Source organism: Danio aesculapii, chromosome 17, assembly GCF_903798145.1.
Source record: "Danio aesculapii chromosome 17, fDanAes4.1, whole genome shotgun sequence".
Lineage (NCBI taxonomy): Eukaryota > Metazoa > Chordata > Actinopteri > Cypriniformes > Danionidae > Danio > Danio aesculapii.
Genome location: NC_079451.1, coordinates 24,387,070 through 24,459,158, shown reverse-complemented (window position 1 = coordinate 24,459,158; position 72,089 = coordinate 24,387,070). Strand labels below are relative to the sequence as shown.

The 72,089-nt window shown below is 36.2% G+C and overlaps 1 protein-coding gene across 1 annotated transcript; it reads right to left on the bottom strand.

The window, feature by feature from the left end:
• Positions 1-33,777: 33,777 nt before the first annotated feature.
• htr1d (5-hydroxytryptamine (serotonin) receptor 1D, G protein-coupled) lies at positions 33,778-66,240 on the bottom strand. Its single transcript, XM_056477042.1, has 2 exons — positions 65,913-66,240; positions 33,778-36,032 (listed from the first exon to the last, which is right to left on the bottom strand). The coding sequence occupies exon 2, from the start codon at positions 35,426-35,428 to the stop codon at positions 34,268-34,270; it is 1,161 nt and encodes a 386-aa protein (XP_056333017.1). The 5' UTR covers positions 35,429-36,032; positions 65,913-66,240; the 3' UTR covers positions 33,778-34,267.
• Positions 66,241-72,089: the final 5,849 nt, after the last annotated feature.

The following is a 72,089-nucleotide window of genomic DNA, read 5'->3' as shown; positions in this document are numbered from 1 at the left end:
AGTACATTAAAGTACAACTATAAAAAAAGGTAAACTGCAACTTTACTCCACTTGTGCATTGTAGTGCTGTACAGTCTAATTTGCCAATGGTGTGATAATTGGACTACTATAGGGTACTGTACTTGTTTTTGTACTTATTTTCAGGTATTTTCTTATCATAAACTAGTCATCTTCTAAATAGAATTTGAAAAGTTTATTAGCAAAAACAGATATGTGCAAGGCGCAGTGGGTAGCACTGTCGCCTCACAGCAAGAAGGTCACTGGTTCGAGTCTCGGCTGGGTCAGTGGTAATTTCTGTGTGGAGTTTGCATGTTCTCCCCGTGTTGGCGTGGGTTTCCTTCGGGTGCTCCGTTTCCCACACAGTCCAAAGACATGCGCTATAGGTGAATTGGGTAGGCTAAATTGTCAATAGTGTATGTGTGTGAATGAGTGTGTATGGGTGTTCCCAGTGATGGGTTGCAGCTGGAAGGGCATCTGCTGCTTAAAACATATGCTGGATAAGTTGATGGTTTATTCCGCTGTGGCGACCCCAGATTAATAAAGGGACTAAGCCGAAAAGAAAATGAATGAATAATATGTGCAATTTCACATGCACATGTAGTCAAGTGAAACTTCACATGCAAAATCATGTGACATTTCTGTAAGGGATGATTATATCTTCAATGGTACTAAAATCACTTTAAATGTGGTTCGATTTTTGTTAACCTATTTTTACAGGAATAATCAGTAAATATTAATGTCAAATTACACATTACTCTCTGAAAATACAGAAAATTTTATTAAAAAAACTGAAAAAACATTAATTCATTAATTAATTCATTCATTTTCTCTTCGGCTTAGTCCCTTTAACAATCAGGGGTCGCCACAGCGGAATGAACTGTCAACTTATCCAGCATATGTTTTACACAGCGGATGCCTGTTCAGCTGCAACCCATCACTTGGAAACATCCATACACACTCATTCACACACATACACTACGAACAATTTAGCCTACCCAATTCACCTGTACCGCATGTCTTTGTACTGTGGGGGAAACCGGAGCACCCGGAGGAAACCCACGCCAACACGGGGAGAACATGCAAATGCCAACTGACTCATGCCGAGGTTCGAACCAGCGACCTTCTTGTGAGGCGATTGTGCTACCCACTGCGCCACCTGAAAAAACATGTAATACCAAAATACTAACAATTATTTGTAAATTAAATGTTGGAATTTTTAAATACAGAAAATATCTGTAAAAATATATATTTCACCGTATAATGAAAAAACAGGAAAATTCTGTAAAAAAATACAGACAATTATCTGTAAAATAACATTTATTTTTTACAGTTTATTTTTACAGGAATAATCTGTAAATATTAACGTAAAATTACGTGTTACTCTCTTAAAATACAGAACATTTCCTTTAAAAAACAGAAAATGAATGTAATACCAAAATACAAGCAATAACTGTAAATTTAATGTAAGATTTTTTTATTACAGAACATATCTGTAAAACAACAGGTATTCACTGTATAATGAAAAAACTGAAAAATTCTGTAAAAAAATACAGACAATTACCTGTAAAATAACGTTTATTTTTTACAGTGTAGATTGTTCTGAGCATTGTTTACAGAACAATGTCATTTAAGTAAAAGGTTGATAGGGGATAAGGGGAGTCTTATAAACAAGTGCAGCAAATAGTAGGATTCTCATCTAAAAGGATCTCAAAAGCTTGAAAATGGCAACAAAAACCTGGAACATGTAGAAAAATACAAGTAGTAACGATTTATAATAGTTTTCAGCCAAACATCACCTCCAGACAGATAAAAGATGATCTAAAATTATGTGTAAGTACCATAACAGTCAGAAGACATTTGAGGGAAAATCATTTGTATGCCCCGTAAGCAAGTTTGTCCTGTAAAATAAACATGAATCAGTTTAAACTTGCCAAGGAACACATTAATTGTCCCAAAGACAAACGTGGACTGATGAGAGTAAATCGAGTGTTCATCGACAGTATGTCAGATGAGCCTCAGAAACCAAATTCATTACACTGTGAAACATGCTTGCTCAAAAATCATGATTTGGGGTTGTTTTTCAGACTTTGGTGTTAGACCAAAATATTTGAAGAGATTATGTTTCTCTGTGCTGAAGAGAAATGCCCATGAAATGTATGTTTCAACAAGGCACAGACCCCAAACACTCAAGCAACAAATTGGTTTCAATGGCTATGAAACAAAGCATTAGTTCAGTAATTTGAGCTGAAGCTTCTTTTAGTTTATTAGAACTTCAATTTAAAGATAAAATATTGATATTTTAATCTTTTAAAGAATTAATAAGTTTACTTGACTGATAATAGAAATACCCACAAAATTGAATGAGTATCATTTACACTGTATATGGAAATCAAATATTTGCACTTTATTAAATGTTGTGTGTGCGTGCATGCATACATGCTTGCGTGTGTGTATGTGTATACAGAACAAAGAACAAAACTCTTAAATTCTCTGAAAATTAAATGTTTTACCAAAAACGTTGGTCTCCTTGTCAGAAATATTAAATACAGTGTCTTTACCAGATGTTTTGTTTGGGATCTAAAACTGTCAGCAGATTATTTTCTGATTCCCAAAATTAGTTGGTCTTATTTTAGTTTGAGAGATTAGTCCTATTTTAGTTTGAGAGATTGACAGATTACCTTTTGAAACAGTAGGAAACAGAAGACATAGGATTAGAAAAACTAAATGTGCAGGGTTTATTGGAAGTTCTAAAGCTGCATCCAAAGTAATTGTTCTCTTGTACTATATAGTATTTGGTAAACAATAAGTAAGACCAGTTGTATACCCGAATTTATTATATCTCAAAAGAATAGGCCAGACCTCTTACCTCCTAGTACTGACCTACTGAGCCAGTGCTTCTGCCAAGATTTAAGTACACAATCATTGAACACTTTACTAACCCAGATATGTTACATCCGAATTTCATTCATACTACCTACAGTATATTTATAAAGTATACTTTCAGCAGTTAATGTAGAATCTATTGAGTTTATGCAATCTGAACCTTGCCTGAACAGCATAAACTCACTTTACAAATGTAAAATTCAAAAGTACCTGCTTCACAATGTCACCCAATGCCAATAAAAACCTTGATAGACGCAAAAAGACAAACATCCATGCAATCATAAGATTAAAGAAAAATAGAAAGCATTGCTAGAGCAAAATGACATAAATGATTAAATGACATATTATTTAAAGGATTATAGGAGTCCAATGTTAAAAAGGCATCAAATATATAAGAGAAGGCAATCCCATACTGCACTGGATAGAGAAAGAGAGCTACACTAGTGGTAAAATTACTATAATATAAAATGCACTTTTTTTTACCCTTTAACTTGTGTGTGCTGTGTTGTATTATGCTTAAAGTATCACTCCTCTCGCCCGTAATGAACTCAGTGGTGAGTTGAGTCTCCACTTCACTTCCTGAGCGAATCGTGAATGTTTTTTGTATGGCGCATTGAGCTCATGCCTACGTAAAGCGTTTCAAATCAATCACTAATGGCTTCCATTTCAGTTCGGATGCTGTCATCGAAGACAGCTGACTATGTAGGCAGTGAAGCAGCTCAATAGGTTTTGGAACAGAGCTAATGTTTCAGTAAATTCATTAGTGAGATTTATTTTTGAAGATATGAACTCTGTGTACCCAAAGAAAAAAAAGAGAAGACATTACATTGATGTTTAGTTTAAGATTCATATTCATAAACTTGTTCTGCAGTCTCCAGTGCTGCATTTGTTCAATAGCTTTGTCCTGAGTACCGACAAATAAAAGAAAAACATTTTTTTTCATGCTTATGCAGTCACAGGAGTGATGCTTAAAACCACGAGGCCTGGGGCATATGTAAATGTTTCAGCAAAATATGAGGAGTAAAGAAATGTTTGAATTGTAGAAAAAAGCTCTCTTTTATGTTACTTTTTTCTTTGTTGTAGTATTACACTGAGTAGGCTTATCAGTTTCATTGCCCTAGGTAAGCTATAATTATGAGAATAAACATGAACAAAGACATGAATTTGAGGTGTATATAAACAGAAATCAAAAATATAATGAGAAAATAAGTTTTTGCTTTTATCAAATAACAGCAGCCCAACTGCTATTTTAAAGTAGGTTGCATTTCAGTAATTGAGGCACGTTGATTCAGAAGCAACTGTGATTCATTCTGTGAGTTCAGTTGGTGGATCATTTATCAACATATTTAAACTGACAACTCTATAATTTGTGAAAAAATATTTTTAGGCAGTTTTGCTTTTATTAGACAGGACGCTATGATGACAAGAATTGAAGTTGAAGAGAGAGAGTGGGAGGAGATTGAAAAAGGTCCATGAACCTGGATTTGAATTTAGGATGCCTGCAGCATTGTTGCGCTATGTTGGCGCACTGACCACAAGTTTGTCGCCACTGACATTTTTTTTTTCCTTTTTTTTTTTTCCTTTATGAACTTGTAAGAGTCATATGTACTGTAAAAAAATAAGTTGCTGTCGAGGCCAATAGCTGTGGCTATCTATCTGACTTAGTGGTAGGGCTGGGCGATATCGCAAAAATGCAATCTCGATAATTAATTTCCATATTGAGCGATAACTATATATTTCTATATAAGTTGTTTATTCTTCCAGATTTAAAAGAGTTAACCCAACAATGACTGAAGCCACAAAAATTTGAGGGTGCATTAAATGGCATAACATTTTTTTCGGCCGATAAATTTTCAGTGTTCGAAAATTCAATACATCTCTAATATGATAATGAGCCTTTATTTGGTACAATCCAGTTACATGCGGCGAAGCTGGACCCCTCCGACCATACACAAACGTCACACATTTCAGTAGAAGACAGGTCAGGTGAGAGGTAGCATAGGAAAGTAGAAAATAAGATACATTGGGGAAAAATAAAGTAAAAAGCCCCTCCCAGACTGTCCTTAAAGTAGGGCAATATCAACACCCTTTGAGATTTGCATTGTTGCACATTTCTGCTGTGTGATTGGCTCTTAGATCAATATAGAGTAAAACACTCCAGAGCTTATCATTGTTATTGACATAAATTTTATCATGATTTGATATAATTTTATTTATCACCCCAGCCCTACATAGTGGTATTGTGCTTTGTGTATCTTGAGTTCGAGTCCCAGCTTGCAGACTTTTCCTGATCTCATCAGCAATACTGGAAAAACAAATCTTAAAAATAAAATAAAAAACTGTCATTAAGTGTCATTCACTTAGTTTTGTTATTCTAAATGCCAAGATGACATTGTTTGTGATGTCTTTGTTAAACTGTAGCAACTTGACATTACCGAGACAACAAAACATGATTGCTATTTGGATATTTTAAATGTGTCATAAATATTTTTCTGAATATTTTTTTCAGTGAAACTGATATTGTCAAGTAAAAATGTCAATACTCCTATATTATATTTTACAAAACCGTCATTAATATTTAATGACTTTTTAATGACAAATGAAATTTTTACAACTGTAGTTGAGGTCAAAAAATATTAACGATGCTTTTATAAATTGATTACAGTTATAATGACCTCATGTCAATTATGCTTATGACACATTATGGTGTCTTGATGATGTCAAGTTTTTATGACAAAGACTATGATGTATTTATTAGTCAAGTTGCTATAACAAACAAACAATGTAATCTTTGCATTTACATTGACATTACTGAAATACCCTGTGACAGTTGTCAAAAGCATGCATAAAATCCCCTTCATGGTCATGAAGTTTAAATTAAATTGACATCAAGTTAAATTTTAAATATAAATTCAACTTTGTTAACTTTATATTTATATTTGAAATACAAATTTAAATATAAATATAAAGGCTGAAATGTGATTAACTTTATTCTTACATTATTAAAGGGCACCTATTTAAACCCCTTTTCAAGATTTACTATAAATCTTTTGTGTCTCCAGAATCTGTAAAGTTTCATCTGAAAATACCCATCAAATTATTTATTATACCTTTTTAAATCTGGGAAATTTGAGCTGTTATAACATTGTAGCTGTTTTTGTTGCCTGCGCCTTTAATGCAAATGAGCTGGTTCTCCCCGCCCACTGTTCCCAAATGCATGTCAGAGCCGTAGCCTTCACGTACACAAACTGCACAGTGACGGACAAGAATGAAGCAGATCTCCCTTACTACAGAATATCTTTCCCAACGATTATTTGTTGTGGAGATAATTCAAGCCTTTCTGCAATGATGAGTCACACATAATATTGTTATAAAGATTGCTCATGTGCACGCGCATGCACACACATGTTTACTTTGCACTGTTTTAGCATGGCAAATGTGATAGGATACAAATACACTGCTGTATGGACATCCGTTATTTTAATGTACAAAATAAACCTGATTTAAGTTTACAAACTGGGATTGAAGCATCTTCTTTTGTAATTGTACTGACACTATGCTGGATGTGGTGATGAATTACGTAGCGATTTTACTGTATTTATTACAAACATGCACTGTTTTAAACTTGTAAAACTCATTCTTGAGGTGCTGCTGATCACAGCGAGCTGAATAGCTCTTTTAATCCAAGTTGTTTTGCGCACATCCTGTCTTGTGGATATAATTATACGTGTTACTACGGAGACATGTTAATATGCGTCTGTCATTTAAATCGGTGAGTGGGGGAAACCACACCCCTCATGTTGCAGTGGGCCACAAAATGGGAGAGATTTGGATGCTATTTTAACTTCAGGAAATTTAAAACAAAGACTTATTGTCTTTATATTACCCCAGTATGACAGTGGACACACTATATCTACTCACAGTTCTGTCCAAACAGCTTGTTAACTTATTAACATATGTTGTCATTACTTATTATGTATTTTTTCACAGTGTGTTTTTTAGTCTGTTTATTCAAGTAACTTTTTTATCCAATTTGTTATATTTATTCAAGAACTTATATTTTACAAATTTCTGGCAATGGCAACATTGCAGATAATACTGCCTCCATGGCAACTTGTCGCAGTGTATCCCAACAAAGATTAGAAATGCTGATTTGTGAGTAGTTTCAGAGTGGATTTAGCTTTTGTCTGGAATAATATGTACACAAAGGAGCACAGATTTCTCCAATCAGCTATGTTTAACAACAGATGGCTGCAGTTTGTTCATTATTGAGACTGGGTTTTGATGATGCTTTGCTCGCCAGACGTTGCCTTATCCTTCCACTTGTATTATATAATACAGAGCAGACCTCAGCTCAGATGGATGGTAGGCCAATAAAAAGCATTCATATGTTATACTGATGCTCCTTAAACTATCATCCATTACCAAACCGAGTTCAGATGAATTAACCTGAGCTCTGGACCATGTGTTTCACGTCAAGGTCTATTATACAGACATCACTTTGTGTTCTTTCCCTCCATCTGTCTTTATCTGTCTTGTACTTTGACTCTCCGCCTTCATTCAGTCACTGCATAATTTATATTTTCTTCATAATAACTCTGTTCCTGCAGGGTTAAACATTAAATCAGTGTTGCAAGACATAGAGAGATGGGTGAACAAGAAGTGTGGTCTCAGCATGAAGACTGCAACGTTCACTTTGTTCTTTCAATCACTGTGCAAGCTTTTTCATCAGCTTTATTTATTTATTATTTATCTCCATTTTTCTCAGTCATTTGGGTTTATTTGTCAAATCATTACTAATAGAAGCAAACCAAGTCCATTCATTTTTTTAAAATCATAGAAAAACATGCAGAAGTTTAATACATGCATATAATATTGAGAGAAAAAAAAAAGATTAGCCTTCCTACATGTGAAATTTAAATTATTCTTCAATGTTTTTCCAAGTGATGTTTACCAGACATTTTTACAGACAATGTCAGTTTATCCTATTAAATAACTTTTCTGGAGAAAGTCTTATTTCTGTCTAGCTGGGTTGGAATAAATTAATATATATATTTTTTAAAAAACTGCTGAAGTCTATATTATTAGAGCCCTTAAGATATTTTTTTTTTTTTGATTTTCGCTACAGAACACAGTACTGTTGTCCACTTAAAATGTGTTACCCCCAACACTGGTTATAGGTTAATTAGATTAAGTAACATGCGTTACGTAATAATATTATTTTTCCAAAGTAACAAGTAACACATTACTTTTAAAAATAAGTAATATTATTTGAGTCACTTTTTAAAGAATTGTAACGTGTGTTACTTTGCTTAACTGGCTTTTACTAAATATATTGCAGAATAAGAATTACCTTAGGTTGAATCACACACTTAATGAGAGAGTGTGCTGCGAGGGAACAGACAGTCAGCTCGCACTCATCATCAGCATCATCAGGTCTCTTTTTTTCCTGGCAGATGAGTCTGTGTACTGTTCTAGTAACTGAATAACTGAGGATAATGGTTTATTTTGAGTCAGAGGGGGTATCCGGTATGTCAGTACTGAAGACGCAAACCGTTACATGACAACTCCGTTCAATTTAATGAACTAGTTTGACCAGTTTACTTAGATCTGGTTAAAATCAAATTCAACATCAGAAATAGAAACAATGGCAGGCCGGAGACTTACATTTTTGCAATGGATTCTTGTTACTTTTAACTCATTCAAGAAAAGTGGATTGTTGTTAAGTGCAGATTATGTGTCACTAAAACTCTTGACAACTGCAAGAAACACGACATCGAAAAAAATGAACAAACAAAACTGGATGCAAAGCACTACACCCGCACCCCACCTCCAGCTAAACAACAAATGATTGACATCAGTTCACGTTCTCCAGGTAAAACAATTAATTTGACTAAACTAAAAAAAAGGTTATTGCTTTTATTGTTGAAGAGATGCAGCCGCTGTCTACTTTAGAAGCGACTACATTTTGTAATATAGTAAAAAAAAAATTTTCTCTTTTGTCAGCCAGGTAAGGAAAAGTAACGTAAAAATAACATAAAAGTAATATAACGCACTACTTTCCACAAAAAGTAACAAAGTAATCCAATTAGTTACTTTTTAAGGGGAGTAACTCAGTATTGGAATGCACTCATTTCTAAAGTAACTTTCCCCAACACTGCCTATACCCATTAAATTTACATTTTAAAATACTGAATATTAGTATCTTGCAAAATATTATCATGGCAAAGACTAAATGAATTAATTATTAAAAATTAGTTATTAATCTATTATATTTAAATATTTTATATTAAACAGCACTTGGAAAATAATTTCAATCACTTATTAATACATAAATTGGGTAATAACTAGGTGCTATCCTTAAACCCTTGAACTTAACCTTGAATCTGAACTTAATTTGCAGTTATATAACACAACACTTTCTTCTTGTATGCCTGTTCCATCTAGAAAACATTTGCTTGATTGATGACACGGTTGTTCTACCAACATTCAGCAGCATCTTTCAACCCTTGGCCATTATAGGACCTTGATTGAGAACATTGTGCTCAATAGTGGCCCGTATTTCATCAGAAACATGTCTTTGGTTTTTGCCTCACTACTCTTCCAGCATATATCTTTCCTACTTCTCTTCTTGGCTGTTGACCTTGCTTGTTTACTTGTTGTTCGTTCATTGTCAGAAGCTTTAACTCTATATTGTGCTGTCTACAGGCTTGCCTATGGACTTTTCATGACATGTGCATTCTATGATATTAAGACAATTGGTTGATCAATTGAAGATTTTATTAAAGCAATAGTTTACCCAAAAATGAAATTTTGCACATAATTTACTCCCCTCAAGCCATTCTAGGTGAATATGACTTAATTCTGTCAAAGGAACACAGTTGGAGACGTTTTAAATTTGACCCTGGCTTTTCCTTGCTGTATAATGCTTTGGATAGTAGTTTTTATTCTGAAGCTCTCAAAAGCATATAAATTAATCATAAAACTGGAAATTCAAGTCCAAAATTCAATTTAGGTCTAAAAGTTTAATGGAAACGTACAGTATAGAAAATATGCTTGACATATTATAACAACTAGCTTGACTGTTTTGCATTCAGTGATTTATTAATATGATCAATGTCTGGATGTTTTGGGGGCTAAGATTATTGATTACCAGTATTTTGATAATCATGACATAAAGATGGAAAATGTAGGAAACAGCAGACAATTGTACATAATCAACCACATAAAATAAAAAAGCATTTACCATTTCTTCATTCTTTTTTTCATGAGAATGATAAATTGCTTTTATTATATTCAGAAGCGGCTACATGATAAACCAGTATTTTTGAGAGTTTCTGAAATGAGAATTACAGTCGCTTTGGTGCATTTTTCATCATTAATGTGCAGTACTCTAAACACAAAAATGGCACAAACAGCAAAACACAGTTGGCCCTATCATACACCCGGCGCAATAAGGCGAAAGACGCGTTTCCACAACGTGTTGCTAGTTTCATATCAACGCAACCCTATTTTTCCCCATCTTCCACCACGTTGTTTAAATAGCAAATCCATTTGTGCCACTTTGTAGACTCATGGGTGTTCTGCCTGGAAAAGAGGTGTGTTAAGGTGCATTGTTGGCGTGTTGCGATTTTGAGGGACTAAAATAGACTGCTCAATAGACCAGCTGAAAGCAGGTTTAAAGTCCAGCACAGAGCGCTTCAGATGTGCGCCTCGCTTACACATTGCTTAAAACACGCAGGATGTAGAGCAATACAGAAATATCTTTACAAATGAAAAAAGTTACAAAAATAAAATGTTACCAAAATTATTATTTAAAAACCAGAACCTCCATGCCTTCACCTCGGGGGCTTTTTTCAGTTTATTCACGTCAACTTGCTTTTGTATAATGTTATTATTATTAGTAATATTATTTATTATATGCATTTTTATATTTGTTTTATTAAAAACAAGCTTAGATTTATCCACCTGTCAGGTTTTGGACCATATGGGACATGGGACGTGTCTTTGGATATAACTCAGTTTTTTGACCACACTTCAATATTATTGTTCAATGATTTGTGTGCTGGAAATTACAACTGAATTTACAAATAGCTTTGAAACAAATCTTTGCGCTTAAACTAAATTAATTATGTAGGCTAATGCATGTCTTCAGTGGTGAGCGCACAGCAACGTTTCCTTAGCTACGTAAGAGAGAGAGTGAAAGTCAAGGCCGAATGGAGGAGGCTCAGTATCCTCTTGCTGCAGATGCTGTTTAACGGTTTTGAAGTGTTTATTTTTTCCACTTACAAAGTCTGCCATGTAAATAGCAAATGCACCATGAAGCGACGCAACTGACTTTTAAAGGGAATGGGAGACTCTGATTGGTTTATGCTCAAAACACACCTAAAACTCATTAAGAGAATAAGCTCAACCCTGTTAGACCATGCGCCGGGCCGCAGAGCGTATTTTCCCGTCCTTAAAAAGAATGAATTAGCCTGAATTTATTAGCCCCCCTGTTTATTTTTTTCCTCAATTTCTGTTTAACAGAGAGAAGACTTTTTTTTCATCACATTTCTAAACATAATAGTTTTAATAACTGATTTCTAATCACTCATTTATTTTATTTGACATGATGACAGTAGGGGTGATGCAGTGGTGCAGTAGGTAGTGCTGTCGCCTCACAGCAAGAAGGTTGCTGGGTCAGTTGGCGTTTCTGTGTGGAGTTTGCATGTTCTCCCTGCGTTCGCGTGAGTTTCCTCCGGATGCTCCGGTTTCCCCCACAGTCCAAAGACATGCACTATAGGTAAATTGGGTAGGCTAAATTGTCCATAGTGTATGTGTGTAAATGAGTGTGTATGGATGTTTCCCAGAGATGGGTTGCAGCTGGAAGGGCATCCGTTGCGTAAAAACATGTACTGGATAGGTTGGCGGTTCATTCCGCTGTGGTGACCCCGGATTAATTAAGGGACTAAGCCGAAAAGAAAATGTATGAATGATGACATTAAATAAAATTTGACTAGATATTTTCAAGACGCTTCTATAAAGCTTAAAGTGATATTTAAAGGGTATTAAACAGTCTCAGCTTGCATGTGTGCCTGGTCTGCATCTCTGAAAAAATGTATGCTTTATAACCCCCCATACTAATACAACTCAAAATGTACCTGCATATTTAATCAATACAAGACACATTTACAAATAAATCAAAAGTGCAAAATAATAGAAAATGTGCTTGATAATTTACAACTAATTCTGCCATTTTGCATTATGTGACTAATGCAGTGAACAAATGTCTATAGATGTTTGCTAGGTTGAGACTATTCAATAGAAAAAGTCTAATATATTTTTTATTACATATCATTCACAATTTGTTCAAATAAATGAGAAATTGCTTTTTATGATGTGCAGAAGTTACTCAATGGAGGTTGAACAGGATTTTAATCCTTCTAAAAAAGGTACCTAAAGCAACTAAGAAAATCTGTAGTCATTAAATTTGTTCATTCACACATTGACACTTGTCAGTGTTTTTCCTTAACAAAGGAAAAATAAATTAAAACATTTCATCATATTTTAATTAGGCTTGTGCCGGTATTAGGTAATGCGATAAATCACGGTAATGAATATGCACGATATTGTTATCGCGGGCACTTCAAAATACCGTGAAAAATAATAGATCCGAATTTATATTCTTAGAACGCGCCTTAGCTTATTTTCCATCAACCGCTTGAAGAAACACTGCGTATATGCTGCGCAGAACTGATGCGCACTCTCATGTAAACAATCCCCACATGTAGAAGCCCTGTGTGCGCGCCGCTGCTGCCACCGCACTATAATCCTCACACGCAGGGGCGGACTGGCCATCTGGCAGACCGGGCACTTTCCCGGTGGGCCGACGTACTTTTTGGGCCGGGCTGATCATCGTCTTATGATTTGATCGGCCCATAAAAGGCTTAGCAGCCTATTGTTTTTTTCTGCCTTATTGGTTGACGCTGCTGTGATCTGTGACTCTCTGAAAGTAGACGCTTTTTTCCCGGACAGACAGACTGGGCCGGCCCATGTGACACTGTGCAGCCCATTGGCTCTTTTCGGTATTGACATTGGGCTGGCCCAATCACAAACTCCTATTTTGGACTCCGTGTGAGCGTGCGTCGTCTGTGTGTATTTGTCAAAATAGTCGAGAGTCAGAGAGAAGAAACGCAAGGGAGGCGCAGAGAAATCGCGGGAAATACACCGGCGTTTCATTTAGCGATTCTGAAAAGTTCTCTGTTCATTCTAGTACACGGCTAAAAACGCAAATCACGTGACCACACACTCTCTGCCCACAGCTGCAGCCACTAGTTCAGCGGGTCGGCATAAACCCCAGGTGAGTGTATAGTGCATGTCAGACAGTTTATCTGCTGGATGGTCTCATCTCACTATAGTTGTTAAACGTGATATTGAATTCATCTTGTTGTCTCTATCTAACAATTCTTATGTCTTTTGAATCACTTGTTCTCAGTTAACTGTTTTGGCTGAGTGCAAAGATAAGCTAATATATTAATTTATGTAACCACATACACTGATTCTGCACATTGACTGATTGCTTACCTTTATGGTTTAAATTTAATGTACGTTATACTGTTATAATGGCCATTATTGGTTATTAAAACTGATATTCTGCAAAAGAGACAGTGTAAATCAAATATCAAAATTAAACAAATCTGACTTATATTATGTTTTCATTGTTTAGATAGTGAAACAGCAAGCAGGATGAGGTGAAAGGTTAAAATGTAACACTGTTCCCTTTGAAGATTTACCCATGCATTAGCAGGCAGTTTTTGTTATGTTTATTATTGAATATAGGCTGAGTGAATAGTGTATTGAATAAGCTAAATTGGCTGTAGTGTATGAGTGTGTGTGAATGAGTGTGTATGGGTGATTTCCAATATTGGGTTGTGGCTGGAAAGGCATCTGCTGCATAAAACATGCTGGAATAGTTGGCAGTTCATTCCACGATTGCTGATCGAAGACGGTTTCCCTTTGCACATTCACTTTGATATAATTGCTCAAGTTTACTTTTATATTGTGTATTGTTTTATTTATATTTATTTGTATTTAAATGTTTGAAGTACTTTTAGTTAATTAAAAAGTTATTAAAGTTACTAAGTTGACGAAACTGAAGTTTTTTGTGTTTTTTTTACCTGTTTCTCTAGTAAAATTACAATATCGTGATAATACCGTATACCGTGATAAAAGCTCAATCAATTAATCGCAGCATGAAAATGTGATACCGGCACATGCCTAATTTTAATACATGCTAGTTTCGCCACAGAAAATAATTTACTCTAATAACCTTGTTAAGATGCAAAATAATTTGTGAAAACAGAGACCCATTAATTCTTTCATTTAATGGTCAAACCTTATTGTGTGATTTTAATTGAATGAAATAAAAGTTTACTGATCACAAGTTGTTTATTATTATGTGCATTTGGCTTTGAATCTTTATTTCTAGACAACAACAGTAGGCATGGGTCGGTATAAGATTCTGACGGTATGATAACCTTGGATAAAAACTTCACGGTTTCCTGCTATTGTGATTACTGCTCTAAAATAAGTTCTTTGTCTGGGTGAATACAAAAACTTTTTTCCCTTTTGAACACTATATGTATTATTTTGAGAAACATTTAAAATATTTAACAGTAAACATGTCAGGCTAAATAATTTAAATGAATCATTGACCTCTGCTGTCTTCATTAGTTTATAAAACTCAGATTTCTTTCCAATTTAAAATGGCATCATTGGATATCTTATCTGCTGAAGATACTGTTGTCCTAAAAAAGACCTTAGGAAAGATATAGCACAACATTTTGGCGGTTTTAAAACCTTGACTTTTCCAAACCGAGGTATACATTGAAAATGGTTATCGTTCCATGCCTAAACAACAGTTCGACATATTTGTACTTTTTATGTAGATGCATTTCAAATTACTTTACTGTTAATTTATATACACTGTAAAAAAATCTGTTAATTAACAGTTTACATATTTTGTGTTTTCCGTTTGTTTACGGTTGTGAATTGCATTATGGGATGTTGATCTCGGCTCTGTTGACTTTTGATGTTGAAAATTCAGATCTACACCTAACAAAGTGAGTTTTATTGACATTTTAGTCGTTTGAAATAATATAACATATATAAAAAATATAGAGAGAAATAAGCTTATAAAATAACCGAAAATGTACTGGTAATTTATTACAAGGTTTTTGTACACCAACCCTGACAATACATCACTTCAAACTATTAAAAATATTAATAAAAGTAAATTTTATTTAACTTTTTAAAGTTAAAAGCTGTTGGAAGCTAGATCAAGATCCCATAATGCAATTCAAAAGCTTAAATAAACAGGGGGAAATAAGAATATAAATCTAAATATAAACATGAATCACAAAATATGGAAAACTGCTAATTTACAAAATTATTTTAACCAACCCATGCTTATTCTGATTATGTACCCCTATGTACATTTCTGGAGAGAGCAAAATATGTCTCTGGAGCTACGCTTTTTTGTAGTTTTTGTTTTCGTGGATCCACCAGAGGCACTGTGGACGCTTTTTCAGATCTCAAATTTATTTCGCGAGTGCACTGAAAAAAATTATTCAAAGATGATTCCTTGGATTTACTCAATTTTTTTACGTTAAGTTGTTGTGAACAATTTATTTGGGCTGAATTTAAACAAACAAATTAAGTTGAACATTATTACATTTAATTTATTTGTTTAAATTCAACACAAGTAAATTGTTTGCAACAGTTTTGCATGCAACACTTTTTTCAGTGTGCCATTCGCACCTGCTGTTCTCACGTAATTCCACTAGAGGCTGCTGTCGACTGACTTACTGACTGACTGACTGATCGATCACCCCACCCTCCCCCTTTCCTAAACGCAACCAATAGTGTTTTAAAAAGCACCGATTTAACATTTTTAACAGTGTAGATAGATGGATGGTTGAATGATTGGATAGTTGGATGGACATATACAAGTGTATTTGTGAAAAAGCTCAAATGTTGACCATCTGTTTAATCAATTATGTTCAGACCGCCTGCTTGGCCTTCACCGATTGGTCAGTTGCAGCAGCTCTGTGTGGTGGAGCATATCTCTTTAGCTGGAGGTCTTGAAATGGAAAAGGAGAACTTGCACTATGGAATCAATAGCATAAAGCCTGTAATTACAAATGTGAGCTCAGTAATGCCTGCGGTCTCCCACACTCTGTTTCTTTCTTAATTCTCTTTCGTCTACGCCGTACTTCTTTCCGCACAGCAGATAAGAGCAGAACGACTCTCTACTGCTCTCTATGCATACCAATGTTTAAAGGTACCCACAGGCAAAAAGAGAGAGAGAAAGAGAGAGAGATGATCACTGACAGGAAACCAGGCCAGAGAGAAGAGAGAATACTGGGAATTTTACAGGCTGACAGCAGCCTAATGATGGAACCTCTTTCTACGTGATTAATGAGCTTCATGTGCTGAGATGTACTGTATAACAGCTGATACTATAATCCTGCACAGGACTGCTACGCTGAAAGACTGTAGTTATGCATGGAAGAAGTGTTTGGGTTTAGTTTTATTAAGATGAAGTATAAAAACTTGAAATTGATGATCCTGTTATTCTTCTGTGTGTGTGTGTTTGCTTTGCGCTTCATTACTTGTTTGAAAGTGTATTATTTTCTTCTGCATATGGTGGTAAGATTCATCATTATTTATTTATTTAGCCTCTAGTTTCACTACAGAAGTGATTTATTTTATTATCCCCATTTAGAATAATACTAATTTGTGTCAAAACACAATTAGCCATGAATTCTTTTATTTTATGGTCGCAGCAGCTTCTCGTGTGATTTTATTGCGTCAAATAAAAGTTCACTGATCCGTAGTTCTTTATTATTATGTACTTCTGGCCTTTTATATAGTCCCCAATAACAGTTTTATGCATTTTATGCAAACACATTTCTAATTAATTTTGCAGTTTTGCAAGGCTATTCATGGCTATAATTATTTCAGATAATCATTTCTCCCAAACTCCAACATGTGATTCATATAAGAAACTGCTGTGCATTTATTCGTTCGTTCATTTTCCTTCAGCTTAGTCCCTTAATTATCAGTGGTCGCCACAACAGAATGACTATTCCAACATATGTTTACATTCCAGCTGCAACCCAGTACTGGGAAACACCCATACACTCTTGCATTCACACACTGCTCATACACTACAGCCAATTTAGTACATCCAATTAACCTATAGCACATGTCTTTGGACTGTGGGGGAAAGATTTGTCAGCTCACACTCAAAACCAAGGGGTAGGAAAATTTCCTAGAATACACAATCTACAACGACAGCATGGCTGAACACGGAAGTAAGAATATGCACAAATGAGTATTTTTGTCATTATTGATATAGCAGTATAGCAGTCCCGCAACATTCTGTCACTCGATGACACTCGAATCCCGTGAGAAAAGTCTAGTGGACGAGAATGACCTTTTTACAGTGTCTGCTATAATGTTTATGTTGTTTTCGTGTGTTTAAATAGATGAGTATGGCCACTGTGTAAATGCACAGTACAGTTACGATCTTATTGCTGCATTATATCATTATTATGATAACATGATATTGTTGTCGTTAGTGATTTTTCTGAAGATAAATACAAAAAATAATGCAACTGGAATAACTACAGCAGTTGTGATCGTCGATATCATATGATGCAAGATATCGCAATGACGTGTGCTGGTGCTCTAGTGCTGTCCCCTTTAAACTATGTTTGAAGGGCCAAGGGGAAGGGGTTGGGGTACAAAAATGGAATTGGAATTGGGCCTTATTATTTACATACATGCCTTTACATTGTAAATATTTGAAAAAAAAATCATCTGCATGTGATCTACATGTAGTTTATTTCTGAAATTACATTTAGAATTACACCGTAGACCCATGTCTTAACCTTAATCTTGCATGATCCCACCTATATAGCATCATAACTGTTGTTCTATACAATATGAACACAAAAAGTACCTACACTTGTAATTAAGGCCACTTAATAAAAAGTGGGACCTTATTATTTATTTTGTTTTTGTGTTTTTTTATGATGTTATTAACTTTAAATCTTGTTTAAAAATCTGACTGCAACCATAAACCAATTCAGTACATTTAGAGAAACTGAGAATAATTCAGCGGTCTTTCCTTGACCTGTCATTGCTCTACTATTCCACAAGCTACTATATACAGCATAGTGCACTGACAGCAAATAAATATTTGCATGCTTTCTGTGTAAGTGCTTGAAAAACAGTATTAATATTTTAAAGAGGCTTTAATGGGCATAAAGGAAATTCAATACAAACTAAATGCCACTTACTTTTTTCTGCAGTTGTGCATGTCTGTGTTACTCCGTAAGACACTCATGCCACATGCAGAGTGGTGTGTGTTGTTTTGCATTAAACATGAATTAAAATTGGATCAGTTTTATGCCCGCTGCTATTTCTCCATGGCAATGACTCTAATGTTAGGTGGCAAAGAAATTCAGCTTATCTCTTCAAAACATCTGAAAATGACATTTCATGGTACATTTTTCAGAAGCTATGCATTCAATATTTTTACATGAGCAAATCAAATGGGCTTAATTGTTCTTTATAATGACATTCAACCTTTAAGCAATTTTTAGTTACAGGCATTGATAAGGAGCTCTTTCCAAACAATCTCCATACTTTTAGCACTAATATTATAATGTGCCCAACAAAAGCTCTTCTGTTGTTTAAAACAAATTTAACTTTAAACTCCTCATGCTTTCATGAGCTTAAATCAATGCATTACGCCAAACTGTTTTTCCATTTCACTCACTGATACGGTTTGATATAAACCACCTCAAACACAATGAAATCCACACACCATCAAATCCAGCGCAACAGGAGTCCCAAGGCATGCGTTCAACCTGTTTGTGTTTCAAATCAGCATTTTATGCGGTGCGGCTTGCCCTGGGATCTATACGAAAACATGACCATGATATGGTGGGTTGTGCATGAGTCTCTTGAACACGAATGCATGTGTGACTGGATTGAAAATGATGCACATATACTGTAAAAACCACAGTGCAGAAAAATCCAGGATGATTAATTCATGAGCGACTGAATCTAAAGTGATTTTAGAGCAGGTGTGTCCTGTGTAAAAAAAAAAAAAAAAAAAAAAACATTCTGTAAAGGTCTAAGCACACCATGTTTTATTTATGAATAGTTGGAACTAAAGCCATTTGGATTCATGTTTTTAGGAAATATTACTCCAAGCCAGATTAGTAGATCCTTACTACCAATGAGGAGACAGACAGTTATTGGGAATATGTTTAAAAGGCACTTTAACATGTAACTGAATATAGTTCTAAAGGGTCTCGCAAAGGTTTCTGCAATTTGAAGTTGTCGTCCATCTTCTCCACAAGAGAGAGGCAGGTTGTAAGTGTTCAGTTCAGGAGAGGCTCTGCTAAATGGAAAGGTGTTGAGTCCAGGTGAGACAGCGGTCAGGGTTCAGGAGAGAAACGTGTGGCGCTGTGGGTTTATGGGAACCTTTTATAGCTTATGGTGGTTCTCTCCTGCGAACTGAAAGCTTTAATACCATGGAATGTCTTCAAGATCAATTTTAAAACATCCATTGAGTGGACATGCATTATGTATCCTGGAGAGTGTGTGTGGGAGAGTGTCTGATTTTTTTTTTGTTAGGATTATTATGCACAACTTGTGGTTTTCACAATGTTTTTTTTAATAGAAACACAAAAGTTTTTATGTATTTGGGCTGTTTATTTACCTCACAATCTTAACAAACTTTCAAAAACAAGCTATTTTGCAAAGAAACAGTAACATTTTTTAACATAGATATATTGTAAAATAATATATGATCAATTAGTCCTGACAGCATGTTTTTAGTTCATTGTAATTTATTAAACTAGTTAATAATGTTCTAACTTAATTTTATAAGTCACACAAGCTGTTTTAAGTCAGTTTAACATAAATAAACTCATTGAACTCAAGGTTAATTTGATTCAGCTTAATTTAAGGCAACCAGGATTGTTTTACGTAGCACTTTTCCACTGCATATACGGCTCACTTTTGGGGAGTTTTCCATTGCGTTCTGTCCCTAGTACCTGGTACATTTTTAGTAGCACCTTGTTTGAGGTTCCAAGTGAGCCACACCATTACCAAAACATAAAGTATACACAGTCCTGATCACCGTTTGCTCTGAGAGAATCACTACCAGTGCCAGTGGATTTGACATGAGACACCAAAGCCACTGTATTTAAATAGTCAGCAGCCAAACAATACCACACAGTGGGAAAGCGGCTTTCATCTCTGTCTATAGGACTTTGTAATTGACAAACAAAATAATATTAGTAGATTACATTGCTGCTAAATACACTGAGGGACATTGCCAGTTACTGGTCTGGCATGCTATACCCTTTAACTGCCCCACCAAGAAAAAAAAATTGGACTGCAACTCCTAATGACGCTATTTAATACACTCAATGCATTTTTTTTTTTCAGCACATCCCAAAATTTCTAAAATATCAACCTCTACCAAATGGTTGATATGTCAGTTTAAGGTAAAAGTACTGGAATTAATACATATACAATGAAAAAAATGAAAATATGAAGTGTTAGACCAATTTATTTAAAAACATAATCAAAATAAAATATTTTTGAATACTAAATCTTTATTTTTTAAGTATGCCATAAAATATTTCAGATTCTCCTTTAGCACGTTTTCTTGTTTGTTTGTTTGTTTGTTTGTTTGTTTTACAGTAAAACCAAAATCAAGTGTAGTAGTGCAACAGTATTGTTTTATTTGTTTAATTTTTTTAAACCACAGTGCTGTGTGTGTAAACCATTATTAAAAGCAGTCATTCTTTACATTACTTTAAGTCATTATTTAAAACTGTCAAAATATGGTCAACCATAAAGTAGTCAAAGGATTAAAACAGATTATTTTCATTTGGCAAAAATGTGGAAAACCAGGAATCATTTTAAAAATGATTCAAAACTTTTCAAAATTTCAATCTTTAGAACATGACTGTTGTGTAAAACTGTACTCTTTAAGGTCTCATACATCTGAAACAATCTGATCTCATCATTATTTTTGTGTCATTGGCAATTAGCGGCCTTAAAAGCATGCACATTGTCTGCAACAATCTTCAGACAGACAGTGATTTTTTTTTTATTTTTTTTTTTTTTAAACTGTCCAAAATCACTTAAGATGCCTTAAGCCATCTTAAGTGATGAGCCAAAAAATATTTCCTATATCATTCATAAACCCACTGCTAAAATATGCTATTGATTCAGGGCTTCATGGTTTATGTCAAGCAAAAATGAGGACCAGACAGACTAGGCGACGCTGGACTTCTGTCCAGTTTTGTTGAGCTTTAACCTCAGGTATGCTTTTCTCCTGCACATTAAGATTTGATGTGTTCAGAGGGTTTCGTCTGTTATATGTGGTTATTTGAGTGGTCCTCCGGTTGTCTTGAGCCAATTTGGCATTCTCCTCTGACCTCTCTCACTAACAAGGTATTTTTTCCCACAGAACTGCCACTCACTGGATGTTTTATATTTCATGCCATTCTTACTTTTGTATGTGTAAGATAATAGAATTAGCCAATGAATTTCTTTTAGGTTTTGCTCTTATTTTTCTTTTATTTTCCCTGACATTTTAGTGACGTACGTATGTATGTATGTATGTATGTATGTATGTATGTATGTATGTATACGTGTGTATGTATATGTGTGTGTATGTATGTATATATTAGGCTTGGGTGGTAATATGGTATTAAATATTATTTATTTAATGCCTAAAAAAATGTGTATGCGTGATTGTCATCACAGGACAGTGTGGAGAAGAGAGAGAGGTGAGGTAGGATGGCGAGTTGCGCACCAAGTGACTTGGTCTCGAAAAAGAACTCAACCTCTGCAGTTTGGCAGCATTTCGGGTTTCGACCAAATAAGAAGGGAGACATGGTAAATACGAACTAGAGGTCTGCATTCCCGCTGCTGTACCGCGGGATCCGTGAGAGAGAGCGTCCCACGCAGATCTCCAATACGAAAAAGACAAACAGGTCACCGCGAACCTAAGGTCGCATATACGGTATTCAGTTTCTGAATGGTTTAGGCACAAGCCAACAGTTTGGTGATGCTGTCTGAGCTTTACATCATAATTTTTTTATTATACACGGTAATACCGGATACCGAGGTAAAATAGGGAGGAGGTTTGACAGTATCAAAATTTGGATACCGCCCAAGCCTAATAATAATAAGTCTTGGTGGGTCACGAACTCTTGATCTCACCCAACGGCAGTGACGCCAGTGTGCATCCCTCTCACCCCGACGGCCCCTGAAAATGTCAGAATCTCCACACTTTACCTGCTAATCCAGCACCCACGGCTTTCTCTGACAGGAAGCTTTTGATGTAAAGGGTAGATGTTTCTCCACAGAATCGCATTATTTTGAAATCTGCACCACAAATGATTGCAGGTGGTTTCATAACTGATTAATGCTACTCTATTATAAAGGACACTGCGCACGAATAAAGCAGATCAGAGTCTGTTGAAACGCATCAGTCTCCCAAAGGACTATCATGAAACACCATTTGAAATCAAAATGAATTAAGGCTTTGTAAAGTTTTTTTTTAGTACATGGTCACTCTGATGTGGCAATGCCCAGTGGGAAATAGCTTGGTTCATTATTTTATTCTTTTTTTTTTTTTTTTATGGACGGGCTATTATTTTGTGAGAGATATTTACTTGTCTCTTTTGTCTATTTAATGTTTAGTTTACTTTTTGTTACTGAAAAAATATATCCTGTTAGGATGAAGCAGTTTGAAAAACAGAAATAGGTTGCAATACTGCCTGACGGATGGCTTTTTTATGTTGCACTGGCAACATTATTCATGGTTTTGAGTCGATGAAGTTGTGCAGTTGTTACAGCAGAAAGCTGAAGTTATTATGAGATGTAAGATAGCAAATAAAGTCTGGATGAGAGCTTTGCCATCTGCTGAGCTTGTTGGTTGCAGATGTCTGTAGCTGTGTAACTGCAGCACTGAGCTTTCAGTTAATGATGTGATTGTGGGCAATAAAATAATAATCACTAAATGGTTGAGAGCAGATATCAGTGAGAGAATCAATACAGGCCATCCAAGGATTTGAAAGCACAATAAAAGAAGTTCACGCACAGAATGAATCAAGACGTTATGATAGAGTTATCTATGTCCAACATGCATCAACTGTCCAACATCACATCAAGTGTACACCAGTAATTTACGAATGATTGGCTGATAGACATTCTAAGATATGCAAATATATTGAGGTAAATGTACAGTTAAAGCAGTTCCAGACAGGACTTAATGTGATGAATGACTCAGGCATTCGTTCAACTACTACAACAGACAAAAATCAAATGAAGACAAAAAAAAAGATTATAAATAAGCAAAACTTTGGACAGGATGTGTAAGAATCTAGTCCTAGTGTTTTTTTAACCATACTGAGACTGACACTTCCAATAGAGATAGAAATGTTGCACAATCAGCTAAAATGTTGCTAGATTTGTTTTTTATGTATGGGCGGTATATGTTGCATCACCAAAAATGATTGAGGTCATGTCGATGTGTTGTGCCATAAACTGATATATTGATTATTGGGACAGGCCTAATCTTAAATACGTTTGGAGGAGATATATTAAATACATTTTATTAAAAAATATATTTAGTTCAAACTGTTTGGATATTTTTTTACAGAGAACATATAAGATCTTTTATAAAGTGTTCGCTTTAACATCGTCTTGAAAGTCTCAGCACTCCAGTCATTTTCATTGATTCATTCACAATAGATGCCCGTTTGACAGTCATATATTCATGTTTGATTGACCCACCAAGGCAGGTCATGGCAAAAAGGAAAATCCTGTTATCTCAAAACGACTGTATGAATAGCAGATCCAATGTTATAAAAGGGGTTAGCGAAAGTTTACCAGAAAGGTCCTTCAACTCAAAGTAAATATCTCTTATGTCTTAGAGACAGCGCAGGTCTGGGTGAATGGCGGCCCACACACAATATTCCTGTGTAGCAGGTATTGTCATGGCAACCCAGAGGACAGCTTGTTTCCATAATTTAACAAATAACTCAATCATTGTCTTGACAAGCTGAACATGCTTCCAGACATCATTCACTTGTATTGTGTATCTTGTTGTACACAAGTTGATTAATGAGTTATGTAAATAATATCCACGGTTCAGAATCAGTTGTAGTGGGGGAGCTTCTTCTTGTATACTCATTAAGTCCCAATGAACGGGAAGCTGCGATTTCATATTGTGACGCAGTTCCTAGAATTTTGGAATTTTAATGAGCTAACAGTGGGTGTGGCTTATTTTTTCTACCACAGGCTAATGGATGTAGTAAAGTAGGCATTTCATTAAGTAAGATGGGTAGAGGGGTTTTAGGAGAGCTATTACAACCTAACAGACTCCTCCTGCTCACCATTTTTGTTTGTAGGCAAACGCATAGGCAAACTTTTTTTTTCTTAATGACAGATGAACCCACAGATGAATTGTTTACCACAAAGCTAGCAATGTGAGCTAACAAAATCATATGGTTAGTTTTGATTTCTTGGGGACTTTAAAAATAAAAGGTTTCAAAATGGTGATTTTGGAATGATGCACAGAAGAACCTTTTTGGGTTCCATAAAGAAACTTTTAGTCTGTGAAAAGTTTTAAAATAACCAGAGTTTAAAATAAGAAAGCTATAAAGAACATAAATAACTTTTTTTGTGGGATTGAAGAAGATTTAAAGTGGATGTTAAAGTGTGCTCACGAAAGTATTGTTTTACTTGGTTTACTTGGTATAGAATATGTCTACTTCTCTTAAAGGTATATAGTCTCCCTCAAATTCTGTCATCATGTCTTTACAGCCATTATGTAAAACGTTTGAAAATGTTCATGGAATTCCAATTTGGTCATCCCAAAATGGCAGCTTAAATACGACTCTCTGTGGAGAATGAAGTCACATGCATTGCTCAGATGTAATTTTTTTTTCACAGACTTCAACAGAGTGTAAAAATCTTGACGTTTCTGTGGGTCTCGTCTATCAAATCTGATCTTTAATTTGTATTTTCTATCGGATTCAAGTCAGGCCATTGGCTGGGCCATTCTACAGCTTGATTTTCTTTCTCTTATAAATTTGAGTTTCATTGGCTGTGTTTTGGATCATTGTCTTGCAGCAATGTCTACTCTGGTTTCAGATTCATCATCCTGGTAATATAAATGTTGGACTGAAGCAGCTAATATTCATTACCAGTGATGAAGGGCAGAGCGTTGCTAAATAACTACTGAGAGATTACAGCTGCTGTCTGGGCTTTCACTACCTTCTTACACTTTCCTTTCTTCATGTGTTCAATAACCCTTTCCCTGCATCAATTCATTTTATTACACATAACTTCATTTGTGAATTAATTAGATTTGTTTTCTTTTCATATAAGTATTTCTTTGGTTGTTATCAAAATCCGGTGAAAATTTCTGGTCAACAGCACCTTTAGAAATATGTTTTCTGAGATAAATGGTGACATGTTGAATACTTATTTCCCCCACTGTTTATGTATGTAGTTGTATGTTTATGTAATTTGAAACAATATATTGTAGTAGAAATAATGTAATATATTATTATTTCTAATACAATGTATCGCTTCAAACTACAGTTAACTTCAATTATAGTCACTTTGTTAAACTGGAGGGTTACATTTTCCACATCTAACAGAGATCAGGGTCAAATAGTACAATCTGAAAACATAAATAGATATGTTTTTAAAGAAATTAAAAAGTAAATAGATTTTTTTTAATAGTGTGTCCAGTAATTGCGGCGTCACGGTGGCGCAGTTTGTAGCACAATCAACTCACAGCAAGAAGGTCGCTGGTTCAACCCCTGGCTGGGTCTGTTGGCATTTCTGTGTGGAGTTTGCATGTTCTCCCTACGTGGGTTTCCTCCGGGTGCTCTGGTTTCCCCCACAATCCAAAGATATGCGCTATAGATGAATTGAATAAGCTAAATTGGCCATAGTGTATATGTGTGAATGCAACAGTGTATGGGTGCTTCCCAGTGTTGGGTTGCAGCTGGAAGAGCATCCGCTGCATAAAACATATGTTGGATAAGTTGGATAAGCAGCTCATTCCGCAGTGGCGACCCCTGATTAATAAAGGGACTAAGCTAAAAAGTAAACTAATGCATCCAGTAATTGCATGGAAAAGCGCATGAACCGTGCAGGTTTAAATGAGAATGAGTTTTGACTGTGAACTCTTTCATAGAACTTTTTATTCATATTAAAGAAATAGTTAAAGCAATGCAAATGAATGCAAATGAGGAGCATTGCACAAAGCTCTAAGGTAAGCACTAGCGGAAGCCATTAGCATGAATCATGTCAAACTTTTTTCCTTATGATACTAACTATTAACCTCCTTATCCCAAGAGTGAAATACCCTTTTCATGATGCAACAATCTGATAGTGACAGAATCTCTTTTTTAATGTCAGACTGCCTTAACCTTTCATTCTAGAATTATCATTATCTTTGAGTCAGTGGCTACTGATTTTCATCAGTTTCTCTCGCTAGTTCATGCTCTCTCTGCTGGCGCAATAATTCCGCTCTCCTTCAAATCTCTGCTTTCATCTGTTGCAGATTTGCTTTCTAGTCAAGTCATTTGTCAAGACAACATCACCAAGCTCATGTGGTGTCCCTTGATTGTTGGTAATAACTGGGAATGAGAGGGAGTCTTATTAGAAACAGCCCCAACTGAGCACCTCCCGTCTGTTAGCAAACCTTCCTCAGCCAGATCACTGTGTGCTGTGATGGATTTCGAATAATACCGTCAACACTCATCATCACTGCTGTCATGCTTTATAATTAGCTCTTGTTTTTATAGATGCTTCATGGAAAAGCCTCTTCCATAAAGCATAAATAAAAACAACAGGTAACGTCTAATTCATCCCTCACCTGAAATCACTTTGAAATACAACTTGCATTAACAAGAGAATGATGATACTTCAGTGAGAAATGAAAAAGTCCTGCATACTCATATTGTTTTAATATGCATTGTGGGATGTATAAACTGGTTTGCAACTTCATGGTTGATTCTAATTGTATATAGTTTAAAAACTTTTTTGTTTTTTGTTGTTTCAACCTAATTTGGGTCAAATATAGACAAATGGAGGTCTTGGATACAATTTTTTAATACAATTTTTAACCCTTCGCTAAGCCACACCCAAAAACCGCCACCCACCAATCATGGCTTAGCAACCGTAGCTACGCGCAGGGGCTCTGTCAAGCTTTTGAGCGAAGGAAACAGGCCAAAGCGTTGTGCATTTGGATTGTGCAAATGTGACAGCCGGTATCCTAAAAGTTTGGACAGGGTGGTGGAATTTTTTCCCTTTTTAAAACCAAAAACCCAAGGAGAGAAATGCCAGCGTGGATCAAGCTGTGTGAAGGGCGCTAAAGGAGCGGCGTTAAGTTGGTTTTGTTTTGATATTCCTGACCCATTCAGTGACTGACGGCAATAACTCACACCTCTTACCATAAACAAATCTAAACTGTGTTTTCTACAAAAATACAAAGCAGGTTTTGTTTCACAGCTGTCTTATTCCCTTTTTTTCGCTCAATATTCTGATCACTGCTCTGTTTAAGCCTTCCCCATAGTAATGTTAGACATACTAATAGCGAATAGTTTATGATGAGTTATTGATCCAGAAAATATGAATGCGAATCTGTTGCTAACTTTACTGAACATCATATTTCCATCTGTTTCAAGCTACGAATATTTGAAATTACAAATTAACAGAACAAAACAGAGATGTGATCACAAACTGAGCACTTGGAATCAATATACTTTACCCTCTGCTGTTTTTCAATCATTTATAAAGAGCACACAAACATACTGACAGTAATATGTAACTTACTGTACACTGTTACGTGTCAATGATGCTAATATTCGGCACAAATCCACCAATTTTCTCTTTCTGGCTGTTTTTTCTATGAATGAACTATGTAAAAGCACCGTCCATACGTGTTTCCTCGTCAGTTAATAATGCTATATTTCACTGCACATTAATCTATCAGGCTTTTTGGCTAAAAGAAGAGAAAGCACGGTTTAATTTGTTATTGTTAGATTATTTTTAAATTTCACCTCTCCTGCTGAGCATTAGCTAAGCTGTTGAATGGTCAGCATATGAGGCAGCTAGGCTAAGCAAGCTTCAATTTTGATTGAATTATTTTCTAATCAGTTGCCTATTATGTCATGAATATACCCCTGTAATGCATACTGCACTCGTTTTTTGTCTGACTTTCTCGGATATTTCACCTGTTCGCCAAAAATGGCATTATATCCCTGGCAATGTCTGACACCAGCGCATACACATTGTAAAAGCCGTGCCAGGCACGAAAGCTTGAGATGGGTAGCAACAGTAACTAAGGAGGGCGGGGCTTAGCGAAGGGTCAATTGAGATTAAACAAATTGGGCAATATCATTAATTTGGCACAATGTGGTGCCATGCTAGTGTTTTTTTGCTAGTTTCAGCCCAGCACAGGTATTATTTTCATGTCCTGAGTCATGTTGCTTAAATAGCAAATTCAGACTGCACAATATTTCATTTCAGCATCGATATCACAAAGTGTGCATCTGCAATAGTCGCATCGCAGGAAGTAGTATATATGTAGTAGATCATAATAGACCAGGAGCCACAGTTTAGGACACATGTGATTTGTGGAGTAACTGCAGAGTTGAATCATATTGGAGTGAAAGTTTGAATTTAAAGTATTCTGGCACAAGATATTGTACTGTTTGAAACTTTAATAAAGACATGTTTCATTGGAGTATTTATATAATGAAGACTATACTGTGTTTTTGCATTTGATTATTCATTTTCAGTTCATGAGACTCCCCAGAAAACCATAATGCACAGTTTATTTCACTTCATCTTTGTTCTGTTGTAGTCTATGCATTTATAATATTTGATGTATTATTCACGCCCATACAGAATCATTTTGAATCAATTTAAATGGATGAATTCTTTCCAAACAGAGCTGTTCACACAATCTGGTGAAATTGTATTCAAATTGCAATATATATCACAGCAAAGCTAAATATTTTTTCAATATTGTGCAGCCCTATAACAAATGGGTCTGCTGTTGTGAAAAGGAGGTGTGTTAAGCAACTGAAATATGCAATTGACCAAGATAAACATCGGCATGAGTATGTTGATGATAAACAGGTCCAAATGTACGTACATGTTGCTTATTACACACATATGGATGCACTGCAGCACACAAATATAAAAAAAAAAAAGATAAATGAAAGGTTTAAAATGTAAAAGATTATTACTGTTTACTTAAATATAAAAACTTCTACCTCCTCCCTCACCTCAGGGGCTTTGACATTGTGCACGAGCAGATCCACTTTCTTACTAGTGTAGCAGTTGCAGCTTTCCACTTACAAAGTCTGCCATGTCAGTAGCGAATGTGACATAGAACGACCACAACTAGCTCTTAAAGGGGTGGTCCAGAGTGTATTTTTAAGGCTTGGCTCTGTTTATAAGATGCAAAGGAATGTGTGCTCATACTTCCTTTGTAGAAAATCACGTTATTTTTTCAAATATTTTACTTTAATTATACACTGCTACTCAGCTAACATGAAAACGTCTGTCATATTTCCTAGTTCCTCCGAAAGGCCTGCCCTCAAGAGGCTCTGATTGGTCAGCTAACATAATATGCTGTGATTCTCCGACTGGCTCCAGGAAAAGCGTCACTTCCCTACAAACACACGGTATTGCGTGACTTTTTGACTTTTTTTATAATGTTATGACTTAATATCAAATGCACATATAATGGCATACACATATAATGATTGTTACATTTTTTCTTTATGAGTTTCAAAATGGGTTTTTATTGCTCTTTGGGTAACACAAATCCAACTGCTGGGTTAACATAGGTCATTTTTTCCCTTAATTTACTAAAATAAACAACCGAGTATACTCTTTAGAGTTTAAGACTTCAAAACAGAAGTTTGCAAAGTTGAGTCAAACAGGAAACTTTGTAAAAAAAATAATTAGAAGAGTTATTTTAGAAACCACTGTGGGTTTGGACTCCAAACAAAAGCAATAAAGTCATTCTGGAGAGAAAGAGGGTTCTCCTCTTGATTCATGTTCAGGTAGTTCTTCAGTTTTAGTGCTGGTGTCTTTCCCCTGCAGCAGTTCTCGAGGCAGTAGTTTTGTCTCTCAGAGGGAGACGTCTCATCGATGTGCACTCAAAGGGCAAACACTGTTTGTTTTCTTGGCTGTCCTTTTCCCTCCTATCTATGTGTGTGTGCGTTCACTGCTCTCTGTGTTTGCGAGTGTTTATTAATGTTCAAAGTTGTCCTCATTTAAACCTTGTATCTCTCCTCAGTGGGTGCGTGCATTTTTTTTGTCCCCTGTCTCTTTCTTCCTCCATATCTCTGTTTCTTCTAAGTGTGAACCGACAGACACCACCCAGCGAGGTTAAATGCATGCTGACCCTCTCCATCGCGTTTCAGTGCAAACTTAACGTTATCTGAAGCTCCTTGCTTATTTTCCTTTAAAGTAAGGTGACGGGCCACCTCTCCACTCCAACAGCCCCAACCGTAATGCCTGTTTGTAATTTACATTTCCATTTGTTTTAAATTGATTCAGAGATGCTGTCGATTTAAACGCTTCCTGAGGCTGAAATCAGGAGATATCTAGCTAATTGCGTCTCTGTGTCACCTGTGATTACCTTTAACTTATTGAGTGCTCTCTCACGACACTCTGCTTCAGCTGAAAGAGAAAAGAAAAACCTGTTGAAAGCGTGAAATCAAGAAAAACTGAGTCTTGGGAGCTCCACACATGGTGTTTCGTCTGCTCACGCTAGTAAATATCTTTCCGCAAATCAATGAACCCATTTGTTGCTGTGTTTAATAAGCTGTTTACTGATACTGTTTTAAAATGCATGTGTCTTAATTTATGAGGCTTAATTCAGTTGCAAATTTGTTTTGTGAGCGCATAACTGAATATGAATAATGCATGAAGCGAAAAGGCAAACTCTTAGAACATTAGGAGGAAAGAAGGGACACATTTTTCTGAAGAGAAATAGAGATGTGCATAACGTAGAACTGTAGTGTAGTTCCCATTATTCTGTTTAAATGGGAATTTAACTATCAAAAAGGATGCAAAATTGCTATTTGAATTTGTAATGAAATGCAAAGAAATCCAAGTTAACTGCAAATGGAAAAGTTCATCAGGAAACTCTCAGAATCTTGAGAGTTAGATTTATATTTCCAGCTTTGGTTCATGAAGTCAAATCACATCTGTAGCGGATGATTTGCTTTGAAACTGCCTCTAGTGTCTCCTTTAAAAAGTCACGCTACACCTGACATGTATAAAAATGTATACCTTGTCAAGCGTTACAAAATAGGTTTCATAGGAATAAAATATTTCAGATATAACCATTGCTTCTCCTAAAGCAATAACATGGAGAGCAATTTGGAATTTTATTTTATCCTTGTGTGGGGTTCAGATTGCAAATTACTGACTCTGTTTTGGCACAAACTGTTTAACATTGGGTGTTGTGACACATCACAGGGATAAGGATGCAAAATTCAATTATTTTATACACTGTGTCATTGTGGACGACCACAGGTGCAGTGACTATCAGCATGATCTCAGGAGGAAACGTTACTATTTTACGTTTTGTCAGTTTAATGGTTAATTCGTACAAATTCAGTTCTGTCATACAAAAATATACGATTTTTAAAAGGAAATGTGGCACCAAACCCCACCACTAAACCCAACCATCATTACGCAATGAGCAGTTGTACTAAATTGTACGAATGATATCATACGAATTAGCCACTAAATCAAAAAGTTACTAATTGCTACCTGATATCGTTGGTTTAACAGAAGAAAGAAAGGAGGTTTTTTTTTTTTTACATCTTTCAACACTTTTTTTTCGGTTTGGTTGGTCTATATTATACCAATTTTTATGGTTATAGGTTCAGTCTCTGATCAAAATACCCAAGTCTGCTAATAAAAATCCAAAAAATATGCTCTTTTTTTGAGTTTACTCAAATATACATTTTTTCAAGACCAAATAACATGAGCTATGCCATTCACGATTATTGTACAACCTAATACTTTTCATGTATTCATCTAATTTCTATCTATTTGTCTTTTGTAAGGAATTATGAACACATGAACACATGCTTAAATTAGTTAATCCTTGAATGAAACACAAATGAGAACTTTTTAAAATAAGTTGTTCAACCCAAAATAAACGTTTCATCATCATTTACTTGCACTCTAAAAATTTGCTGGGTATTGAGTAATTTTTGCTAAAATATGGACAGAGTAAACAGCTGCATTATTTTTTTATTTTTTGAGTAGAATTTATTGACCTTATTCTACAATGTAGAAGTACGAACTTATAGACTGTAGAACTTCCAATTCAGTCACCTATGGGAGAAATGACTTGGAATAATAAAACAATCAATCTACAATCTACTCTACAAACAAGTGTGTTAATAACTATGCATAAAAAGTAGAATAATATAATAATAAAATCAGTTTGGAACATCAAGCAGGAACATCAAGCAGCATAATGAACTGTTTTTAACATTTAATATGAAGTGTATGAAACCGGAAGCCTCAAGCCAAAAAAGATTCCAATGGCTGCACCCGCCCTTACAGGAAGAATAAGGTCAATAGGATCAAGTTTAACCCAACATTTGGGTTTGGCCATATTTACCCAATTTTGGTTGAACTACCCCTGCATTTTATAGTGTACCCTCATGTCATCCATGCTGAACAGGATGTTCTTTATTGGCTTCTTAGCACTCTATATATTCAGTATACCACCCTAGTGTTGTTTTAAATGCAGCATGAATGCTGGTTTTTCAGCAAGACCAACACTGAAAACATGCCATGCTGGATTTTTTTATTGTCAAACCTATGACTTCAAGCTAGGGAACATAAAAAAGGAAATAAATCTCTACATTCATGCAATAAAAGTCAATGTTATATTTCCTTGTAAAACACTGATGTTGGTTCATAAAATGTCATTAGCTTTTCAAATAGAATAGTTGTCAATGGAAAATCCCTGCCATGTGTGGCTGTTGTCTACATCACACCAATGTATCTGTTTGATTTTCTAGTCTATTTCATGACTGCCACACACTGATAAGCATCATACACATTGCACCAGCTTTCATGTACCAAACACACCAAACTAATGCATTCGTGTTTGGATTTACTGGTGGTTGTGAATCATAATGAGCCTCTAAAGATCTATTTTATGGGGTGTGACCCCACTCTTGCTGTGTATATGAGTGAGAAGGAGCTCTTTCTCTTGATATACAGACTGTGAATATACAGACCATCTATCTTGAGGCCAGCGCAGATTTACCCCACACTCTCAAATGCTGTTTGCGAGCCTGCAGGCAGCACGATCAGGGGATATGCCTCATTATTCCTGTCTGACTCAGGTCTACAGGCTCTTATTGCTGTGTTTTCTTTAAAAAAAACCTTCTGATCCAATCCATTATTGGAATATTTGACAGAATAATGACCTTCATATTATAATGATACTATAAAAACTCTTTCTGTGTCACTTATATGACTAAAAAAAGAGCCAAAGCTGCACCTTGTGTCACAACCCATCATTTCCTCTCATCTGTTACATCCAGATTTTGAACTTTTGATCATTATATGCTTTTCTTCCGCTGCGTCATGACCTGAAATGAGCCACACAGCCCGGATCCAGCTTTTCATCTTCATGACATCAAAAGTGATAACAAACGTCTTTCACACAAAAACATGAAAACACAAAATGTAAAGCTTCTTTTTTTTAATATTATATAATGAACATTTTTATTTAGGGAGGCTAGGCTAATGTCCGTGATCTTCAGCATGGCCCACGGTGGCCCATATATGGTATATGTTCCAATGGGAACACCAATCTTTATTTATTTATATCTGTTTTAAATAAACTCTCGATTTAATTTCTGTCTGTTCCTGGTAATTAAAGCAGTTTATAGACAGCTATTGTTTACAGAGACAAGAGAACATTGCTCTCTAGCGAAGGATTGGTAATCTTAGCATGCATTCTTAAACTACAAGGAAGCATCAACAATATGGCACAATATTTTACAAGCTGTCTTGTGAGAACAGTAATCCACATCGACCGGACACTATGTGCGCGTTTAGGAGCTCACTGAAAAACTAACGACAGGATACATTGGCTCCTCCACATCATATGACAGACAAATGTTCACAGGATTCGGATGTTTTCTGCAGAAATCCGCTAATTAAGTCGTGAAGGTGTCAAAACACAGGGCAGCGATGTGTAACATCAGTAGCATCTTTTAAACTTGATGAGTTTGTGGAAGGCTTGTTTGAAGTCGTCATTGAAGGCAGTGTAGATGACTGGATTGATGAGCGAGTTGAGGTATCCCAGCCAGGTGAACACATCAAAGAGCACAGGATGAAACCCGCAGTCTTTACAGACACCCATCACCAGTGTAAACACGAAGAATGGGAGCCAGCACACTATAAACGCACCCAGGATAATCCCAAGAGTCTTGGTGGCCTTCTTCTCTCGAGCAGCACAAAGACGCTTTCTTTCCAGCACACTGTCAGCCAGCTTCACTTTCACACTGTTCGTGAAAAGAGGAGACCCTCCTCCTCCTCCTCCACCACCACCACCACCTCCTCCTCCTCCAGCATGAAGATGTCCCTCCTGATTAGAAGTGGAGTTCAGCGAGCAAAGCGAAGAGCCTGCCGAGTTCTGGATGAGCTGAGCAGCAGTGAAGCGCTTTCCGCTGGTCGCCGGTGTTTTGAAGATCCTGGAGCGAGCTGCCACATAGATACGTCCGTAGAGGATCATTAGGAGAACTGTGGGAACATAAAAGGCGCCAAATGTAGAATAGAGCGTGTAGGAGATCTGGTCGGTGTTGACCATGCACTCCGTGAGCTCCTCGTGAGCCTTCGCCTGCCGCCAGAATAGAGGAGGTAAAGAGATGGAGACGGAGATCACCCATACTATAACAATCATCAATGCCGCTCGCCGCATGGTTCTCCGTTTCGAGTACTCCAAGGCATCCGTGATGGCCCAATATCGGTCCAATGCGATCACGCATAGATGCAGGATGGAGGCCGTGCAGAACGTTATATCAGACGATAGCCAGATATCACACACAATCTGACCCAGAGTCCAAGTCTTACTGACCGTGTAGACGATGCTGATCGGCATGACTAAAATAGACACCAGGAGGTCCGTCGCTGCGAGAGAGCCAATCAGGAAGTTGGCAGGGGTGTGAAGCTTGCGTGTGAGGAAAATCGTGGCGATTACGAAAGCGTTGGACAGAGCTGTGGCCAAAGTGACGATTGCTAACATGGCAGAGATGGAGATCTGCAGACTGAGAAGCGTGGCGTCGTCCCAGGACTCCAGGGTTGTGGGACTGACTGTGGTGTTGATGAGGAAAAACTCATCGGAGCTGTTGAACAGATCCATGTTGCATGGTTCAGCAGCGCTTCACATCATCTATGCATGATTTATTTGGTGTTAAGGATTAATTATCCCATGAAAACATCTTGAGGTGAAAGTAATTCTAGTTCGGCTGTTGGAGATATTGGTAATGCTTTACATTTGTGAAGGTCATGGCTGATAAATGTGAGCGGTAATTCATGGTTGAAGGTGCTGTGACTCTTATTGTGCTCTTTTTGCTTTGTTTTTGAAACCCAGCAAGTTAAATGCCACAGAACAAACAAGGGGCCGGCATTACCCCTTGTGCTTAACTGTAAGTTATAAAAATATTCCTTTAGCCCTTAAATCACTGCTCATTATTTTCTTTATTGTCCCTTATTCTGCCATAAGAATGGGAGATGCCTCAATTTTGGGTCTTATGAACTGCTGGAAGACTTTTTAAATTATTCTCCAGTTGGTCGGCAGAAGCTCTGTTGTTTTGGACTAATGGCACAGAATATTCCTTCATTCCCTGTACATCCACTGATGGCTGGTTTTGCAGTTTCCCAGAACACCAAAAGCTGTAAAAAGTTCTCGTTTTGGCCCTGTGTAGGTGTTAGTCCAGATGAAAGAAATCAATCCAACTGAAGATCTGAAACAGAGAGAAAGAAAACTGAGAACTCCAGAAAACACTTCATGATTTTGGTCTTTCTCCACACACACACACACACACACACACACACACACACACACTGAGTTGGATCTGTAAGATGATTATAAATCAGAGGATCAGTGATTTTTTTCAAAACCTGCATAAACTACCTGACAAAGGTATTGTCGCCTATCCACGTTTTAGGAACAACAAATAATAACTTGACTTGATTATTTGGCATCAGAAGTGGCTTATATGAAAAGGCAAAGGCCTCTAGATTACACTTAATTTAACAAAATAAAATATGACCATGACTTGATTTTTAATTATTTAATTAGGACCGTAAGGTCTGACTTTGCCTAGACAAAAGTATTGTCACTTAACAGAAATAATGTACAGTATAGAATATAAAGTCGTGGTGCAGTGGAAAAAGAATTAATATTGTGGATGACTCCCATGAGCTTGGACGACTCAAATAACTTATTAATAAAGTCATCTGGAATGACAAAGAAAGCATTCTTGCAGGACTCCCAGAGTTCATCAACATTCTATGAATTCATCTTCAGTGCCTCCTCCTTCATCTTACCCCAGACATGCTCAATAATGTTCATGTTTGTTGACTGGGCTGGCCAATCCTGGAGCACATTAACCTTCTTTGCTTTTAGGAACTTCTGGAGGCTTAAGTATGAGAAGGAGCACTATCCTGCTGAAGAATTTGCCCTCTCCCTCCTGTGGTTTGTAATGTGATGGGCAGCGCAAATGTCTTGATACCTCAGGTTGTTGAATCTTGGGTCCATGCAGGTTCCAATAGGTCTTATGCAGTATTTGTGATGTGGATCCAGTTCAACAGATGATTAATCTGAAAAAATATATCTTTTGCCACTTTTCCAAATGATCAACTCGAAGTCAAGTTATTATTTGTTATTATTATAATAATAATATAATATATAATATTATATATATATATAATATAATAATTATATATATATATAATATAATAATAATTATTATTATTATGCTTTTGCAACTGGGATTGACAACAAGACTTTAATCAGGCAGTGTGTTTGTAAAGTATATTTTTTGCAAAATTGCTTGGAATGGAATTCCACCTCTGGTGACATTAGCTTAATGGCTTGGGCAGAATAACTTTAACCACTCCTCTCTAATCTTTGCGTTTTCTGCAAGTGAGAGATGGTGAGTAGGAGTGTTAAAACAGAGCCCTCAATTCAATATTTAATACATCTATTTTTTCCAGCTGGAAATACTTCACAATATTGAAGTCAAGTCAGTAGGAACATCCAGTTCATCCAGACTTCAAAGGACTAGTATACAGTGCTATCGACTCCGGTGGCCGCTAGGTGAACTGCAGCCTGAAACTTATTCACACTTTCCCAATACCAATATGACATTGAAAAGACTGAGTTGATTCAGTGCCCAACTTGTAGTCACAATGAAGTTCTCTTTCCTTCATGTGATGCTCTGAGCGAGATGTTCAGATGAATGGTAAAAGTCAGAAAACCACATTTAGGAATGCATCTGAGCTCTGTAATTCACAGCATTTTTGACAGATATGGTGAATAAAAGAATAATGTTATGATGTTTGCATTTTAAAGTATATTTGATGTGGCCATGCGAGGTTAACGCTTGAATTAATCCCTTTCTTTAAAAGAATTTATATAATTAATCCCTTTCTTCAAAAGTGTGTGTAAACATCACATAATAAGTTATTCATTTAAATTAGTGGTGTGTAGGTAGCTAACAGCAGGGAAGTGCTATTTCAATTTGCAGAGCTCTAAATCTTCCTTCACACTATTTTGTAGGATTACAGGAGAAAGCTAGAAGTGCTTAAAATATTAGGAAGTCATATTCAGATTTTTATTCTTGCACAACCACACCATCCGTAATGAAACCCATTGTGCATGCACAACCTCACATACTTGTTCTCTTTACTTGAGCTGCAAATGGAATTCATTATTTTTCTGATATCTTCATTATAAACTCAAGAGAATTCAAGTAGCAAGTTTTGCCTGCATTTACATAATTCTTTACCCTTGGCTCTGCTTTTCAGGCTCAAGCTTTGATTGATGAGTATCTCGAGTATTGTGCCTCCAGGGGAAACCTGTCACCATAGGGTTTCCAGAATTTCTCTGTCTGACTAACAATGTGTCGTGGCACCTGCAAGCAATCCAGCTTCGGCCTGGTGGCAAAAAAGAAAGCAAACTGCGGTGCTCACTCTCCTGCCGTCAGGTCACACACATCAGTCACTTCAGCTGCCAGCATCTTCACTTAAACATTAGCAATCCCAGCGCACCCCATTCCCTTTTATTCATAGTTATAAACAAGCATGCATCTATCTGAATATTTATAGAAAACCCTATTGGAAAACATATCAAAACATGTCATGAATCCATACATTCCAAACTAGGTGGGGCAAAAAGAATAATTGTGGTGCAATTTAAATTCTATGTGATGCTGTTTAGGGCCAAGCATTCGGATCTGAAATTGAAATTCTGTAAAGTAAACATGTCCTCTGCCCTTCATGTATAAAACATGCTATTTCCGTACTTGTAATTGAAAGCATAAAGGTCATACAACCCAATAAGACCTGACACTTTTTCTGGTAAATGGTGCTGGTCGAGTTGCCAGGATATACGCATAGTGGCTCAGAGAACACGCTGCATGTTAACCCAATAAATGGCACATGGATAATAGGAATATTCCAGGTTCAGGATGACAGCTCAGCCAACAGATTTTGTGGCATAAAGTTCACAGAAATTTTCCACATTCAATCAAACAATAAAATACTGTTTCAGCAGTAGGTAGCATACACTGCAAGTCATATTTTTAAAAATCTGTCTATTTTGCTCACCATGGCTGTGTGTATTCTATTGAATTGATGGAAACCATTTTTTGCCAAAAGAAAAAAATAATAAGAAAGAGGGCGAGTGCAACTTTTGCTTAAACAATTCTGTCCAATAATTCCTTCCCATTCTTTTCTTCCTCTCACAATTTTTAATTCGTATCAATTAATTTAGTTTCTCAATAGCTGAAATCTGTAAGATTAAAAGTGTTAGGGTGCTTTCACATCTGTGGTATGGTTCATTTTGTTATTGAACGTATTTCCTAAACTGCTTTTCGATTGGTCTGAATTTACTTGGGAAAATGCCAATGGAACTCCCGCGAGTAAACAAACCGGCAGACACAAAATATTGCTTTTTACTATGGAGGATCAACTGCGCTGGTTGATTTGTATCCCTGGTCATGGTATACTATAGATTTTGTAAACATCACTGTAACTCACTGGTCCTACTGCACCCAACCTGGTCTGAGTTGGAGTCGAACCGGTGCCTCTTTGTATGGGAGTCGGTTGCTCTAACAAGGAGGCTAAACACCATGGCCTCTAGTGTCTGTCGCTAGAGCTTCTTTAGGATCAGGGGTTTTCAAACTCTGGGGCGCCATCACCTGTTAAGGGGCGCGCGAGACATTGAGGCGTGCACTCGAGTAAAATATGATTGAAGTCAGCTCCACAGCTAACTATCAGGCACCTGTAGTGTTAATGCTTAAGTAAAATATACACAAGTAAAATGGAGCGGGTGCTTTTTAAAGTTAATGACGGAGAATGAATGAAAGTCAAACCGGTGAGCCGTCTGACAAAAAAGTGTCCCTCTGAATGAAATCAGCAGGATGCCCTTCTGGATTTTTCACTTACTTTGAAGACGCTATTGACTGTTTACGTGGACATCAGTTATTTGCCTTAAAAAGACAATAATATAATTAAGGTGTTACATGAAGTGCTTTTTGAATGTTGCGTCACCAGGATGTTTACGTTTCCTGCAGAGGCTCATGTCATTTTGGTTGTTTCATCTTTAATTTTTTCGACTTTACTGCAGTTCGTTTCAAGTATCACTTTCACTCATGAACATTTCATTCACATCCCCATGACAAACTGAGGTATTCGATACAAATATAAAGTAAAGACTGATGGAAGAGTGTTTTAATGGAAAGCTGAATGAAAAGAAAAAAAACTCTGCATTTCATTATGTGTGTGTGTGTGTGTGTGTGTGTGTGTGTGTGTGCGTGTGTGTGTGTGTGTGTGTGCGCGTGTGTGCGTGTGTGTGTGTGTGTGTGTGTGTGTGTGTGTGTGTGTGTGTGTGTGTGTGTGTGTGTGTGTGTGTGTGTGTGGTCCTTTACTGACAGCCGTGTGTGTAGATCTTGTCACAATGTGATGAAAAGTCCTACATGACTGTAATAGTTTGATTGCAGTGTTTACTTAAGTAATGCCCCTGCATACTCCACATGTCTTAATTCCATTTCTGTTTAGTTAAATTATGACTTTAGTCGGATTAAGGTAATCAAAAATTGCTATTTACATGGTAGACTCTAATCAGAGTATTGTCTTAATCGTATTAAAATCGTATTAAAGTATTGTTGTCCATGTTAACATACTCAATGTTCGACTCAACCACACCGTCAGGGCTCTGCAAACTTGACTTTGCAAAGCAGCATTTTCTGTATGCATGTGCATCAAAAGCAAGTATGCTATGGCTCATGCTTATTGGCAGTGGAAGATGATTTACGGTTCGTCGTGTCAGGAATCCAACCACAGATTTGCATGTTGTCCTTACAGAAACAGCATCAGCCATCACACTGAATCAGGTAAGCTATATATTTATGTTTCAATGTAATTAATTCTACACACTTTAAACACAGCAAGTAATATGTGAATGATGTTTGCACATGCATTATAATTTTGGCTCAAGGGAGGAGTGCCTGGGGGGGGCACGAGTGATATTGGACAAAGGGCAGAGAAGTAAGGTTTACCTGCATAGCACTTTGCTAGCTGGCCTGCGTTACATCACTTTAGACAAAGTATACATTTCAAGAATGAAGCACGTCTGCGGCTAGAAAACAATGTTTTATTACATTGCAAACGGTGAAGGCGCATCGCAAGTCACTTCAGGAGGAGGCGTGAATCAATTTAGCTAAACTGCAACATGGTCATCTTCAGGAAATATTACCAACGATCCATTAGGTAATGTTTTTCCCTCTCTCTCTCTCTGTTTGAAGTTGTTGGTAAAGCGCTGTCAACAATTTTTTTTTCTCCACATCTCCACAGTGCATCAGACTATGGCAGCTGGATTAGTCCAAAAATGCACAGTACTTTATGCGGTTGGGTCTGTTCTTGTTCGGATCATGTTCTCACCACAAATGAACTGCTCCTCTTCCAGGAGGTCTCTGAGCGCTTTTTTGGTCTACTCTTGGTGTGCACTCGAGTGCGATTGCTATATTCACACCCAGGCGCGCTGCTAGGGGGGGAGAGTTAGGAAGATTCTAAGGGCCCATACATTTATGGGGGGCCCCAGAGACATTATCAAGGGCCCGTGCCAATTCCCCCACCCCCCCCCTCTTCACTTTCAGCCGCAAAAATAACAATATGTGGTGGTAGGAGGCTCGGTGGTTAGCACTGTTGACTCACAGCAAGAAGGTCACTGGTGAAAGTCCTGGCTGGACCAGTTGGCATTTCTGTGTGGAGTTTGCATGTTCTCCCCAAGTTTGCGTGGGTTTCCTCCAAGTGCTCCAGTTTCCCCCACAGTTCAAAGACATGCGCTATAAGTGAATTGGGTAAACTAAATTGGCTGTATAGTGTATAAGTGCTTGTGTGAATGTGAGAGTGTATGGGTGTTTCCCAGTACTAGGTTGCACCTGGAAGGGCATCTGCTGTGTAATACATATGCTGAAATAGCATGGCGGTTCGTTCTGCTGTGGTGATCCCTGATAAATAGGGGACTAAGCCAAAGAAAAATTTATGAATTTAACATGCAATATGTTCTCGTGATATTAAAGCTGGATTTCCAGTAATTCTTTATTTTCAGAATTTTCTTATTCTTCTCAAGTTCTTGGAGTAACATAATTTTTTAGAAATCATTGAATATGCTAATTTAGAGCTCACAAAACATGTGTAATTAATTATCAGTTCTGAAAACAGTTGTTTTGATATTTTGCAATGGAGAATGATAATCTAAAACATGGTCAAAATCTTTTGAGAATTGTGCAACGACTTATAAATGTCTGTTTCAGATGGTAGAGGGCATTTAAAATCTCCAAACTAAAGAACAGAATGTAGTGCTGTTGTTGAGGCGTGTATCTCTGTAAAACAGTGTCATCATTAGCATATACTTCATGTGAGACGGCAGGAAACAACAGCGGATTATCTCCACACCAGCAGATCCAACGGGCTGCACGCTAATGAGGCCGACCCGAGGGTATTACCAGCCTCCAAATGTTGGACAACATTTTCTTCTACTTTTGTTTGGTTCTGTGTAATTGGTGAAAGTCACAATAACAACATTAAAAACTCAGGTCAATATACCAAGGAGGAATTTGACACTTTGAGACTGTCAGGTTAATTTAGCAATTTGTTAAAAAACACAAAATGTGTTGACACGCATTTCTAGTGCTGACCGCTCACACACACTCAAAAGAACAAAACGTATTAAAATGTATTTGGTTTTTTGAAATTGTCATATTTTGCATTTGCCTATTTAGGTAATTGTTTAGATACAGAGAGGAAGTCGGTGTTAATGAATGCCATCAAAAAGTGATTGAGAAAAAATAATAAAGTCTTATGAGAAGAAAAGGCGCATATTATCCATAATACAGTGAAAGTCAAGTGGATCCTATACAATGGGGAAAAAGTATTGAACACATCATATTTTATTTTTTTTTCTGGAAAAAATATTCTAATAGACCTGTTGACATGGGATTGAACCAGAACCCCCCAAAAAACCAACAATACAAACATAAAAATATAACAAAACAAAAATATCTGAAAAATTGTTATGAGTAATAACAATGAAATGACACAAGGAGAAAGTACTGAACGCCTTTTATATGGAGAATGAAGTCACATGAATTGCTCAGGTATGTTTTTTTTTTCACTTCAACAGAGTGTTAAAATCTTGATGGTTCTGTGGGTCTCGTCTATTAAATCTGATCTTTATTTTGTATTTTATATTGTATTCAAGTCAGGTGATTGGGTGGGCCATTCTACAGCTTGATTTTCTTTCTCTGAAAGCAATTGAGAGTTTCATTGGCTGTGTTTTGGATTATTATCTTGCAGCAATGCCTATTCTGGTTTCATCTTCATCATCCTGGTAATGTTGATGTTGGATTGAAGCAGCTGATATTAATTTACACTGACGAAGGGCAGAGGGTTGCTAAATAACTACTGAGAGATTTCAGCTGCTGTCTGGGCTTTCACTGCCTTTATACACCTCCCTTTCTTCATGTGTTCAATACTTTTTTCCTGTTTCATTGAATTTTATTACACAACTTATTGTAAACTAATTAATTGTAAACTAATTAATATTGTTTTCTTTACATATAAGTATTTCTTTTGGTTGTTACAAAGATTTAGGGAAAATTTAAAGTTAACAGCAGCTTTAGAAACATGAGATAATTGGTGACGTGTTCAACAATTATTTCTCCCACTGTATGTCACTATAGTAAAAATGGCTAAAACATTGAAATATTGTTCAAATACAACAGATGAGAAAAAATCATACATGTTCACACACAAGACAAAAGAACAGCTCAATTACATGAGGTTGGATAAATGGACAGATAAATTCTGTAAATGTAAATTCTTTAGGCCGAACATTTAAGAGCAAAAATAACAAACAAACAAAAAAGATACAAGAACTACTAATGTAAACTCAGTGCTGATACTTACAGTACAGGTTAACACAAAGTCAAATAGAAGTAAAAAGTCAAGCCAAATGATGCTAATAAAAAGAACAAATAAAGTTATACTGCCATTTAATGGAGTAAGAAAACGGTTTGTCCTCTGAGTGGGAAATCTTCACGGACGAGGGTTTATTTTTACTTATTTAAATATCTTTTTCACACAATTTGTCTGCCAGTGGTTATAAAATAAACCCAACTGCAGCCATGGTAACAGAGCAGATCTGGATATTACTGAATGATGTCAGTCTTGTATGTTTTTGAGGTGCGAGTCAGTTTGTGTGTGTAGGTCTTGACAATTCTCTGTCAGTTTGTGTAACAAGTTACTAACCCTGATTGAGACGCTACTGACACATTCACACAAAAGTTTTCATGTGCACACATCTGAGTTTGCCAGGATAAAAAGTCATGCCTCCCAGCTCCGTCTGCAGTGAATTAAATCTTAATCTTCCAATAACTTTTTTGTTGGCTGATAGACTGGGTGCCATTTAGTCAATGTGACATATTAACAACTCTCTGTTTTGAAAGTTTAGGAGTGAAAGACCTTTTCCACTCTTATCAATTACAGAAGCAGATTGCAATTCAACATGACTCAGTAACAGGTCATCACTTGAAAACAAAGCCAATTTGTGATCCAATTGGTTGAAATTCAACATTTTATCAAATATTATGTTATGCATTCATTCAATTTCTTTCGGCTTAGTCCCTTTATTAATCTGGGGTCGCCACAGCAGAATGAACCGCTAACTTATCCAGCATATGTTTTACGCAGTTGATGCCCTTCCAGCCACAACCCATCATTGAAAAACATCCACACACTCCCATTCACACACATACACTATGGACAATTTAGCCACATGTACCACATGTCTTTGGAGTTGTGGGGGAAACTGGAGCACCTGGAGGAAACTCTAGCTCAAACCAGTGACCTTCTTGCTGTAAGGCGATCGTGCTACCCACTGCACCACCGTGACGCCCAATATTTTGTTATAATTATTAATATTATTACAGCTCTTGGAAAAAAAATATGAATTACATGTCTTCAGAACTTACTGTACATATAAAAAATAAGAAAGAAGAAAGGACATCTTAATTATCTGACAAGCCCTATTTAACTGGCAGCCTTGCTTTTTACAGTTTAGCTCTGAACAGGGAAAAGATCTATTTAAAAAAAAAAACACTTTAGGTAATAAGGTTATGCTACAAATAATTCATATCCACTAGCAGTCAAAAGTTCCTCTTCATTACTCCAGTCTTCAGAATCGCATGATCCTTCAGAAATCACTATGATCATAATTATTATTGTTGTTATTATTAGTATTAATATTATTATTATTAATGGTAATAGCAATAATGGCTGGAGTAATAATTTAATTTGAAACTACATACAATAAGAAAGCATTTATTCAAAATTGTAATACATATTTAGCATTTTTTTACATTTAATAAAAGCCGCCTTGACATGAAGAATAAAAAACTGACCCCAAACTTTTGAGCGGTAGTGTACATTTGACTTTGTGCTTTATTTTTATTTGTCATAAAATTAATGTTATTCTTGGTATATTAACATAACTTTAGTAACACAAGCTTATCTGTAGCCAAATCTCCTCCGAGTTCAGCCATCACCTGAGTGTATCTGTTTTAAAGTCAACTAATTGTTTTAAAAGCAATGGCTTTACTCACCTTTTTAAATAATGTGGATTTTCTTTTGGCACTGCTGACTTGTTCAATAAACAACTGCAAACAGATTCAGTCTCGGCTTTGACCTTGCCTTCATTACAGTTATAATATATATAAGCTGTTTCGATTTGCTTTAGAATCCTAATAAAGTGGCTGATGAATGTACAATATATCACAAATAATTGATATTCAAGTTAAAGCTTCATAGCTACGTTTATGTTTAGCAACGACCATTTTTAAATCTTTCATAAAAGATATGATTTCTTTTTGAATGCTATAAAAAGATCCATGACCTCAATATCAGCTTTTATGAGTGTGCGGTTTAGAGGTCTTGAAATCTCTTCAGCATGCATTTATAGGGGACATCTTTCATTGGACCGAATTCGACACATGCAAATATTATCGATTTTTTTCAGACTTCTTAGAAGCAGCTCAGTTGTGTGGGAGGAACACTGGTCCAGAGTTAACAAAAAAAAAACATTGTGCCTCGTCCACCACTCTGGATGATTCATCAGGTAAGCACCTACATTTCACACTTCTATTAAGAAGCACCTTTTGTGGGCATGTGATAACAGGTTTGGATGTTCATTTTGAAGGTACATTTTTCTAAAGCTTCTGAATTTTGGGATTTTTGTGCTTCCATACTCTCTGTCGAGGAAGATGTAATCTGATGGGATTTAGGAAGTGCAGCATTGAGTTGATACATTGAGACACTTTCTAAACTTCTAAAGCAGAGTGTGTTCTTTTGGAAGAGCAAGCTGTTGTGGGCACGACTGTGGCCTGAAGGCAGAAGGACTGCCATTGTCAGTTTAATGAGGTGAGTTGGTTTGCAAAGTACTGCAAAGGCTCCGTTAAAGGGTAGCATTCCAGTGAAATTCTACTTCGCTGGGGTCTGAAGCATTTTCAGAGGTCTGATTATAATATTACAGTACATATGAACTGATTGAAGATGCAATGAGTTGAGGTCATTAAGTTAAAAATACATTTATTTGGTTTAATCAACTGCTAAAAATTGTGAAATATTGTTACAATTTAAAATAACTTTTATCTGTTCTAATATATTTATATTTTCAGATGATGTAAAGGGCATTAAAGGGTTCATTTAATGCAAAGTAAGTGTGTGGTCTGAATGTGGCACATGGGTAAATGGTTGCCCAAGGTGACTTTGTCCAGTATCCCCAAGGTGACTGTATGTCCTAGACTCGTCAGTAGGTATTTCTGTAGCATACTTTTTCATTCCTTACAAGAAGTTATAATCAGGTCAGAACTTCACACTTCTGCAAGGACATATGTCTCTTCTTTTTTCTTCTCCTTTATTTTTTCATGAAAGTCTGTACCTTTGCCCATGACATAATAGTAAATTTGAAATGTAAATGTCTGTCTCAGACAAGTAGGTCACAAATTGTAATACAAATCTACCCAGAACCCAATGGAGAGATTCTTTGACCTTTCTCTTCTCCTGTCAGGTCTGATAAGTGTAACATTTTGAGGGAAAAAAATAAAAACTTGGTGTGAAGTATGCCGGCAGGCTTTACATGTCTCTTTGATATCGTTTGACCTCGTCCATTGCAGTCTTTCATCATCATCTCCTCCCACTCTTGGCCTTGCTGTTGTGTTTGGCTTTGGCTCTGAACTTTGTGAAGTTTTGAACGGTGGTGAGCGGAGACGTTGTGTAATTCAGGGTGTTGATGTGTGTAAAGCTTACTGGTGTAGAATTAAGTACAACTAGGGACTTGAATTAAACTGCTTAAGGACCTAAAAGCCTGCTAGGCAGTGCTATGACAAGCAGTACAGATGTGCTTTGGGTTGCCCAAGTTTACAACATGACTTATACTGTTGAGCCAGTGCTGTCACTGAAAATACAATAAAAGAAAAAAATCTTTTTAGATATTTTTGTAGGTATTTTTAACATTTAACATACACACTGGTATACTACGGTCAATTTAGTTCATCCAATTCACCTATACCACATGTCTTTGGACTGTGGGGGAAACCGTAGCACCCAGAGGACCCATGCGAACACTAAGAGAAATGCAAACTCCACACAGAAACGGCAACTGGCGCAGTTGGGATTCAAACCAGCAACAACACCCATACAACCATGGGAAACACCCATACATTCTCATTCACACATATACATTACAAGCTATTTAGCTTATCCAATTCCCCTATATTGCATGTCTTTGGACTTGTGGGAGAAACTCGAGCACCCGGAGGAAACCTACACAAACACAGGGAGAACTTGCAAACTCCACACAAAAATGCCAACTCAAACCAGCGACCTTCTTGCTGTGAGGCGGCAGTGCTACCCACTGTATCTGTGCCACCCCTATATATATATATATATATATATATATATATATATATATATATATATATATACACACAGGTTATATATATATATATATATATATATATATATATATATATATATATATATATATATATACAGCTGCCTCTTCAGTCCTCTCCTCAGAGCTGCCCAGCAGCAAAAGTGAAACTCACTAATCTACTGATCAACACAGATACTTTCCCTGTGCCTGTGCTAACCTCTTTTCTCAATGCTAGCATGATTATTTTGACCAGCAAGAATTTAGACAGATTAATACTATCAGTTTAACTATTTAAAATGTAATTTAAGTAACTTTTAACATTTTTCTTTCAAGATATTTTTAAAATGTTTGCCGCTTGAGTAAAATATTCTGCTAGACATATCAATCATAACTGCATCTAGAAAAAGATAAATAACATTGAAGCTGTCAGAATATTAGTTTTAAATATTATCATTATCTAGTTACCAAAACAAGGTAATACAAAACCAGAACATATGAAAAAGGTAAAGTTATAAACAGTGGGAAAATAATATATTGTTATTGTTATTACTTTGGGTGAATCTGTAATGATTATTCTTATTTTAATTTTTTTTTTAAATTAATTTATTCTTATATTAGAATAAAGGTATATTTTTCGTTGTATATGCCGTCATTTATAGTTCTTAGAAAATAGGAGAAATCTATTAACAGGTCACCCTTATTAAAAAAAGTCTGAAATCAGAATGTTTTCAATGACTCCCACATAAAGACACATATCTCATTTCTAGGTGAATCTGCATTTTGTTTTAATGAATCTCCTGAACAAATGGTTTAATCACAAGTACACTAGAACTGTTTTAACTGGCATAAAAATGTCATTGATACAATCTCAAAAAGTGACAAGTTGCATTTAGTAAGCTATTTACACTGTTTTAACTACTGTAGACATCAGTGTGTGTGATAATTTGACATTATTGTAAAACTATTGTAAAACACAAAATAATGATATTTATAATGAAAAACTGAAGCTATTTTTTTATTATATGTCAACTGTCTTTTGGGACTATGGCTGTGTGAACAAAGATCTGAATGTCTGCTGTTACAGAATTGTCAATGGTTTAATAGACATACACAGATCACTGTAATTTAGATATAAGGACACGCTCTTGTTTAAATCGCGATTGTGATTTTTATTTTTAGCAACTAATCATTCAGCTCTTGTATTTACCAAAAATCAAAATGATGACATTAAAGTTAAATAAAAAAAGATCTACATAAAATGTTGACACAATTATATGACATTTATTTATATGTGACACTTTTATTGTAATTTGTAATTGGGATTGTAATTGGCTATTGCAATTCAAATAAATTGACAGTGCACTATATGATTATTGAAAATATTGGCAGGACAAGTGCAAATCTGAACTCTGGGAGGATAAAAAAAGCATTATTGTAAATCTATGGAAGGTTATGAATATGGGGAAAATACAAATATCAGAATCAAAGGCAGCAATCCACTTGCGGTCTGGTATTGTAATTGACACACAAACACAGAGACTACACTGTCAAACTGCTCAGTGCATATCTGCATTTGTGCATGGAGCCAGTCAAATTGATTTTTCACTTCTAATTGTCTTCACTGAAGGATTACGATTCAAGCAGGCGAAAAGCTCCAAGGACCAGTTCAATATCGGCGCAAGCAATGACCTTAATTTGTATAGCGCTATGCAGTTCTATTGAGTTTCTAAGGTCTTCTGATCGAGGGTAAACTTTCATTTCATAGTAAGGGGTTTTTATCTGACATGGTGTCACTATGCTATTTAAATCCAGCTTTATAGAAGATCCATCAACTGCATGATATAATATAATCAGTCTGTTTCTCTTCTCTATCACATAGTGTGTATAGTTTATTTTTGTTCCCGGTAATGCAGACCATGAACCCTACATTGCTCCAGAGGACTGTCCCTGTAATTACTTCACCACGGGTCACTTTGGGATGAAAAGCATCTCATAGATAACAAACGATTGAACTGATAGAAGTCTTCTACTCGAGAAAACAGTGCTTACCGCAGTGTTATCACATCCCTATAGTTTCTCCAATCAAATAAGAGCTCAGCCCTGCAAATTTATTTTTTCGCCTCTTTGACCTTTTCCATCTCGGGGTGAACCTCCTGAACGTATAAGTGATTCATCACGTCTTTATGAACCCAGCCGTTAACAGAGGCCAGGCATCATGAGTGTGAATGTGTTTTGTTCAGGCAGGACGGCTGTTTGCTTTTGTGAATTAAATATTGAAGACCAGGTGAAGTGTGTGGCTTGAGTTTGAAACCTGGGCTTTGGTCCAAACGGCACAGACTCTGAGCAACGTGCCCTGCATTTGAATTATAGGTTTCAGAGCTTTAAGATCGTGGATGAAATATTGTCAGAGTGACATTCTGAGATCTGTAAATATCAATAAGCAGCCCTTGTTCATTTGGGCTGATCAATATCTGAGAACAATCGATGTTAATGTGAATTTAGGCAGATTGAACTACTTAGTTTTGCTCATTGACTGCTTGCGATTGAATGAGGCAAAAATGTGCAATTATCTAAAGGAAAAGGCAAATGCAGCTGTGCTCAGGTGGATTAGACTGAATTGCGTTGAGCATATAATAAAAGACATTTCTTTTATCGTCAGAATGAATGCGTCAGATACAGCATTTGAACTCTGCTTTGATCTATTCATGGGAACGTCCTCAGTCACCTCAAATCTGGAACCTTGCTGTGCAAAACTCAAAATGCTTGTCGACTCTCATAGGCTGCTCAATCAATATCTCTGCAAGTCCATGGAATCTGACTGTAGAAACAAAGAATGAACGCTCTGACTGATGCAGTGTTTTAAAATGTAGTCAGCATCTCTTCAGCGTTAAACCAGCTAAGCTGCAAAAGCGCCTAAGCCTCCGAGCGTTCATGTGATTTTCATCTGTTGTCTTCTTAAACCTTCACTAATCATGTAAACCTCTGACTGAATTACATTGCAGAACTCCGAATCCTAGGCTAGACTGTTAGCAATCCTAAAATAGCTCAAGCAGATAAGCCTTCATCGTTTCAATCATAAAATGAGTTGTGGTTGTTTGATGTTAGATGTGTGTTGAAGTTTAGGAGTAGAGCTGCAGAGGGGCTTAAAGAAAAAAATAAAATCACTGACTCACTTTTATGTTGTTCCAAACCTATATGACTTACTTTTTTCTGTGGAACACACACATAGACTTGTATACCTGCAGGTACTATGACCCCAAAAAAGGTTTGATTGTCAATAATAACTTGTGTTTTGGTCTGTTCTCACTAATTATAATTAAATATAAAGTTATTTCTTTATTGACTTTTATTACATGTTTAGATGGAACGGCATTTCCAACGAAGGACAAAACACTTTTATGAATTCTCGCTGTTCATTAAAAAAAGAACAACTTTTTGTGTACCTCAGAATGTCAAAAAACTAAAAACAGGTTTCAAAGTACAAAATTTTTTAATGTAATGTCCATGTTAACTGAAACATTAAAGTGGTGACATGGTGATATTATGTAAATATGTATGCCATGTTCAGTCTATAGCAGTGGTGCTCAACCCTGTTCCTGGAGAACGACCTTCCTGCAAACTTCAGCTCCAACCCTCATTAAACACACCTGAACCAATTAATTAGGACCTGAACAGCACTTGATAATTACAGGCAGGTGTGTTTGATATGGGTTGCAACTAAAATCTGCAGGAAGGTAGATCTCCAGGAACAGGGTTGGTCACCCCTGGTCTAGTATACCTGTCAACCCTCCCGCTTTTCCCAGGATTCTCTTGTATTTTACAATTCTATCCTGCTATCATCCCATAAAGATATTTTCCCATATTTCTCCCATATTTTTAATCTTTCTATGAAGGGTGGCAATAAACATCAAAGAGCAGATCCTTCCCATATACAACCCATACCGCCGAACCACCAGGGGGCGCCCCTCGCTCTTAAATGTAAATCTGTTCTGCGCTTTCATTTTATTTAGGCATGAAAACACTTTTGCTGCATACTTCGATATTTCGTCTGAATTCAATTAAAAAATCAGTAAATGAGAAGTACCCGGATGACCTGCTTTTTCTGGCGAGATTCTGAAGTATGCATTGAATGGACGGTACACGATTTCATGATGCTTTGCGAGAGAATTGATAAATGGGTGTGAAGCGACGCAACTCACGTGGGTAGGTCACGTGATCATGGCAAAATGGCGGATGTAGTACATCTGAGTTCTATTCATACTGCTCACATTCATACTGTATATAGAACATACTTTTCTAACAGCCAAGTAGTACGTTTAAATTCAAATGCAGTACCTAGTGAGTAGTAGTTGGTTTTGGATGCAGCCTTTAAAATAAATATAAAAACGTCAGGATTCCCTTCCAATACAGGCGTCGTGTTAATAATAATAACATCTAAACATGTCAATTGTGGTGGGTTTTCTTTTAAATACAACAAATTTTGTCTTAAATGAGCATAAAAATTCAGTAAAGAGGGGGAGGGGGAGGGTTATCCCTTATTTTCATATCCCAATGTTGACAGGTATAGGCATGTGTGAGTACTTAATCAAAACTACAATGCTGGAAAACACACAAAAATGCAGAGATTCTTTACAAAGTGGCATTGTTAGCTACTGGCCTAGCATGCATATACAGTCAATTTAGCAGATGTGTGTGATAGTTTTGACAACTGTCTAAACGTCTGTACAAGAAACTTTTCAAAAACGATGTATGTGTAAATGTACCCTTAAACTTTTCATGTCTTCCTTTTTCTATTTAGTTTGTTATTCCCTTGTTGCCATTTCCGACCTGCAGTCTTGATTACCCATTATGTTTACCTGACCCTTGCTTTATCTTCATTATCTCTTTTGCTTTTAAGTTCTGTGCTAAGTTTGAAGTCCGTGGTTGTCTTTAAATTATGTTGTTAAATCTATAATGATCTATCCTGCACCTTAGTTTATATTCTTGTTTTTGAACTGAACTCTCAACTCTGAATTTTCAAGTCTTAATGAAATAAAGTAATAAAATGCAACTGCTTATTCAGTTCAATTCAATTCATCTTTATTTGTATAGCGCTTTTACAATGTAGATTGTGTCAAAGCAGCTTCACATAAAAGGTCAATTTAATGTTTAATGTTCTGAACTATTTTTTGAAATTTTATCATTGCATAGCTGCTTTGACACAGTCCGCATTAAAAGGCACTGAAGAAATTAACATGACCTCTTCTAATGCCATGAATGAAATACAGTTTTAGAAGATTTATATCAACTTTTTATATAAAGATTTATATGAACATAAACATTTAAATGAAGATATGGGCATTTCTATATCTTCAAAGATTTACATTAACATTATATGAACTTACTTGGTGACATTTTTTGACTGGAGGTTTGCTTCATTATTAAAATTCTATCCTAAACTGTTTATTAAAACAAATGTATACTTTTAATAATAAATTAATTTGCTATTGTAAGACCATATTTATATTTATGGTTACTACACATTATTTTGAGAATTACAAAAAATTTCATTCCAAAGGGTCTAACTTTGGTAATAACAATTAATGTTTTATAGAATTGTTTTAAGAGTAGCACTCTATTTTTTTCCTGTTCTGCATGCACATACTATGTACTTTTCAAAATAATTACATTACAGGTGCTGTATGTAAGTTTTTGACTCTTCTAAAGCATAAAAATACAATAATATGTTTGCAGATATTTAAGAAACATGCCAAGTGAACATTACTGTTTATGTGAAAAACTGCTGAAGTCAGATATTTTGCTTTGAAAATGTGGTCTCAGTGCCGGAACGCTCTGTTTGTTCTTTTAACCCGCTCACTGCCACTCCCCTGTCCTAACAACAAGCTATGTGATGAGATTTGCAGTGATAAGCAATTTGGCTGTTTGCACCATATGAAACACTACATAAATTTAAATACAGCCATTCAGAAGCACAGAATATGAAAAATGGTAAGGTTTATAATCTAATCAATACATATTAAGCCTCTTTAACATTATTACATGTACATTCTGAATCACTGATATGTGTTGGCTTGTCACAGTTCTAAAGTTCAGTTTCAAACGGTTTATTTTCAAGATTTGAGGTAAACTGTCTGCTGCTGCTTTCAGTAGTATGGCAACAAATGTCATATAAAATGGCATTCACACTCACATTGTTAGCATTTAACTCTGAATAAAGCACATGAGGTGTACCTGAGGTGACCATTGTCAGTTTTCTGTTGTTCACCTGTGAGAAATAGAAGCCGTTTCTAATATATCAATTCGAGATGTTGGTTAGAACAAAAAACTCCTTTTAATATGGAAAATATTCCTTCTATCACATGCCGTTGCTTTTATATAAAACACCACTTAAATCAGCCTTTAGGTTCGACTGTCAGACTCGATCACTCCTGCTAGTCCTCAATCTAGCAATCTGCGCTTGCTTTTGTTTTGATCCAGGAATTCAATACCAAGTTCAACCACTGGGTGTCAAACTTGCATCCTGCACCTTTAATGATTAGGTCCTGTCCCTAAACCTAATCCTAACCTCTGAACCTAACCTTAACTCATGTAGTTACATATATATCCCATCACCTTAGATATAGTAAACTGTAAATATGCATTATAAATACTCAAACTTTACTTAAACTTACTGAAAAAAAAACTTACTTTTGAATCAGTCCGATGATGGCAAAGATAAAAAATAGTGGATATGAGCATGAATCGTTTTTTGTGTTACAAAATCAATAAAATAACTGACTAATGAAATGCAGTTTCATGAACCCTCCCCTGACAGAACTCCACAGTCTTTATCAGTCAAACCTATTAGATTAGGAATAAATTAAGCACATTAAAAATAGATTTTTAAAAATGACGTTTTGTTTTTTTAAGTCTCTTTACACTGTTCTTAACTCAAGTACAAATGCAAATGATGGACCGATCGAGTAAATCAAGTAAAGTGAAATGAAGAAATAATCTGTGTTGTCTGCAGGAAGGACATTCAAAACAGAGATCTTAACAAGGTAACTCTGACTTATCAGATGAACTCCTAGCATTTTTTTTAGAAGCATGTTTCACCGCTCCATTACAGTCTTCAAAGTACATGTGTAAAAAAAAACAACCACTCACTTCACAGAGAGACAACATTTAAAAAAAAATAATGGAAAGCATGTCTTAGCCAAGAAGCTGTGAAACACAGAGACACCTCAGAAAAAGAGATGAACATGTTGAGCTCTTCCATCACGTCAGGCTCTACCGAACACAGAGACTGCAGTGACATGATGGAACCTGGAAAGTGATGAATTTTTAATAGTTGAGAAGAACAGCGTTCAATCAACACTGCCGAGAGCTTGGCCGGCACTGAACCTGAACCTGCTGAATCAGATAATAAGATCACTTGTCTTTTTCTTAAATGCACTGAGCTGGACTTGAGCAGAGTTTAATTTAAGCCACTTCTGAAGGTCAAGATTGTTCTTCAAAGTTCAAATCCGGGACAGCATTGGTGGTGGAGATACTCTTTAGGAGAAATTCCAAATCTTCCTTTCTCTTGCTCTACAACAGTCTGACCTTCGGTGTAAAACCCCTTTTAGCTGGTACTTTAATGTGATGTCCTATTATTTCTATCCTGCAAGGGAGTGATGGACAGAACAACTTAAAGGGTAATAATCTTTTCTTTAAGACCAGACTTTTTCTATATATAACAGGCACACATTCTGCAACATCAAAAAAAATCTTCAAAGAAATCCATCTTACGCAAAGCATTTTTAAGTTGCATCAGATGTGTTGAAAGAGGACTGGAACTGAAGAGGACCTTGCTAAAGCAGAGGTGTTTTATATTTCATTCTGAGCCTGAACAGTAAAGTGGGGCAACCCTTGATGCTTAGCACTATGCATGTGTTATTATGTGTGTAAGTGAACATGTACTTGTGAATACTTGTAAGTGCTGGCTTGTGAGTTAAAGAAAATGAAGGGATTGTTTGTAATTCCTCGAAAAGCAAGATTGCTGAAAGCACATTGAAAGCCTGTGATAAACCTCGTATAACAGCCTCAGCACATCACACATTATTCACAGACTGTGCTGATGCTGAAGGTTTTCACCTAGATTTCGGACTCAAAAAAGATTAAGTCACAGATTCAATTAATTTATGACTAATTCATTTCTGCTCATTTGTAAATGAAATAAAATGTGCACCTTAGAAATTAATTATTTAGTCCCTCAGGTCTATTTTAACAAAGTTTTAGTTTAATTCCCTTTCTAATAACTGTATAAAAACTTGAACGTGTTATTTATTCATCATTTTTCAAGGTATATGCAGGAATTCTAAAGGAAATTTCAACACCTTTTTAAGACTTTTTTAAGACCTTCTCAGAATATTTTAAGACCTCGTCGCCACTTCAAGTTCTTATCAGTATCAAACCTTTAACTTAATAAACAGAAACTTTTTTAAACAGTTGTTGATAAACAGTTGTAGTTAAACAAATTAATGACGTTAAATAAATTAATGAAGCACAACTATCCACCAGAACTCAGATAAGCTCAGAAAAAACAAACCTTGAAAGAATAAATTACATGATTGTTTTCAGCGACAAGTTTCAACCACTGTTTAAACTCGTCTTTCTGAGTATGCAAACTTGCATTATTCCATTTTGCCATGTGTTTTTGCTTTGTGGCAGGGCTATACAATTAGTTTGTCATGGGTGCCAGTTCATGAAAAGCATCCCAAATGAGGGGCCGCTTTTCTTCATTAAAATGTTAATATGCTGTATTTTGAAACTACATAACATCACTGCATTGTACAATGTTTTTTACAAACGTTCAAATGTTGTATTTCAAAGCACAACAAAAACGGTGCATTGCTTAAGTAGGCTTCTTCTACATTCAGACACATTTATATGTTATGTTTTAAACTGCGCAACAATTATGGATGCAACAGTTATAGATTTTGGTTGTACGATTATATAGTCTGAAGAATAATCATGATTTCACGGTTATCACGTCTAATGTAGATTTATGCTTTATATTAGGTAAGTATTTAAATGAACGGTTGTTATCATCTGCGTTCATACATGTATAATCATTTTAACAATTTGAAATAATTCGTCTAACATATCTTTTGTTTACATTGCACTGAAAGCCATGTTCAACTCTCACCGCTATGGCAAAAAATGTTTTCTACTCGGTGCGTCTGAAAGGCGCGAGCGCATCGCTCCTCTTGCGCACTCATATTGGCATATATTGTGATATTGGAAATAACGAACTTGCGCACGAAAAACACACGATATGTGAACGGCCCGCTGCTATAGTTAATCCAGAGTGCGTGCGTGCGTATTAGCCTTGGTGTAGCTATAAGCTCGGAAGTTTAAACTAGCGCACTGTTAGCATAACTTTGTTTAGTTGCAGCAGTTTCGTTCCGTGCAACAGAAACACGGCATTGAGAAGCCTTTAAGCTGAAGTATCCAAATGTTTTCGGCTGCTCGCACCACTCACTCGCTTAATGTCAGGTGACTCTCGCTCTGCGCAGCCTTCAACTGCAGCTTGTGCTGTATTGAACATCATTTCATAACTTTAGCGGTCGTTTTTTGACTGAACTTTATTTTTGATGTCTTGGTCACACTATTTGGAGGGCCGGAGCAAAATTGCCTTGTGGGTCGCCGATTGAATAGCCCTGATATGGTTTCGCTACATGTGGAGAGTGTCACATCACTTTCCCGCTTGACGCGAATTACGTGACATTACCCGGACAGAGGAGCTTGGCCGGACGCACCCGGCCCGAACCATTCGAGGAAAATAAATATATTTATGCTTTTTTTGGTGTCAGACACTTTGGACAACGCTTGAACAAAATTTAAAACCTTGTTAAAACGGGATTAAGACTTTTTAATATTTTTTAAGGGCCTTAATTTTCTTATAATTGATTTATCAACTTTTATTACTTTTTAAGACCACACGGACACCCTGTTTTTAAATGAAAGAACTACATGTAATAATATTCATGACGTTCATGCAGCTTAAAATACAACTCAATCAATCAATCAATGTATTATTCAAATAAAAGAGATTAGGTCCTTCTTCAAATAACTAAGTTAAGTAGTCTTATTTAAAAAAAAAATAGTCCCTTTATTTATCAGGGGTCACCACAGCAGAATAAACTATTGCAGCATATGTTTTATACAGCAGATGCCCTTCCAGGTGCAACCCAGTACTGGGAAACATCCATACACACTCACTCACACACATACACTACAGCCAATTTAGTTTATTCAATTCACCCATACCACATGTCTTTGGACTGTCGGGAAAACCGGAGCACCCGGAGGAAACCCATGCGAACACAGGGAGAACATGCAAACTCCACACAGAAATGCCAACTGATCCAGCCAGTACTCAAACCATATTGCTGTGAGGCACTGTGCTAACCACTGAGCCACCGTGTCGCCCACTATAATACATAATCAATATAATTTTTGCATAATTTACACTCTAAAAATGTTTGATTCATTAAACCCAGTTTAGGTAAAATATTTTAAGAAGGTTGGTTTGTCCATATTTTCCCCAAACTCGGACTGAATCAAGCAATTTTGTGTGCCTTTAATGAATTAAAGATGTCTCATTATCCCATACATTTATTACCAGCCACAAATTTGGACCCTTAAGACCCATTTTTCATTCTCAAAACACATTTATTATTTTCCACATTAATAATTATAATAAAGCCATCAAATCTAACACCAATTGAGAGTACACTTGACACTCTCACATCCAACTCATACATTTTTTAATTATTATTAGTTTTTTTTTTTGAGAAACGCTTATACGGACCCGATTTGAATGTGTCTATGCTGTATAATGACTGAATTTTTATTCATTCATTTTCTTTTCCACTTAGTCCCTTTATTACTCTGGGGTCGCCACAGCGGAATGCACCGCCAACTTATCTACCATATGTTTTACACAGCGGATGCCCTTCCAGTTGCAACCCATCTCTGGGAAACATCCATACACTCTCATTCACACTCATACACTACGGCCAATTTAGCTTACCCAATTCACCTACCGCATGTCTTTGGATTGTGTGGGAAACTGGAGCACCTGGAGGAAAGCCACGTGAATACTGGGAGAACATGCAAACTCTACACAGAAATGCCAAATTACCCAGCCGAGGCTTGATCGTGTTGCGCCACCGTGATGCCTCATGACTGAATTTATAATAACTAATATAGCACTTGTTTCTGTGGAGATTTTTAAGAAGCCCACAGATGTAGTCAATTTGATATTTTCAGATGATTTTCTTTTCAGGAATATAAATTTAGTCGAGCATGTTCAAACTTGGAATGTACTTCAAATGCCTCATGTAGAAAGAACTTCAGCAGAACACATCAACTATCACATCAACTCTCTCAGAGCTGTCAGACAGACTTTTAAAAAATATTTTTTATGCCATATTTGTCTCATGGGTGGAAACTGACTGTAATGACTGGACGGAAATAGAACAGAGAGGCAGTAAATGCTAATGATCTGGAGGTAGTTATAGATATTATGTAATCATCCATTACAGAGTAATGAACTCATACACTAGGGGAAAACAATTAGAAAATACAGCTTACAGAGAGAGAGAGAGAGAACAAATCATATACTCAAATATCAGTGAGTCCTAAGGAGAAGAGATGTGAAAAGTCAGAAGTAGAGTCATTTGAAGTTCACATTTATAAGATTACATGCTTATGGCAAATGAGAAATGGAAATGTTTTAAGGCAAAATGTGTGAAAAAGACAATTTTTGTGAGGTAATATTATCCCTCATCTGTACACTCTTCCTCTAAAACAATCCCAGATTAAGATTATCTCAACAGGATTATGGGAACAATCTCTCTCTCACACACACACATACTCATACTTTCTATTTATTTTGTATTAAATTTATTAAGTAGGACTCTAGCATTACCTCAGCTAAGACACAAAGCTTGGATTTAAACTGGTGATGAATAACAAAACAACTAGATTAAGACAGATTAGTTTCTTTTTTTTTTTTAAAGTGTTTCACTTATGGTTAAGGAATGCCCAGCTCTACAGTGCTCAGCCTATATACAGTGCATCCATAAAGTATTCATAGCGCTTCACTTTTTCCACATTTTTATATGTTACAGCCTTATTCCAAAATAGATTCAATTCATTTATTTCCTCAAAATTCTACATACAATACCCCATGATGACAATGTGAAAAAGATTTTTGTTGCAAATTTATTAAAAATAAAAAACCTGAAAAATCACATGTACATAAGTATTCACAGCCTTTGCTCAATACTTTTACAATTACAGCCTCAAGTCTTTTTGAATATGATGCCACAAGCTTGGCTCACCTGTCTTTTGGAATTTTTGCCCATTCCTCTTTGCAGTACCTCTCAAGCTCTATCAGGTTGGATGGGAAGCGACAGTGTACAGCCATTTTCAGGTTTTCATTCAGGATGTCTCTGTACATTGCTGCATTCATCTTTGCCTCTATCCTGACTAGTCTTCCAGTTCCTGCTGCTTAAAAACATCCCCACTGCAAGATGCTGCCACCATCATGCTTCACTGTAGGATGGTATTAGCCTGGTGATGAGTGGTCCCTGGTTTACTCCAAACTTAACACCTGGCATTCACTCCAAAGAGTTCAGTTTTTGTCTCATCAGACCAGAGAATTTTGTTTCTTATAGTCCTAGTATAGCATACAGTCCTTCAGATGCCTTTTGGCAAACCATACAGGCCACTCTACCATACAGGCCTGATTGATGGATTGCTGCACAAATGGATCTCCTTCTGTAAGGTTCTCCTCTCTCCACAGAAGAACTGGAGCTCAGAGTGACCATCGGGTTATTGATCACCTCCCTGACTAAGGCCCTTCTCCTTCGATCACTCAGCTTAGATGGCCGACCAGCTCTAGGAAGAGTCCTGGTGGTTCCAAACATCTTCCACTTATGGATGATGGAGGCCACTGTTCTCATTGGAACTTTCAGAGCAGCAGAATTTTTTCTGTAACCTTCCCCAGCCTTGTGCCTCGACACAATCCTGTCTCTGAGGTCAGACAATTCCTTTGTCTTCATGCTTGGTTTGTGCTTTGACATGTAATGTCAACCTTATATAGAGAGGTTCATGCCTTTTCAAATCATGTCCAATCAACTGAATTTACCACGGGTGAACTCTAATTAAGCTGCTGAAACATCTCAAGAATGATCAGTGGAAACAGAATGTACCTGAGCTCAATTTAGAGCTTCACGGCAAAAGCTGTGAATACTTGTGTACATGTGATTTTTCAGGGGTTTTATTTTTAATAAATTTGCAACAATTTCAAAAAATCTCTTTTCACATTGTCTTTATGGGTATTTTGTGGAGAATTTTGAGGAAATAAATGAATTTAATCCATTTTGGAATAAGGCTGTAACATAAAAATTGTGGAAAAAGTAAAGCGCTATGAATACTTTCCGAATGCACTGTAAGTACACCCCTCACAAATCTATCTTTAGTTATTTATAATAGAAAGCTATACGATATTATATTTGTGCATATGCATTAGATTAGTCAGTACTGAAGCCAAATCTGGAGCTTATCTAAAAAAATAACTTACGATAATGATCCAAAATCTAGTACACCCAAATTTATACGTTATAGAAAAATATTAAATACAAATTTAAAAAAGAGGAAAAATCAAGAGAAGCAAAAAATATAGAAAAATTTAGTTGAAATTTTGTAGGTTATAATTGATTTTTTTTGCAATATTTTGCATGAAGTTAATTGTAATATCTTTCAATTTCTAAATATGTTTAGTGACTAAAATATTATTTTAATAAATATATCTGTTTAATAAATCTGTTTTGTTTAAATGCAACAAAGTACATTGCCTGTATTCACTGAGAAATGGATTCAAATATTCATTTTCAAAATGGGGTGTACTCAATTATGCTGAGCACTGTATATCTTGAGTATATATACATATAGTGTATTATTGTTTATTTAACTTCTTTAAATTATTTATTAATCTACACAAAGTCAGGTTGGGTAGCAAATATACTTCACATGCAAATAACTGCCAATTATTTGTTGGGGGAACACATTTTCAACCATCTCAATACAAAAATCTTCCAATTGGAAAAGAAATGGCATACAATATCACATGCTGCCACCTAATAATCTTATTCTCCCATTGCCTTTACTCCTAATGCATGAACAAAATTCACACCAGGCTTGATTTTACGGGACTTTTATGAATCCTTAAAGCAAACGCTAAAATACACAATCAATGTAAAAACTACAGAAATAACGCTTACCATAAAACCTAAATAGAAATGCTAAATATAAACCATAACGACTGTGAAATCAACACGTTTATTTTAAATTCCCATCTACCTGCCATGGCTAGTTATCTACTAAAGTGAAGTCCTGAATTGCTTTGATTCTCCAGAGATGTTGCCACGGTTACACAAATGCCACATTCCAGCACTTGTGAGCCAATACAGAGAGACACAAAATCCTGTGCTGGTGTGTGAGAAAAAAATACTGTGCTCTCCTCCCCTTCCCAAACCTCTGCCTTTAATGTTAGTGTAATTTGTGTCTTACATTGATTTCATGTAAATGAAGATAGAAACCCATCCTTAGAGAATATCTATATGGATGAGATCGGGCTTTACCTACATTCTGAGGACCAAATGTCACCACATGGACTGTAAAACCTAAAAGCGCTAGGTTGTGGAGAGCAAGAGACAACTGGCTTGTCTGTATATAGATTCCAATGTGTAAGAATCTTGTCTTGAAAATATAAAAAATTAGACCTTCCCTGACATTGTAGGTTGTCTTTAAATGCCTGATTTTTTTTTTTTTTAACTTGGTACATGTTTGCAGGGGAAATCAAAAGGATATGATGTTAATGCATGCTCCTGAAAGCATTTCTTAAGCTTTATGATACATGAAATGAAAGATAATGTCGAAATAGTCATTCTTTACCACAATATCAGTGGGTCATGCTAACTAAAGGATTAATTCCATACAGTAGCACGTAGACAGACCTGTATATAGTCTCAAAATGCTAATGTAATGTATCATATCTATCTGTCAACATGATGACATAAGATTGGATGCTCTCTTAGGGTGTACTCTGAATAGCTACAGTTGCCTTGAACCGTGCCGAAGCGTGATGGTCCCCCTGTCCCTCTCCCCTGACAGCCTGCACTCAAACTGCATCTTTACCTTCCAAGCCGGAGCATGCTTACGTCATCGATGATGCGATTATTCAGTTTAACAGGATGAGAACAAGAGAAGCAATCCCGCTAATCACAGTGAATAGCGCCTTAGTTATATGGTTTTGTTTTATTTTTAGTCGTTTGGAATGCAGTGACAGTCAAATATTTTTCCGGACAGATCCAGCACTATCGATGTCATAAGTTATCATAAAAGTCCTCATGCTGCATGTTTTAGGAGGTTTGCTGAAGGTGCAGTTGATGTGCTGTGAGGAGTTTGTCTCTTTAATAAACTACGACACTTCGTGATAAGTGAAAAGTAAGAAAGATTAATAAATCCATATGAAACAGTCCTTTAAAAGTGATGTTGCGTCTTCAGATTCGTGTTCAGGCGCACTTTGCACTCACATTAAAAATGTACCGCGCCAACACCTATTCCAACCGGCTCAGGGCTGGCCAACTGAACCGTGCCTGGGCCCGATTCAGAGCACTCACACTTGTCAAATAAACCAGGAAACACGCCCGGGCACAATTCGAATAGCTTAGTGTGAGTAAGCCCTCAAGTGCTGTTTGGTTTCTAACCACTGCCATTTTTTTTACTGAGCGAAAAGTGAGATACATGTATTTGTTCCGAACCGTCATGTTACAGGCGTTACGGTTTTGTTTATATACGCTGACGCTGAATACATTCAGTCCACATGTGCCAGTCAATGGGGTTAGGAAGAAAAACCCATTTACACAGAATTCGTCACTGTGTCTATAAAATATAATATACAGAGCTTAGGAATTTTTTTTTAAACACATCCTTCACTATGTTGGCGTCAAACAAAACAGTTGTCATGTCACCTCGCTACTGTAAACAGAAGCTTGCTACGCTTGCCTCGTCTCTGAGTCCTTTTTATTGGACCACTGCTTTGGAACTGGCAGTGATGATAAGCAGCACTCCATGTGAAAGTTGCAATTCCTTTAGCTTGACATCACTGCAATCATGCCATTTTCATTACAACATATTTCAGTTGTAAAGCTTACTGAATCTTAAATGTAATGCACAATTAATGTTTTCTGTTTTTTAAGACAGGGTTGAGCTTAACCTCGGAAGGTATAATACTCTGTCTTCTAATTATTTATTCTTGTAATTAAGTTATAAGTTTAACTTTTCATTATTCTATTTAATTTGTACCTTTATATCACAAGAAGCTTTTTAGTTCTTATTCTCAGTAGCTTACTGTGTGTGTGGTGTTTTGATTATCTTGATTATCTACAATGACAAAGAACTTCACTGTAAGTATCGGCCACTGAAGTTATGCTTGCTGCAGTTCACTTAACATCAAATAGAGTTGCTAATAAAATAGGTTTTTGAAATCTACAAACAGACCTTTAAAGGTGTCTTGACATGAGCAATTAAATTTGCCTTGATCTTTTGAGCAATTAGATTTATTTGGATACAAAGTGGCATGTGATATCACAAGGGAAACGTATACATTTTCGTATACATTGTCTAGAGAGCTGTCTTCAAAATTCTATTTTTCCAAGTCTTAAGGGACAGTGAATTATTTATTTCTAATGGCATACAGGAATATGAAGTTACACAATATATAGATATATCGTACTGTATGTCACTGTAAAATATGCCTGTGTATTGACTAGGATCAGTCTTGCAGTACGTCATGTTCAGAATGCCCATATGCATTTGTTTGACCCATTTTTGCACATCAGGTCAACCTTATAGTGGTCATTTGGGATAGGATTTGCTTGGAGAGGTCACAGCTATCTGCTGACGATTCACACTGAGCATCCAAAGAGCCAGCACATATGCTTCCCTTTCACACCAGCTATCTGTCCATCTCACACACTGCAGGCGTGCTGTGTGTGGTGTGCTCGCTTGAGAGGCAGAAAAGGGAGGGTGACAAAGCGGTAGAAAAGAGGCGAGAAAACGTGAGATAGGAGAAAAGAGCAATTATGCATATGTGATTGAACACCATTGCTTTCGTATGACCAGTAGCGCACTTCTGTTTTCATCACAGTGCCTGTGAGAGTTTAAGCTTTCTGATAGACTGTAAAACTCAATGACACATTCACGCCGATGATGGCCATGACCTTTAACAACGGTCAACCATGTCAGGCAGTGTGCTAGACAGACATTGAAAAACTCCCACTAATGAATTGAACATCACACCACACCAAGGGTAATTAATGTTGTTAATGAAAAACCACTGTAGGATTCCTTCATTAAAAACATGGGGTGGAGTGTTGGACAAGGAAACAGAGGACAAGAAACAGGGTTTGATTTTATGCTCTGAGATTTAACTTTTAACCCTGTTAAAATACATTTTAAACAAGTAACAGCCTGCCAGGACTGTCTGTTTTTCAGCAAGGAATCCATGAAGTGTCTATGCTTTATTTAGAGATGTTGTTTCATTTATCATGCTGTTCATCTCAGACTTTTGATAGCTTTATTTGTAAGGAATTCACTATACTAATTGGGCATGATCTCATATCAGAGAAAAATATTTTTTTAGCTGGATCTACCTGGATTAAGATGGTCATTAACTGATAGCAAACTGACAGACATTCTTGGTCCAGCAACAAACCAGCATAGTCTTTGCTAATGAAAAGGCTTTACCCAGCTATAAACCATCTAACAGCCGTTTTTTCAACATCGCTAATGACATAGAGGGAAAAACATTCACTCAGGTATGCTAATAGTGATCAGCTTTTACCCTAAAAACATAAGCTTATCATATTACAGTTTTTGTTAACTGATAATTTAATAAAGGTTTTAACTGACCTACTGACACGCATAAACGTTGGCTGAGTAGTTTTCAAAAAAATTAATCTCCAAAGTATGTATTCCGAGCACACATCGCACCGACTGGTTGTCAGGTGTTTCAGAAACTTACCAAACTTAAGTTGCAGATTTCCATCATTTCATCACGGGCGAGTCTTCACATCAAAGTCATCAGTCCATTTCAAGTCGAGTATCCAAAATAATTGTTACTTTTAAATGGTAAAGGTCAGACAAACTGTGCGATGCGCCTTATCCAGCACGACGTGTGTGGTTAAAAATCGCGCATAGTTACAGGGGACTCCTAAGCCACACGAAAAGACACTTCACAGCGTATATCGTTATGAAAAGCGCAAAAAGAATGTGCTCAACACCTGAAAATAAAATAGATATTTCTCTTTTAGTGCGAAGCAACGAGCCTATACGCAATAGTACACTGTCCCGTTTCGTCCGGCGGTCTTTACTGCTCTCTCTCTTTCATCATCATGCTCTCACTCTATCTCCCCTCTCTCTCTCTTTCTCTCACACACACACCCTCTCTCTTTCTCTATCCGAAGTCCTGCTGCAGCGCTGCTTATAGGTCTGTCAATAAACGAAATGTCAACAAGTGTTTTTTTTTATTTCTTTGAAAGCGCTTCTTTCTAAAAATGTATCACCTGATGTAATTGTAAACGTTGCGTTCTTTCGCGCTCTTTTAATCTTGTACGAGAGACCACTGAAAAGAACTAACAGGTTTTCACTCAGATTAAAAATAAATAATACCACACTGATATTTATACTATTTATGGGCGACACGGTGGCTCAGTGGCTACCACTATTGCCTCACAGCAAGAAGGTTGCTGGTTCGAGTCCCGGCTGGACCAGTTGGCATTTCTGAGTGAAGTTTGCATGTTCTCCACCTGTTCTCATGGGTTTTCTCAGGGTGCTCTCCCCCCACAGTCCAAAAACATGCGCTATAGGTAAATTGAATAAACTAAATTGCCCGAAGTGTGTGTGTATGTGAGAGTGTATGAGTGTTTCCCAGAACTGGGTTGCAGCTGGAAGGGCATCCGCTGCATAAAACATATGACGGAATAGTTGGTGGGTCATTCCGCTGTGGTGACCACTGATGAATAAAGGGACCAGGCCAAAGGAAAATAAATGAAGGAATATACTATTTATGCTATCAGTATGTTTTTATAATGTATGTTTTAATATATTTATATTATTATATTAATATAATATTATCCAGGCCTGTAGCCAGGGAGGGTTCGGGTGGTTTGAAAGACCCACCCCCTACTGACAAAGGTCCAGAATTTGTCCCATAGATGAGCCAATACGTGACTTCAGCTAATCAGTTTTTCCCCAATGCAAACAATTTTTTTCATGAGTCCAACATCCAGCTGTGCAAGAATACACACAAACATACATGTTCAAATTTTTTATTATTCAAATGGCCAAATTCTGACTGAGGAAAGTGAAGAGGTGCTGGCCAGTTTGTTTGCGACTTTAACAGATTCCTAGTTTAAAAACATATATATTCTAATGAGATATGATGTAATAAATTTGTATTTTAAAATGTAGTTTTTTTCATATCTCTTTAAATTATTTAGCCAATATTTATGGTACATCAAAAAGTGTAGTTATGATTACCACGGCGAGATAATCCAACAAAAAAATAAAAATAAATAAATAAATATATATATATATATATATATATATATATATATATATATATATATTGCTTAAAATGTCACTATAAATGCAGAATTTAAAGCTCACAATTCAGTAGAAAATGAGGCGAATAACTGCAAAACAGTCCACTTTTTGAGAAAAAAGAACCACCCCTTTCACCAGGCTGGCTACGGGCCTGTTATTATATATTAATATTAATCAGAGTTTTATAATTCAGTCATTTCTCAGTGTACATTCTGTCACACTGACATGCTCTTCACTTTTAAAGGGTTAATTCACCCAAACATTAAATGATTAATTACTCATCCTCATGTAATTCCAATATCCAGAGACCTTTATTCATCTGAGCCACTGAAGTGACATAAAATGTTTTGACAATATTTTTGGTTTGTTTTCTGGACTTTGAATCTCTAGACTGTTACTGTATAGAGGGTGAAGGAGCATTTGGATTTTATCTAATGTCTTAATTTGTGTTCCAGAGATGAAAGAACTTGGGGAGGGGGGGTTGGAACGACATGAGAGTGAGTAATTAATGGCAGACTTTTTATTTTTGGGTGAACTAAATCTAAAATAACCAAAGACTGTTTAAAATCACAAATTTCTTAGTGTGTAGAATATTTTCATAATCTAAAAAAGCTTTGTCCACCTTAAATAACTATTTATGAAATCAAAATGTTCCATTAATGTTCATTTGAAACATTGTTATGGCTTTTTAAATTCATTTCTTCATCTATGTTGAGCTGCTTTGACACAATCTGCTATTTAAAAGTGGTAATGAAATGAAGGCAAATTTAGCTTAACCAATTTTGTTAAACCCAGAAAGCCAACCTTTTTAAGAGTGTTGACAATATGTCATGTTTTATAACTTAAGCAGAAGTAATTGATTGAAGATTAAATCAGTTGAATATGATCTTAAGTCATAAACATTCAATCTCTAAGCAGGTCATTTAATTAAGATCGCTTATGTGATCATTCAAGCTACATGAATCAGCAACATGAATCAGAATTTGATCATCCCAAGCAAACCCAACTCACCTCTGACAGGCTGTTTTCCTAAAGAATGATGAGCCACCTTAGAGTGGAAACCCACAAATTGGTTAGGGAAGGTGTCATACTGCCAGGAATCATTATCAGTCCAACGATAACATTGAAAACCCTGCATGATCTTATTTTCACTGAGAGGAAAAGAAAGCTCTATGTGGTTGAGCGTGTGACACCGGTCTATAAATCAAACAGAAATGTGTGACAAAAACCCAGAACCGCTGTGTATAATGCCCAGCCTTGAGCGATTTAACACAACTCATTCTGAGGATAAATTGCCATTTAGGTTAGCAAACATGTGTGGCATACGGCATAAGAAAATCTGCCGAGCATCAACAGAGTTCATTTGTGATATCTGAAGAGGAAAAGAGCACAAAAAAAAAGAAGAGGAAAAGAGTAATGCAGCCTATGCGCCTGTCACACATCATTGTAATTATAGACAGATCTCATCGTGACTATAATGACATAGGGTGCTTTGTGTGTATGTGAGTGTGAGAATGAATAGGTACCTGTATTAAGCTGTGTTTTGATTGAATTGGACAGAAAATTTGGATCCACTCCTGTCAATCTTTGCTGGCTGTCTGCGCTAGATAGATACGTCTATGTCATTCAATCACCACACAACGAATTCTTTGCCAGTTTTATGCTGGGCCATGATTCATCTTTGGTGTGCAGATTAGACTAATGACAACTCAATTAACTCTTGTAATACATTTTGGAACATTGATTACATACAATATACAGTACAGAATGTGAATATGAACTAAAACAAAAAACATTAAATTTCCCTTCATGAAAAACACTTGTACAGACACAAGTCCTGAGTGAACTGATAGTGGGTTGTTCAGTTAGGTAACGCAGTCCCACTCACACTCACAAAGATGATGCAGGTTTTTTGTGTTGCTTTCTGCTCTCAAAACAATACTTTACATAAGTAAGATAAGGCTACTGCAAACCATGTTTTAAAATGGAGATGTGTATAAAGTGGCAGGTTAGTTCAGTACTTCAAACAAACAAGAAGAGAGTCAGAAAGCAAGCAAATGCTTAAATACACATTTTAACCAACTCTAACATCAACTTTAGCAGCTCACTTCCATGATTTTTTTATGATTGCATATTCATCAGAAACGTAGCAGAGTTTATATGAAATGTACCCATGGGTGCACACCTGAGTTCAGAAATTTGCGTTCACATTATTCAAACAAACCAAACTCTGATACCAAATAATCTATTAAAAGTGTTAATGTGAAATACTCATAAATAACTATAAAGATAATTATATACACTCACCGGCCACTTTATTAGGTACACCTTTCTTGTACCAGGTTGGATCTACTTTTGCCTTCAGAACGGCCTTAATCCTTCATAACATAGATTCAACAAGGTACTGTAAATATTCCTTAGGAGATTTGGTTCATATTGACATGATGGCATCACACACTTTCTGCAGATTTGTTGGCTGCACATCCATGATGCCCATCTCCCGTTCCACCACATCTCAAAGGCGCTCTATTGGATTGATGTCTGGTTACTGTGGAGGCCATTTGAGTACAGTGAACTCATTGTCATGTTCAAGAAACTAGCCTGAGATGAATTACGCTTTATGACATGCAGAGGCGAACTTGGTGTTTTCAGGGCCCTAAGCAATTCCAGGTATGGGGCCCAAGTATTGAAACTAGATTTTTTATTTTGTAAATAAACGGCATGTTAAAAATATGTTTTAAGTTAAACCGTTATCTTCTTAGTGTAAAAATAAATACAATAAATGCACAAATAAAAAACAAGTTCTCAAACTAAGCCATATTTGTGATTAGATTTTAACATTTGCATGTGCAGTACGAAAAAAAACCTTCCACTATTCATAGGGGCCCCTAAATTCCCAGGGCCCTAAGCGGCTGCTTACCTCGCTTATTGGTTAAGTCTGCCCCTAAAGACATGGCACGTTATCCTGGAAGTAGCCATCAGAAGAGGAGTACACTGTGGTCATAAAGGGATGGACATGGTCAACAACAATACTCAGGTAGGCTGTGGCATTGACACAATGCTCAATTAGTACTAATGGGCCCAAAGTGTGCCAAGAAAATATCCCCTACACCATTATACCACCACCAGCCTAAACCGTTGATACAAGGCAGGATGGATCCATGCTTTCATATTGTTGATGCCAAATTCCTTAAAACCCTACCATCCGACTGTCAAAGCTGAAATTGAGAGTCATCAGACCAGGCAACGCTTTTCCAATCTTCTATAGTCTAATTTTGGTGAGCCTGTGTGAATTGAAGCTTCAGTTTCCTGTTCTTAGCTGACAGGAGTGGCGCCCGGTGTGGTCTTCTGCTGCTGTAGCCCATCCGCCTCAAGGTTGGACATTTTGTGTATTCAGAGATGCTCTTCTGCATACCTCGGTTGTAAGAAGTGATTATTTGTTTTACTGTTACTGTTACTTTCTATCAGCTTGAACCAGTCTGTCCATTCTCCTCTGACCTTTGGAATCAACAAGGCATGTAATTACCAACTTTTATTTTTGATGTAATGACATTGTAATTACGTTGTTTTAACATTGTAGTTACATCTGAGACGTTATATGTAATTACAAACTTTTATCTTGTGTACAATTACTGTGTTGTTACATTGTAATTACTATGTAATTATATTGTAAATACATTGTAGTTACATCCAAGATAAGTATATTGCATGTACAGAATTTAGTTATTTATAGTTGTATATGTAAATAAACAGTATACATGTAATTAAAAACTTTTATCTTGTGGGCAATTACTGTGTCATTACTTTGTAATTGCATTGCTATTGCATTGTAAATACATACAAGAAATTATTTATAAATGTATGTTTCTATGTATCACGCACCGTATTTGTGTATTTATATGTAATTAAAAACTTTTTTTTTGGATGTAATGACATTGTAACTACATTGTTATAACACTGTTATTACATCTGAGATGTAATACGTAAATACAAACGTTTATCTTCTGTGCAATTACTGTGTCGTTACATTATAGTAATTGTATTGTAGTTACATCCAAGATAATATTTATAAATGTATTTTTTTGTATAATGCATGTACAGTATTTGGTTGTTTATAGTTGTATGCACATAAATAAAATATACACAGTACACATAAAATTACAAAATTACCATGTCATTACATTGTAATTAAATTGCTATTGCATTGTAATTACATCCAAGATAATATTTACAAACTTAAATGTTTTATTGTTTATGTCATGTACAGTATTTGTGTATTTATATGTAAATATACACAGTACATATGTAATTACATAACTTGTTTTGGGTGTAATTACATTGTTATAACATTGTAATTACTATGTAAAAACCCATTGTAATCACATTGTTGTAATACCATTGTAATTACATAGTTGCTAAATTAACAAATAATCTGTCATCTTTGGAACAAAATGTTCCACCGCAAATTAGTAGTGATGACTTCATGAATTTTTTCAGGCTTTAGACAGAAAAAAGAAGATGTTAAACTTTCTGCACTGCCTTATACTTCAGATCCAGTAAAAATTCCACTGAATCAAAATAACCTACAGTGCTT

What these genes read in the sequence shown, in the direction of transcription:
- htr1d (XM_056477042.1), bottom strand. Translation starts at nt 35,428, where the DNA reads ATGGATCTGTTCAACAGCTCCGATGAGTTTTTCCTCATCAACACCACA.